Source organism: Amphiura filiformis, chromosome 14, assembly GCF_039555335.1.
Source record: "Amphiura filiformis chromosome 14, Afil_fr2py, whole genome shotgun sequence".
Lineage (NCBI taxonomy): Eukaryota > Metazoa > Echinodermata > Ophiuroidea > Amphilepidida > Amphiuridae > Amphiura > Amphiura filiformis.
This window is the reverse complement of record NC_092641.1, coordinates 63,388,475-63,439,308: the sequence shown is the minus strand read 5'-3', so window position 1 is coordinate 63,439,308 and position 50,834 is coordinate 63,388,475. Positions and strand designations below refer to the sequence as shown.

The 50,834-nt window shown below is 37.4% G+C and overlaps 4 protein-coding genes across 4 annotated transcripts; 1 reads left to right on the top strand and 3 right to left on the bottom strand.

The window, feature by feature from the left end:
* Positions 1-301: 301 nt before the first annotated feature.
* LOC140169571 (protein mono-ADP-ribosyltransferase PARP14-like) lies at positions 302-1,318 on the bottom strand. The gene has a single exon (XM_072192835.1). It carries the CDS (start codon positions 1,316-1,318, stop codon positions 302-304), a length of 1,017 nt encoding a protein of 338 aa, XP_072048936.1.
* Positions 407-10,063, bottom strand: LOC140169570 (uncharacterized). The gene is made up of 7 exons (XM_072192834.1): positions 9,598-10,063; positions 7,927-8,190; positions 7,433-7,509; positions 5,733-6,138; positions 5,198-5,271; positions 4,481-4,697; positions 407-3,292 (listed from the first exon to the last, which is right to left on the bottom strand). The coding sequence occupies exons 1-7, from the start codon at positions 10,031-10,033 to the stop codon at positions 1,500-1,502; spliced, it is 3,267 nt and encodes a 1,088-aa protein (XP_072048935.1). The 5' UTR covers positions 10,034-10,063; the 3' UTR covers positions 407-1,499.
* A 12,134-nt stretch (positions 10,064-22,197) lies between these two features.
* LOC140170429 (large ribosomal subunit protein P1-like) lies at positions 22,198-28,455 on the bottom strand. The gene is made up of 4 exons (XM_072193799.1): positions 28,245-28,455; positions 24,375-24,555; positions 23,069-23,131; positions 22,198-22,478 (listed from the first exon to the last, which is right to left on the bottom strand). The coding sequence occupies exons 1-4, from the start codon at positions 28,314-28,316 to the stop codon at positions 22,465-22,467; spliced, it is 330 nt and encodes a 109-aa protein (XP_072049900.1). The 5' UTR covers positions 28,317-28,455; the 3' UTR covers positions 22,198-22,464.
* Positions 28,456-29,743: 1,288 nt separating this feature from the next.
* On the top strand, positions 29,744-49,614 carry LOC140169569 (out at first protein homolog). The gene is made up of 5 exons (XM_072192832.1): positions 29,744-30,010; positions 33,326-33,460; positions 37,041-37,218; positions 43,595-43,642; positions 48,597-49,614. The coding sequence occupies exons 1-5, from the start codon at positions 29,744-29,746 to the stop codon at positions 48,875-48,877; spliced, it is 909 nt and encodes a 302-aa protein (XP_072048933.1). The 3' UTR covers positions 48,878-49,614.
* The last annotated feature ends 1,220 nt before the right edge of the window (positions 49,615-50,834 follow it).

The window sequence follows — 50,834 nt, the reverse complement described above, 5'->3', positions numbered from 1 at the left end:
ATAACAACAGAGGGCGCTTTTTCTTTAATATGTGATCCTGTCTTCTGGAGTACAAGAGTATACTCTCACATGATACTTAATATGTGATCCTAATACAGTATCTCATATTAGTTTTCATGTTCTCCTACCCACTATGGGTGCCTAGCAAGTATTCTAGCTAAAGATTCGAAATTTGCAATAGTTTACTGACTCTCGATTTTTACGAGAGAGCTTTAAATATGATGAACTTGAATGGGAATGACATTTTTAAAGATCAGTACACTTCAACAATTAAACACAGTGTCTAAATTCATTGAACACATTATGGTTTGTTTTCACAAAATATGGTCGGTAAATAAATCGTTGATATTGTACTTACATTCTGGATACCGGAAGGGATGTCAAAGTCCAATACGAGTGTGCCTTTCCCCTCTAACTGCCATCTGTCGGTCTTGTAGTACTTCATCCTTCCACCACAGATCGGTTCTGTCAGCCATCCATACAATACACCGCACTCCTGACATGCTGAATTCGGTGTTATTTTTGCTTCTATGCATGCTACGCAGGCTCTATGCCCACATCCTTCGAGACTATGTATTTTAGCTTTCGGAACTTTGCATACTGGACAAGCGTTGGCTGATGACAATAGAGTGTTACTCGCGGACGGTGGTCTTTGATATAAACCTCCCTTGGTATCATCACGTTGCAATACGTGTGAGTATGTAGCTGGTTGGTTTATGAGTCCCAAGATCCTAGATGCAGCATCACGTTCACTTGCTCCAGAACTCCCAATCAGAGCTTGAAAGTAATTTGAAAACACTTCTCTGACGGTGTCGGTGGCTGTAGGTGTCATGTTCACCACGTGGATGGTAGAATAACTGGTGCTTAAACGTATCCGTTTGCTGAATTGCTTTAACGCAGATGCAAGAGCCGTTGCACAAACATTGGACATGTTTGGAGGGACTTCACCCGACTCGATCAACGGAACTGTAATAGTCTTTGCTTTCAGTGTTGTTCGAGCGAATAAGAAAGAGTTTATGTAGATTCCTGTCAACCATGTAGGGAAATCTTGATCTGATTCACCATGTTCAGTTGGAATTGATACATGTAATACGTGTTTACATGGCAACTGGAAGCCGTCTGTTGACAGGTAAGCACCCTTGCTGAAGACTTTCCTTTTCCTTAGCCTTTCATTGCATTCTTTCTGTAGACCAGGACCTGCTGCTGCACAAAGGCGCTTTGAAATCGTTCCTTTGTTTGTCATTTTGTAATCAGTGTAGTTGAATATGACGTCTGTAGACTGCTTTGCTACATCGTCTGTTCGGACTCTGATCTCCATATTTTCTGCCGTTTTGAATACATATTCAGAAAACCGTTCACCAACATTCTTGGGGGTAACCACATCTTCTGTATTTGATGTCACGTTTCCCTTTGTTATGTCACCCTGTGCGACAACTACTCCTTCATCAGTCGTAAACTTTGCCGGTTTGTTTGGTATCTGCTGTGATACACTTTGCAATTCAACATGCGTCTCCTCTTTGTCTTCTTCTGCCGACGGAAATACCCCAGCAAAATGAGACTGTAATGTTGTCGTTGCTTCTTGATCTATTCACAAGGAATATTTGCTGCAGGTTACTTCTCTGATGTGTCGAGCTGCTGAAGTTGTACAACGCCATAGCAAGTGCATTTGCACAGATCGTCTTTGGTCCGCCAAAGTTACCGGAACTTATGAGTGGAATAGCAATTGTTTGGGCTCCTTTTGCTTCAGCTAGTACCAGTATGTTCATGAAGGTTGTCATCAGGGCTTCAAAGAACGTATTAGCACGATCTGGATTTTGTCCTTGATACATAGGTCCTAATGCATGAATTACAAACCTACATGGTAATCTGTAGCCTTTGGTTTCAATACATTGTCCGATTCGCAAAGGTTGACGATTGTACATGATATTGTTACAATCCCGTTGAAGCTGTTTACCCGCCGCCCTAGAAATGGCTCCAGCTACACCTCCACTATGATCCAATCGCGCATTGGCTGCATTCACGATGATGTCAACTTCCTGTTTTGTTATGTCATCCTGTGAAATAATCATCACTAGTCCTTCCTTTGAACAGAAAGTGGATGGAAAGCTGCTTGATAAACCGTCTTCCCTTCGTCCTCGTATTTCTTGTTTAGCAGAATAATAATACTCATCACTGCCGATTGCGTCGAAACCTGACGAAGTTTGCCGTTTAGGTTTCCTAGGTTTGGGCTGAATGCCTGCTGCTTCTCTGAAAATGGAAACTGCTTCTCGAACATCATCCTCTTTTCCACAAAATACGAACCCCTTGGTATCCTTTTGTATGACCACTTTTTGCACTCTGCGTTCCGTTTCTTGTTGAGCTTTTGTTGCTTTATTTTGAGGCAACCCATCGCATTTCAACGATACACGTTTCATGGTGAAGAACAATTCTTGGTAGAGCTTTATGAATGCTTCTTTTGCGTTCATTTGATCTTCTTTTGATGCCTTCTTTTGGGGTTTGAAAACAGCTATTTGGTCTGCTGGTGTGTTTACATCTGGCGTTTGAATTTCAATAAGAACATTTAATTTGGTCTCGATTTTTTGCAGTTGGGAAGCAGATGTCTTCTGTAAACATCTGTATGTAATTGCGTCAATAGATACGTAGTCTTCATATAAAGGATGGGGTGTTTCTTTGGGCTCTGTTGAGGATAATTTGCTTCCAGTAACACCATTACTGCCACTCTTGGAGGTCTGGAGGTTATCCTGTCGGGCTATACAGGGTCCACCTAATGGGTGCTCAATGGACACTTGCTCTTGATATTCGCTAGATGAGATTGTATTCTTCGAACCAAGTTTAACCTGCTTCTGATCTACTTGCTTTGATGTGCTGCCATCTTGACCAGGTTTTCTGTCTGAGGTACTGCTTGCAGCTGTTCCCACCTCATTGTCAGGCAAAGTTGTTGAAGCTGTTGCCAACACCGGAAGAGATGGTTGAAACTCTGTTGTATCAAAATGATCTCCAGGCTTCAATTCAACTTTGGCCTTGTCAGGAACTTTGTTTTTCTCTTGGATCGCTTTTCTTCTGTCAGATTGCTCACCCTGTAGATCAACGTGTTTGGTGGTCGCTAGTTCTTCATTCTCTAAATCTTTGACAGAAATAGTAGCTATATCGCCTTGATATCTTCGTGCCTGTGCTGCACCATCTAGTGAGTGTTGTTGTGAATCTAATGTTTGGGGTGTTTGAGTCGATGCATCGCCTAGTGAGTATTGTTGTCGTGAATCTAATGTTTGGGGTGTTTGAGTCGATGCATCGCCTGTTTAAAAAAAAGCAAACCAATAAGTTTAATAAACAAATCAAACCAGCTGTAAAACAGGAGAAAACAAAGCAAAACACACAAACACAACTTAAAAAGAAAGAAACAAACTAAGAAACCATTTAACGCGAATTCAATCTATTGTTTAAGGCTAGTGGGCGAAAAGGTTGATAGAAGCTTCTGGGTCAGTATTATATTTCTTGTACCAAATCAACCATGCTTGCATCATGCATAGAAAATATTCCCATAAATTCTGAATTACAGGGTGAGTCTGCCAGCAATTTTCTGTATTATTTTGGCAAACGTCATTTAAAACATTCGTGTCTCCGTATTAGAACAACAATATGCCGTGAAAAAACATATTCAGTGTAAAAACAGTTCTGTAAAAGCCGACAAAACAACACATCAGTGGCGTACCGTGGCCGCCCCAACCCCGGGGGGCTGAAGAAAATTCAATTTTGCCGCCCCTTCCTCTAAAAGCCCGAAAAGGTTGACCCAATTTTTTTCTTTTTCTTTTGAAAAAAGTGAAGACCAAAAAAACTCAAAATTTTGTATGCTTTATCAAATTTTTCCGCCCTTTTTTATTTACTAATTCTTTTTGCCGCCCCTTCGTTTTTGCCGCCCCTCTTTTTGCCGCCCCTTCTTCTTCCGCCGCCCCTTCATTTTGGCCGCCCCCTGCTTTTACCCCGGGGGGCTGGCGCCCCCAAAGCCCCCCCCCCAAAATACGCGCATGCACATAAACATTCTGTAAACAATTTGCTGGTAGCAGTTTTGTGTTATGTTTCCTAACAGTATAGATTTCAGGTTAGGGTTAGGGTTCGGTTACGTTGAGAGAAAGGTTTGGGTTAGGATCATGGTTGCGCTGGTCCGAATCTAAGAAGCATTCCGCAATCTAAGAAACACTAATGTATACGGACTTGATTTGATAGACTAGCTCGACTTTTTTCGGACTATCGTATTTTAACTGATTTTCTAATCTGAAGTATAACGAATTTTGTATCGGCATAGCGGTGTGTCGGCCTAGCGATGTGTCGCACTAGCGACTTGTTGGACTATCGCCATGTACCCATAGCCAAAATATACATTCACCCCCATCCCCAAACAATTACCCCATACCCCAACACACAACTTCAAAATTATATACGCGTACTGTAAGAGGTCACGTGCAACATAAACAAAACCTAGTACCTGTTTCAGCAAGGCGTGACAGGGACAGATTATCTTGGTATAAGCCGATGATCTCGAGAATAGCTGTCGCTGCTTTCATTATTTCTTCTGAATTTCCTATCATTGTAGTACCATGCCGTGTCATATTTAGACCATAAGAACGCAGAGACTCAGTCCCAAGATGTTTGATAAGTTTCCCAAACAAATCTTCAAGATGGGCGTTGATAAGTTTGAAAACCTGAAAAAAATCCAAGAATGTATGCAATGCACAATCAATTCGCTTGATTATTAGTGCAGCGGATGACCTGAGCATTGTGTATGATGGTTTTCACACCTAAAATACAAAATACAAAGTTTATCTTAAGATGTAAAGGCATTTTGAATTGTGACCACTGGTGACCGTTCGAGGTCACGAAAGGTTGGGGTAAAAATTAAAAATGCTCCTATTATCATGATTATACCAAATAATTATTTGTCTGATCACAAGTTATTATAAAAATAAACTTTGAATATTGTACTTTATGTGTGGAAACCCGCATACTTTTATAACAAAATGCACAATGGTTCACATAGGAGCTTATCGGGTGCACTGTATTGTTTTGTATATATATATAGAAGTTATTAGTATTATTGGTAACCATAATCTACACAGGCAAATGTCACAAGGAGCAACAAATCATATCAACGAAACAATGACGACAAACTGAGTAATTTTGTAACTATTTTATTTCAACTTACAGGTGGTAATTTGACCACACGAAGGGGTTCCCCAAAGAATCTTTTATCACTCTGCTCCATATAGGTAGTACAATCTAAAAGGAGAAAACAAAAGGCAAATGAAATGACGTTTAAGGATAACATAGTTTTGTAGTAACACTAACCACTAAATTTAGATATCAAACTAGTTTGCCTCGCAGGGCTACAAAGAACCACTACCGGCGAAATATTGATATCCAACAAACTTAAACTATGAATTAGCCCCCAATAGAGGGTTGAAGAGTGAGTGAAATTATGAGGTAAAAGCTTAAACCATTGATATTAAAAGTATAATATAATATTCTGTGGTGTCAAGGCTACTGTTATACATTAAGGTTATTCTTACTTTCTTGCCCTGCCTGGCCTTATATTGGGGTCCCACTCGTTTAGTCATCGTATGGGAGTCGCCGGCCTCGAGCCTGCCGGCCCTGTGGCCTTAATGTTTTAAGTATCAATAAAAACATGTTTTCAGTATCAATAAAAACATTCGCCTGATATAATGAAAAGTTATGCGTACCTTGAGATGTTTTGAATATTGCGATAGCCTCACTTGCACCTCCTTTGATTGGGCATAAGAGTGCTTGAAGCTGACAGGTACCTTCCATTCCAAGATGATTCTTGAGCTCTTCCCGCAGTTGCTCTGTTTCATCTGTCAGATATGGAATATCCTTGATAAATATTCCACTTTCAATGACTGAATAGGTGCTGCCAGATGACAGCAGTCCAACAGCTTTGACAATAGCCGAATGTACCTCCTGTAGTTGACCAATAGTGCACGTGACCTTTCTGAGAATATGCCCAGATGTTTGTAGGCTGCTCTTTCCAAACATTTTTGAGAGTTCGTCAATTAGCTTGGATGAAGCTAATCTCGGAACAAGATTCCAGTAGAAGATATCAACCTCCGCTTCAACCATTTTGAAAACCTGTCACACAAAGGTGTCAAATATGTGAAGTGTAAGTTAAAGCAATATTATAACATTATCATACAAAATAGATTAGCATTTCTTTGACATAAAATGTTAGTTTTACTGTCAGATATATCCCCTTTATTTTTGAGCCGAACAACTACGTCAAAGCAAAGAAAATTGGAATTTACTACCAGCGCGTATGTCGCCAATACGTACCACTCCTTCGGTCATGTTATGGTACGACCCTTTGTTGTGTAGATCACCGTCCCGCACTGTGTGTTATGAACATCGTTTATGCGTTCGACTAATAATTCCATCGTAATAATAAGACGCCGGTTCCGGCGCTTTATTCAAAATATCGGATTTTGACAAAACTACAGCACCTAGAGTCTTGATTTTTGCAGGGTATATTGGTTTAATAAAGTACAATATAATTGTGTAAAAAAATGAATTTTAAAAAATCAGTGAGGGCGTCCTCAACAGCAAATGTTATAATATGGCTTTAAAGGAGTATTTCGTGATCCTATCATCCTCTATTTATGCCATTTTTCATTAGATATCCTCGAAAAAAACCTATTCCCAAAATTTCAGTTGATTCTGATTTTGCGTTCGCGAGTTATGCATGATTATGTGTATTACACTGCTCCATAGACAAAGCGTTGTAATTTCGTTCTGGTGCACCAGAACTAAATTCAAATTTCACGATATCTTTGCGAAACGAATTAATCTGCAAGAAATATTTTGTACATAAACATTATTATGTAGCCAGAGGTCTCCAGTGATATACAAATCTGAACTTTTTTGAGGAAAAGTGGGGGGATGAGGCTGTGGATCACGAAATGCCCTTTTAAAAGCAAGTTTATTCGAGTAATTTTAACAGCAACAATAAAGTGCGCAACCAATTTACATTTCTGCTGTCTTATTTCCATAAAAGATCTTACAAAATACTAGTAGATTTAAACTTTCTTTGTCCTTTTTTTCTCTAAATAGACCAACATGATATCTTTATCAATTATTACTACTATGGTATTGCATATCATGCTCCCTTATTAGCTCTTATTCTTGTGGACATGATCAGATTTGTGTTTGGAGGAGCTCGGAGGGAAATGGGGTATAAATATAGTATTGGCAGTGCCGCTGGTAGTGCATTGTGCCTAAGGGCAATGGTAGAAACTGGGATGGTCAAAACTATCAATACCCTATAGAGAAGGTCTGTGTTATAATAAAGCAAAGCATTGTAATAATGCCAATGATATACCACTAAAATAGTCTAGGTACATACCTGTATTTTTATTAACAATTGACTTACCTGTGGGCAAGATTCTACAGACACTTTCGCTTGAAAGTCTTCAAGAAATTGATCAGTTTTTAACACCGAAGAACAGGCTGCAAATTAAATAAAAATGCAAATCTATAGAAGCATGTTGTTATATAAAAGGGAGACGATTTAATAGATAATCGGCCATATTTCTTTGAAGGAATACGGTGTCCCGGGGTACGGTGTTTAATTTAATATTAATATAAAAGCGTTCCTAGAAATATGTGATGCGATCAAGCAAAATCAGTCGGAACTCGGAAATATTGATTTTGAGATATAGCCAAACAAAGGCAATATTTCCTTTTGTTTCCTATTGTTTTGGAAGCGCTTTAATTGCTCATATCTTTGGAACTGGTTGTTCAATTTCAATGGGGTTTCTGCAAAATCCAGCTTCGTAAATCCTTTTTACTATCCTATAAGAAACTGAAAATTTATTATTGCCGAGTTCCGACTGATTTTGCTTGATCGCATCACATATATCTTACTCTTTTTGTCTGTAAATACGACAACGGCATGCTGAGGACAGGCCTCTAATGGATATAAAACTCCATCAACATCACCTCCACCATTGCGCTTCTTCTGGAAATGCATCGTCAGTCTATCACGTATTCTTTCTGGAGAGTGTTGTAGACGAGGAATGTTGGAGACTAGGATGGCTCGGTTCTCCACTGGAATTTCTTCTTCGTCCTCCTCTTCATTTAACTCCAGATTGTCCATTGGCTTCTTAGAGCGGTTCATGGGCATATCATCTGAGTACAAGCGATATTATTATTATTTTGTGTTTACGTATGCTATAATAACTTACACCACTACCTACCTACACACACCGACATCGCCTGGCTAATAATTATTTGATGCAGCAGAGATATTTAAATAAATACACGGGATCGATACACGTGAATTGCTATGCACGATTTTGATATCAGACGAACATCTTCGGATACCGGGTTGGAAAATGATGAATATCTCCGTAAATGATTTTTTCTCAAGAAACCAGATGTGGTCTCATACACTTGAAAATACGTGTTGAACAGATATGATAGTCGTTAGTTTGCGCTTTGAAGAAAGGCCATGCGTCTTGAACTCAAAATCTGACCAAAATTCTAATTTTATATTGCGTTGGTCCTGTATATAGCTGCACTCACTACAGTGGAGGCAGTATGACCTTTTGACCGCAATGTCGTATACAAGCTTACTCACACAGCGAGAAATCAATTACCCCGCTATTGTCAGTAGCCTTAGTCAGGTCACTTGGCTACTGCCTCTCATATTAAAGGTCGGAAGAAAATTGCCATACATGGCTCTGGATTCAACCTACAATGGCGATTTCTACCATGAAGATATAGGGGCGATGACACTGTGCTACAGTCCCCTTATTGTTTCTATATTTTAATTTTTTCTCTTAAATTAACTTGTAAATACACACACAAATTGTGGGAATGCTTTAAAAAACGCACCACGTCATAGAACTCAACAACACAAAACTATTTAAAGGAAATTTTGAATGAGGTATTTTATTTTCATAATTGATAATGATATGTTTACTTGGTACACATCATTATGTGCAAACCTTCAATAAGCATGTTAATTGATCTTACAACATGTTGCAACGCCATTTTAAAATCTGTTTGGCCAATGTGACGTCACTCATCGCGGCCTCAGCATACAATGACCACTCATTAGATCATGTTGCATGCATAATGGTCAACTTTCCATTCATTGCAATGATGATATCACATGTGCCTGATCAGTGTTTGAAAATGGCAACTCCCATAACAAATTTGTACTATTATAACACAAGACTTACCAGAAGTTTATAGTGTTTTAAGGTGAGTTTTATATATCAGGGGTTCTCAAACTTGTTTGAGGGCCACAAGGGGACCAAATACATTAGCTTACATTTCAAGCATACATATTATAGGGTCAAATACGCCCCAATTTCTTGTTTCCTTTACATTTTAAAGGTGCTCTGGCTATATACAAGGGCCAAATATCAGTGGTTACTGGCTTATAGCAGGCCAGATTTGGCCTACAGGCCGCCGTTGAGAACCCCTGATATATATTAACATGAGGCGAAATCATGTTGCTATTTTTTTAGTTTAAGTCTATCTCATAGGACCTGGGTGTGGATGTTGCACAAATTAGCATGCGCTTACCTGAAGCAAGGATGTCTTGTGTCAGTGATGTTACAACATGATCTCTGAGCCCAGCAAGATTTTCGTGTGCTTTCAAACCAAACTTGCACAGCATTTGTTTACACATCTCACATTTGGCGATAGCTTCGCCTTCGTCTTTGCAGCAGTTGCACACCTGCACTTCGCTAACTATCCCGGCTTCTCTTTCATAACGACGGGCATCTTCAACCATACTCTCAAGTCTGAAGTCAAGTTTGAACTTCGTGACCTTGCCATCGGGAATCGGAATTTTCTCTTGACATAATGGGCACATCAAGATCTGTGTCCCGGATGGTGCATACTCTATTAGGCACTCTTCACAGTAACTATGAAGACATGGAAGGGTTCTTGGCTTCCTAAATCTCCGAAGACATATCGAACATGTCAGGGAAGCTTCTGTCACTTTAGTTGCCATCATACGAGCTGGATAACAAAACAATCATGCTATTGAATTCAATATAATAGTAATAATCAAAGTTATTACTCTAAAGTATTTGCCAACATTCACTAATAATTAACAGGGAAGCTGAAAGTCCATTTCAACCAATCTAATTCGAGTAGGCTGCTTATCATTTTGTCAATATAACGATGTTTTTATCTTGATGTACCATGAACGTGAACTTAGAGGAATGCATTTTAAGGGATAAGAGATCTGTACTAGTTAGTACGTTGACAACTTCATATATATAAAAAAACAACTAACAACAGAAAGTATAAAATAAAGATCCGTTTTAAGTGATTCAATTATTACACTCACTTTTGTGTAGGCACATGGTACATGGCAGAGGCTACGGAAGGTTTTTGATATGGGATGGTCAATATGAGGTCTCATCACCAAACGCTGAGGGAGGGCGTCCCCCTTTTTAAATGCATGGATTTTACCTTGAAATATGAATTGTACCTTCAAATTATGAATTTTACCTTTTGATAATTATGAAAACTACAAACACAATATCCAAATACTATATAGATCAAAGGTAGCTGGGCAGATGCCTTCATCTGATTCTTTGACGGACCAGCAGGAAACTGGCATATCATCATAGCCTATGTCTCGTCTACTTTCTTTCAAACCGTCCTTCAAGTACCTACCTACAATGTGCGTACCTTATATCAGAAGGGAAATCCCATCAACTGTATTATGGGCTGCAATGATGCAGGCCGCGTCGACATTGTTGGCATCCAAGAGCACCTCTGATCACCCACCACCCCCGCACCAACACAACCGACGAATTATGGTCAGATGACAAGAACCTGAGTAACTCGTCTACTGCTCAGCCACACTGTGCCACAGATCAGAAACATGGAGACGCTGAACCTATGTCAAAACACATCTATAAAGTGCCTATACAGCATCAACTCCATCGGCCAGAGAATAATAACAGCTACATTTCCATAGCAATCCCGGACTGACTGTTATTGTCTATGCACACCATCAGAAAAGGATGATTTCTATGAGATTCTATCTGGCCTCTTCACAGACCATCTGGAAGAGGCTAACAAAAATGACAAACATCTCATGATTGGTGACATTAATGCTACAATTGGTCAGGACAGTCTCATATCTCACCCCAATGGTGATTGGAACCCATTACTATTCTGGTAAAACAAACAAGAATCGGGTGCGTCTGGTGAATCTTTGCGAAGAGCACCGACGCAAACAAGATTCTCGCAGCCTATAGAAATCACATTATTTTGGACCTGGATGCATCTTGGAGGCTAGACACACATGTTAGATCATATTCTTATCAGCCTGCGGTATTATCGAGCTTACAACTCTGTGGAGCTGGATTCTGATCATCGCATACTCAGTGTGCTACTTACCACCCGTCTTCGCACCACCAAATGGAAAACATGCAAGAGGCCAACGTACAACTGGAAGAAGTTACAAGATGCCAGAACCAAATTTTCAGATTGAGCTTTGAAACCGATTCCAAGTACTCCAGTACATCAACAGCTCCAAACACCAATCACTGAGAGGTATGATCTGTTTGAGATAGCTGATGTTGACGGTGTGGCAGGAAGGTGGTTGGGAAGCGAAATCCCTTTGGAATGCCCAGATGGGTGTCAGACAAGACTGAAACTCTGATAAAGAAAAAAGAGGTGCCTGCTTGTAAGAACCAAGGCAGTTAAGAGCTCTGTTAAGCGAATGTCCTGGTGCCGTGTGTCATTACCGCTCATGCACTGATCAACCACACGATAAAAATATTCGGGAAGCACCTTAAGGGAAGGGGTACACTCTCAGAAAAAAAGGTGCTACTTAGAACCTTTTTTTGTCCTCTATGTAGAACCCTAAGCAGTAATAAGGTTCTAAAAAGAACCTTAAAAGGTTCTATAAAGAACCTTAAAGATTTAAGTAGGCCTGGGGACATTCTAATTCATTCATTCAGGGACTCATCACAAAGTTAAGAAAAGTAAACCGTAGTGTTAACCCTTTTGATACTAAAAATCATTTTCTTGGATAAAAACCTTTTTTCTGTTCTACTAAGAACCCTTTGAGGGTTCTTTCTTTAAGATTCTTTAAAGGTTCTTCAAGCTTAAGGTTCTACAAAGAACCTTTTTCTTGGCTACACAACCTTTTTTGGTTCTACAAAGAACCCAACTGAAACCCAATGGGGTTCTTTGTAGAACCAAAAAAGGTTCTCTAGCGAAGAAAAAGTTCTTTGTAGAACCTTAAGCTTGAAGAACCTTTAAGGAATTTTAAAGAAAGAACCCTCAAAGGGTTCTTAGTAGAACAGAAAAAAAGGTCTTTTATCCAAGAAAATGATTTTTAGTATATCAAAAAGGGTTAACACTACGTTTTACTTTTCTTAACTTTGTGATGAGTCCCTGAATGAATGAATTAGCATGTTCCCAGGCCTATTTAAATCTTTAAGGTTCTTTATAGAACCTTTTAAGGTTCTTTTTAGAACCTTATTACTGCTTAGGGTTCTACATAGAGGACAAAAAAAGGTTCTAAGTAGCACCTTTTTTTCTGAGAGTGTATGAACGTTTGGACAGTATTTATTGTGGGACATTAGAGCACATCAGACATATCGAATTGCATTCTGAATACGAAGAATGTCATTCTGATATCAAATAATTTTGATTTTTTATAATTCGCAATGTAATACACATTTTATGGCAAATCATTAAAAATTGATATTTTTAATATTTAACAGTACTCGAAGTAAACTTTATAAATCTGATGATTTATACTTAGGCCTATATGTAGGTGGGATAAAAAGCCGACGATCAATTGAAAATTTTGACCTTTCGTATTGAAGATATGGATTTTTTCCCAAAACACCAAAAAAAAAAATTAGGTCTTTTGGGGAAAAATCCATATCTTCAATATGAAAGGTCAAGATTTTCAATTGATCGTCGGCTTTTCCTCCCAGCTACATACATTTTAAGAATATATCATTAGATTTATAAAATTTACTTCGTCATCAGTGTACCCAAGACAGAATAAATTACTGTAAACTGTAACGCTCAGTCAGTACATGTACCATCAACCATAGCTGACAACAAGTTACGACACTCGCGGAAACTACACCGAAAACTACTCCGTCTATAATTAGCCCGCTACTTAACCAGCAAACTGCAAACGTGTTTTGTAATTTTTTATACCAATACGTTAGAATGTGGTTACAATTCGATTATGATCGAATTGGTAGTCCGTGTAATATGAAAAAACATTTACATGTTTATTGCTTACCTAATTAGATTCCAATTTGCAATTGAATGGGCATTTGCAGTGAGAACATGTTGAATGTGCACAAATTCACACCAATGAACTGAGTTGAACGCATGCTTATCAGAACAATATGACTAAACAGGATATAATACACAGTCGGTCGATATGCAACGCAATTATTTCAAGGTCACATTCAATATCAAAATATTGCATGATCTACCCGAGACTTACCCGTTGAGTGTTGACGTCATCAACAATGGAGAACTAAATGTGACGTTCCACTTCCAAGGTTTCCGATAAAATAATTTATTTCTCAAGTAAAAATCGCAGTTTAACAAATAATAGAAATGAATGTCACTTTCGGGTATTATTACTGTATCATTATAACAGGTCTGACACTGAATCACACTACTGTCTGTTCAATTAGCTTAGATTCTTGAATTTTTAAGATATTTGAAAAAATAAAAAATTGTGGCCAAAGTTATCAAAGAAAAGTGTTAGCACAGCCTTAGACCTAACGTGATTTATACTTTTCAAATTCCAAATTTCAATTTAAAACCCCATTTCTATTCAATTTTGCCTCATTTTAGGCAGTTACTTGGGTCCACCAAAAGGGTTCGCGACCTTTTTAGAAATCGAGTGGGACGGTCCATTCTCAACTTAGGGCACAGACCCGATCCAATTTAGCAAAACAATCTGTTCACCAATCTGTCTTGTCATTCCCATTGTTATACCGTTCCGGTTATTGGATAGGTTCTATAGGTGATGATGGTCCACCGGTTTTTGTTACACGAAATTATAGGGCGTGATTACGTTTTATGCATAACATTATTTCCTAAACAATGACATTAAAATTATGGATTTCGTTCTTATTTCAACTGGTTTACAACGTTCATTGAGTTTTGTTTAATACCATCATTCCTTCCAAAGAATATCAGCTTTCGCTTGACATTTTCAGATACAGTGACTTTGCAAGAATTGTTTTCTGTAACCTATAATTGTCTTAAATAAGATTTTCTTGTACAAAAGTTCTTTTGTTTCCAAATGTCCTTATCATAGTTTGTATTCAGCAAACAAAACGAAATAACAAATTGAAAATAAATGTGTAGTTTTATAGTAGGCCTATTATAGGCCTACACCTTCTCAGACCCATTAAATAAATAAATAAATAAATAAATAAATAAATAAATAAATAAATAAATAAATAAATAAATAAATAAATAAATAAATAAATAAATAAATAAATAAACACGCAAGGAAGGTATTTATATAAACTGAACCTATTTTAGACAACCTTAGTTGCTGGACAATACTTCCTGATGCGGATGGTCGATAAATACTATCTCAGTGCATTATGACATTCGTCCCCATTTCTCCAAATGGATTGATTCAAAAAAGTTTACGGTGCCCGACGTTCTACGGCTTTTTATAAAAATATCGCGGGAAAAGACCAAAATTGAAAAGAAATGGGGTTTTAAATTGAACTTTAGAATTTGAGAAGTATAAATCACGTTAGGTCTAAGGCTGTGCTAACACTTTTCTTTGATGACTTTGACCACAATTTTTTATTTTTTCAAATATCTTAAAAATTCAAGAATCTAAGCTAATTGAACAGACAGTAATAATTACTCACTTAAAGGAGTATTTCGTGATCCTAGCATCCCCTTTTTATGACATATTTCAGTACATATCCACGAAAAAAGCATATTCCCAAAATTTCAGTTGATTCCGATATTGCGTTTTCGAGTTATGCATGATTATGTGTATTACACTGCTCCATAGACAATGCGTTGTAATTTCGTTCTCAGTGCACCAGAACGAAATTCAAATTTCACGATATCTTTGCTAAACGAATTAATCTGCAAGAAATATTTTGTACATAAACATTATGTAGCCAGAGGTTTCCAGTGATATAAAAATCTCAACTTTTTTGAGAAAAGTGGGGGATGAGGCTGTGGATCACCAAAGCTGCTGCGCATGTTTGTTTTGCGGTATACATTTGTCTTGGAGAAATTGAATAATTTCTTTTTACAAAAATACCAAAACATTTTGGTAATAATGTTTTAAAACTAAGAGCATTTGTTGGTAGAATTCTTTGATTAACACTCTTTGGAGAAGTCCATCAATCTCCGTCGCAACCAAAAGCAGGCTTTTCAACATCACTTGGGTGACAGCGCACTTACATGGTTGTGAGAATCCTGGGTAAATCTGGTGACATGGAAAATAAGATACATGCATTCGCCACATCGTGCTACAGGATCATGCAGCTTCATGCGCAACATCAAACGCCTTGGCTGTGTGAGCAATACCTGGATCTATGATATGACTGACAGGAAGCTTCTCGTCAGCCTAGTAAGGCAGCGTTCGACTCCATCAACGGGTCCGCCATGTTTTCAGTGCTGCGGCATTACGGAATACCAAGGGTTGTGGCCAATGCCATGTGCTCTACAAGAATTTCATTAGTGCCGTCATGGCAGATGGAAGTATATCTGAGCTTTTCCAAGTTAACTGGGTGCTTCAGGGTAGGCCTAATGTGTTAGCGCCATCATGTCCATTCTTCTGGTTTACTACCTTCTGAAGAAATCCACTTTTGGAATTGACGCTGGAATTGTTACCTTGACCATGTGGGTCAAGCAGGTATCCTGCTAGGATGCTGAATGACCTGGATTTCGCTGATGATATTGCCCTACTGGAATCTTCCATAGCCCGGGCCCAGCAACAACTTACTAGGACTGTAGGCCTACTGCAACCCAGGGACTGCATCTGCAGCAGCAGATGAAGGTCTTGTCATCAGTGTACCTAAGACAGAATAAATTACTGTAAACTGTAACGCTCAGTCAGCACTTAAAGCCTTAATGTACGATCTTTTTAAATTTTTAGATTTTTCTTTTTTCTTCTAAAATGATAATATGCAATCATTATGAAAGTTCCCAATACATTTGGACGCGAAAAACATTGGGAATTTGCAAAGAAACAACATCATAAACTTCACCTCTATCACTCGAAACATATCGCACTATTTGGATCAGGACAGCGAGTGCGGCCTCAGAGTTAGTCTCCTACGCGGCCAGTTTGGTTACGCTCCCTCCACATGTGGAGGGAGCGTAACCAAGCTAGTTTTGTACGAGACTACGGTTTGCGATCGTGGCCGACATAAAGTCATAATCTAAAAAATTATGACTTTATGTCGGACCAACAGAATCGTCCGTTTTACTACAAATAGGACGAATTTAACAGTTTGCTCATAGATCTAAGTTATAACATGTGTAATTATTACATATATGCCAAAAAATCGGTTTTGAAAAAAATAAAGGTAAATTCTGAAAAAAGATCGTACATTATGACTTTAAAGTCTATGGTATAGTACATGTACCGCCAACCATAGCCGACAACAAGTCGACACTCGCGGAAACTAGACCAAAAACTACTCCGTCTATAATTAGCCCGCAACTTAATCATTTTTGATACCAATACGTTAGAATGTGTGGTTACAATTCGATTATGATTTGCATGTTTATTGCTTACCTAATTAGATTCCAATTTGCAATTGAATGGGCATTTGCAGTGAGAACATGTTGAATGTGCACAAATTCACACCAATGAACGGAGTTGAACGCATGCTTATCAGAACAATATGACTAAACAGGATATATATAGGCCTACACACACAGACCACTGTGCACACACAGACGGTCGATATGCAACGCATTATTTCAAGGTCACATTCAATATCAAAATATTGCATGATCTACCCGAGACTTGCCCGTTGAGTGTTGACGTCATCAACAATGGAGAACTAAAACTATTTTGTGCCATTCTGAGCAGTGCTGCACTGGGCCACTGGCAATTAAGCGCACTGTGGCGATGGACCAATTTTGACTCACACTTACAGAAAAACCAAATAAGTTATGATGCTGTAATTTGCAGGATAGTTACAAAACATAATTGGCATTAACATCTCCAATTTTTACAGAAAAATTATGAAAAATAAAAGAATGAGCTCAATTTAGAAATGTCTGTGCAAGCAGTGCACAGTTGAGCTCCCTGCATGTCTATGGTAGTGTTCTAATCAAGTTGATGGTTCATTGGTCATCCCTACTAATAATTACTCACTTCACCGGCAGTCTTCTCATCTTGTTGATTTTTGATTACAAAGTTCTGTTGCACTCAATGTTCCGGAGGACTGATGTAGGCCTATATCCTGATTCCCTTGCCCTGCGAATATCACTTTTCAGCGAAGTCCACTGTAGACCTACACTTAAAAGGGCATTTCGTCCACAGCCTCGTCCCCCCACTTTTCTCCAAAAAAAGTTGAGATTTTTATGTATAGGATAATGGCCAAGGATTAGAACGTGAGTGGCTAAGAATGGCCGACTTAATACACACTTTATGACGTCGAGCTATTGTTTTACCGCTCCATTATTTTCCACGAATGGAGTGTTATTGAAATGTGCTCTTTACAAATTGATCAATTGCTCACATTGAATACACTATCAAATACACTAATAGAATGATCGTACTAGGTGCGGGTGCAGATTTATGTAAAATTTCTATAGAATTACCCATCATATCACGATCCAGGTGTTTAGTTTAAATCATCCGTAATGAATTATAAAGATCTAAAATGTTTGTTACCCAAATTGAATAAACGTAGATTCGTAAAATCATTAAAGTGATCAGAAGTACAATCAATAGTTCTTTATGCCCACTTCTAATGTGTTAACTATTGACATGATTAGGTCTCTATTTTGCATAATAAAGAAAATTGGCAAAATGGTCATAGGTTAATATGAAATAGTTAAATGCAGATCATTGCAGTTTTGTACCTCAAGAAAGCTATACCTGCCGCTATCATGAGCAATGATACTCTTCTCTATGAATCGAGTGTTCGATTTTGGACAACCTTGCAATTATGGACACTATTTATTTATCTTGGATACTAGTAATTATAATTTTGTGATGGAATCATTCCGAGGATATATATCGTTGATTCGCAGCAAGGACCTAAATCAGGTATGATTCTACTTTAAGCCGAAGTAAGGTACGAAAATTTTAAATGTGTAAACTTTGTTTTATTTGGTTGGCCTTATTACAACCCATTTTACCTAGGCCTATTATGTCCCTGAACTTCGGCGGCAAACAAAAACAACAACAAACAAACTTCGCCGCTTCCTACGCGAAATAAAAGCTCAACTTCCAGTCCCCCTCCCGAAATCAACTGGAGCGTCCCTAACATTATAATATTTAATTATCGGATAGGCCTACTGATCGATGTAAGTAAATATTCAAACATGCCAAAATACTATCAGATGAAACATCAGATGTACTAAAGTGAAATAAAAATTATACCGAAAATAGACCTACTGTGGCTTTTATCATTATTAAACATTCCCAAAGCAAACGATTTAAAAATAAACAGATACATAGGCCTAAATACATGATACATAATGTGTATTATGTAGCAATGTTGCCCAAAATGTAACAAATTAAACGTTGGTCCCAAGCCACTGAAAACGTATAAAAATATAAAGAACAAAAAATGATATAAAACAGTAAGCGTAGAAAGAAAGGTCCAAATAATTTAAAGTTACGGGCTTACTAAGTGAAGCCTAAATAAGCATTTTCCAAAGTGAGGGTAAAAACACATCTTGCGTAATAAGTATATACAACTTTTAACCTGCCCGTTTTGATCTTGCCTTACTTTTCACAGATTGCATTGTAAATTTATGTTTAAGGGCTCGGATAGCGACTAGGCCTATATATATTTTTTTGTGGGACCTGAGAGCAAATCAGACACATCGAATTAGATTTTGAACACGAGGAATGTCCTTCTGATATCAAATAATTCTGATTTTTATTAAATTCGTGATATATACATTACACATTTTATGGCAAATTATTAAAAATTGTAAATTGTAAAAAAGTAAATTGTATAAATCTAACGATATGCACCTAAAGATTATGAAGTTGGGATGAACAGCTGTCCATCATATGAAAATTTTGACCTTCATTATTAAAGATATAGATTTTTTCCTCAAAACACTAAAAAATGTAGGTCTTTTTGGAAAAAATGTTTATGTTCAATATGAAAGGTCAAAATTTTCAATTCGGCTTTTCATCCCAGCTACATAGGCCTACAGTTTCAATTCATATCATTTATTAGATTTATAAAGTTTACTTCGAGGACTGTTAAATTAAAAAATATGACATTTTAATAATTTGCCATAAAATTTGTATTAGGCCTATATCACGAATTTCACAAAATCAAAATTATTATTATTTTTTATATCAGAAGGACAATCCTCGTATTCAGCATGTAATTCGATATGTCTGATGTGCTCTCATGTCCCATAACAATAATGTGCAAATGTTGCTATCCGCTTCCTTAATTTATTGTATTAATGAAAATCATAGTTTTGTTGTTTTTCGTATCATTGTTTTGCATGAATGAAGTGATGATAACAATACTGCACTTTACGCAAATACATGCTTTTCGAAAGTGCAATTGTTATTAACACTACATTCGTAAATGCCAGTACTTTTTCCCTGAAAAGTATTTGCTTTTCAGAAAAAAGAGAAAGGCATTTACGAATGGCGTGTTATTGTAATCATCGCTCCATTCGTGGAAAATAATGGAGCGGTAAAACAATAGCGCGACGTCATAGGTGTGTATTAAATCACTGGAAACCTCTGGCTACATAATGTTTATGTACCAAATATTTCTTGCAGATTAATTCGTTTAGCAAAGATATCGTGAAATTTGAATTTCGTTCTGATTGACCGTGAAGAAGTATCTTTCTGAGCAATGTGCAAAAAACAGCAATTTTGCAACTACATGTAAATGGCTACAAAAATGTCAAATTTGTTCAAAATTTGCAGATTTGGAGTAAAGCTTATGAAAAAAGGAGGTCATTGGGTGGCAATATATGCCCATATTTGAAAAAAAAGTATGGGAATGTCCGCCTCCTGCATTTCGGTTTGCTAAAAAATACCGCCCTCAAAAATTGAATTGCAACCGATTCAATAAGTTTGAATGGGAGCGCTAGCACACACACAAATTAAACTCACAAAAATCAAGCAGATGGTATTCGTCATGATTTACACCCGCTTTCTTTCTTCCCCCTCCGCCAGTCTTTTTTCTTTCATCCTTTTGCTGCGTCACAAACTAGGAATTGTAACATTATCCTGGTCGAAATTCCAAATTGCAACAGATGGTCTAGAACAAAGCCTTGCAAATTGTCAAATGGCATGTGCAAAAGGTGGGCCAAGAATTGAATACCTGAGTGGAAGGGCCCAACTCCACTTTTTTACAAAAATGAGTTAGACCAAGCATTTTATTGCCAGCAGACTGATCTTCCTTGTGTGTGAAAGATGAGCCAAAATCCACTCTCTGAATAGTTTTCCACGTACACTTAATCATGGTTTTCATGGAAGAAAGGCCCAACTCATTGGGCATGGAGTTGGGCCCTTCTTCCACAAATATTGGATTAAAGAGGAATTTTGTTCATCCATGAAATCTGCTTTTCCAAACAACAAACTTTCTTGCTAACATATTACATGCTTCTTCTACTTATGCAATAATGGATAATTTCCAAATTTCTGTAGCTATTTATAACACATTTGCTTACGGAACTGGCACTTCCAGTATATTAGTGGAAGAAGGGCCCAACTCCAGCTCGTATAAAGACCTGTACCGTTGCCATGGAAACAAAAATGTATGTAATACTGTATGTTCATGTATTAAATATTACGTTTTTTCTTAATATCTCAAAAACAGTTTAGATGGATTTGGGCCTTTCTTCCACTCAGGTATTCATTTTTTAAGTCGGGGGGTGGCAGACCGAGAGAGGGGTTCCACTGTATGTCTCAAAGCTTGTGAGCATTTCCAATGCAAAATGCATTTGTATTCCCCCAGGGCCCATCTCCCAGTTCAAACTCGGGTCAAAAGAAGCTGCCGGTAACTTTCAAAACTTAAATTCTTATGAAATATTGCAAGTGTTAATCACAGAATTCTACCCACAAATGCTCTTAGTTTTAAAACATTATTACCAATTTCCCCCAAGACAAATGTATACCGCAAAACAAACATGCGCAGCAGCTTTGGGGCAGACTTTTGTTACAACTTTTGTGAAGTTGGTAATGACTTTTCCAAAAAGAACCCAGAATAAAGGGTTGCAATGAGCAGGGGTAGCGTTAACCCCCGATCGGGATTGAATGACCCCCTAAATTTAAAAAATATTGATTTTCACCCTCCATATATTGGTAATGTGCAAGCTCGGGGGGTGAACTCTGACCCTCTACTTTTGGACCTTACTCCTACCCCTGACTACACTGCAAAATATTTTTCACCCCCGAGATTTAATTTTCACCCCATGTATTTGGATTTTCTGCAAGCTCGGGAGCGAAAAACACGGGAAAACAACACCCGACTTTCGGGCCTTAATGCTACCCCTGGCAATGAGGTATTCCACTTGAAATCCTTACACCCCCATGGAAGCCATGAATTAACCTTGCTCTCCAACACAAGGGGTATAGATTTCAAACGGGAGTCACCCACTCAGGTAAACCCCATTTGAAATGCAATGAACTCATGTCTTCCATAGAGGGATGTATGGATTTCAGACAGTGTTCGAAATAAGCACTTATCCTCTGTCCTCTTGTCCAAAAATCATTGGGGACAACCATATAGAGATATGTACTTATCCTCTGGACAACCACTATATTTTACCTCTTAAATATGACACATTTTGGGGACAACCAAAATGTTTTGAGGACAAGCAGAATTTATACTTTGTTATCCTCAGGACAACCTCCATATTTTCCTTATTTCGGACACTGATTTCAGATGGAATAACCCAATTCCTCTGAGCTACTAACTCCAAACAAATTAAACAATTCTGACACAATTTTTAAAATTCACATTTATTTTATTTTGTGAACCTCAACATTCCTGTTTTACTGATGGTGATTTTTGTGTTTTCTCCATTAATGTTGCATGTTGCTCCAAGAGTTCTGTGCCAGAATTTTCCAGCAAATAAATCACATTCAACATGAATGTTGTATACTGATTTACAACTAGTCTCTGATGCAGGCATGAAAATGATTGATGTAAGCTGTCTTCTTGATGACTTGCATTGGTAAAGGAGTTTTCTTGAGGCACAGTAGGAATGCGATTAATCGAAGAGACCTGTGTATAAACAAGACAAAAACAAACAAAATGTTTAGTTGTTTACAAACCATAGCTAACAAAATATGGAACCACTCATTTTCCATAGTTCCATGTAACTACTTACTAAGCACTGGATAAAAATATGATTTTTTTTTATATTAAAGAATAGACTCTAGATTATTGAAGGTTGGAACCTGCAAAATACTGCGACTTGAAAAAAAAAGTTTTAAATTCTTTATTTTTTTTTTTCCAAAGCTGGATAAAGTGTACATTTAAAAAAATTACTTTTGCAGCAAAAGTTAGTTTGCTTCTACTGAAAACCAGGCCTTGACTTTTGAGGCAAGTGAGAGCGATCACTCGCCTAAAATGAAGCTGAGGAGAGCTTTTTATCACTCGCCTACATTTGGTGTAATACTAATACAAGTGATTAAAATCACTCGCCTATAGCTCACCTGATAAGTTTTGAGGAGAGTGATTTGTCACTCGCCAGCAAATTTTAAAAGACAAGGCCTGTGAAAACAAGTTTGGCAATTTATTCCAGGTGTTAATCATTAATGGAGTGTCAAGCTAACCATCATAACCGGGGGTTGAGAACTTGAAGAACTTACCGAATCCCATGTCGTCATCAGACTCTTCTTCTGACTCTTCCTTCTTTTCCTCCTCCTTTTCCTCTGTTTAAATGAAAAGCAACAAAAGGAATCAAGATTATTTACTTACTCAGTCAGTCAGTTACCAGTATTGCACCCAAATTGATGTAGAGAGAAAGTTTCATACTTTGCAAAACAAATTGGTGTAGCACCCTTCCACCAAACAAATTGGTGTAGCACCCTTCCACCAAGTCGCAACCTTAATTTTTTTAAACCAAAATTCCAAATTGAATTTTCAAACCTGTTTGATGCACTCTCCTTTTTTTAAATTACATGTCTATACGCTGGCGAAGTGACGTAATAAATCGGAATAACTACCATAGCAATAGGTGAAAACAATTTTGAATATATCTAGCTGCGCTACAAAGCAGGTTGCACTTATCACCTGTGTATGTCTGCAATCATAGATTGAATACAATACCGGTCTTTTCAAAGATACTTATCTTACAAGTGCAAGTGATCAGCATGTAAATCAATGCAGAGGTACCGCTTGATACCTGCAGGGCTTTAAATATAAACATCTCAAAAAAAGTAACTGACCCCCTTAAATAATGACCATTATTCAAAAAGCGGGCTATTGTATTACAAATCTGTAAAATGCGTTGGAAGCAGAATTTATTTCTGCACATTTTGACACCTCATTTGTAGCAACTGACTAAATATTGACGTCACAGCGTACATTTAAATCAATGTAACCCAAGATTTGAAAGTTGCAGTAAATTCTATTGATTTTGCATTCAGTGTAATGGAAGGAAATCTGTATAATGATATCTGAGTGTTTTTGTATTGAAAAAATTTGTAAGTGCAACTTTCAAATCTGGACCTTACTACATTATATTAACCGGTTTCAAAATGTGCAGAAATAAATTCTGCTTCCAACGCATTTTACAGATTTGCAATACAAGAGCCCCTTTTTGAATAATGGCCATTATTCAAGGGGGGTTAGTTACTTTTTTTGAGATGTTTATTAAGTATGGCTGGACCAGGAGCTAAAATGAGGGCTGGACCAGGAACTAAAATGAGCTCCTGGTCAGAAAGATGGCTCCTGGTCCTATAGTTTGTAATTTAAACACCAGGAGCCAAAACTGGGCAACCATGGGGTAAAAAAAAGCCTGGGTGCCTGCTTAATATAAGCCTTGCGTACCTGGGTACCAGTGCAGCGCTGTATACGGTATACCCGGTATTCAAAAATTGTTTTCACCTATTGCTATGGCCGATTATTACATCACTTCGCCAGGGTATAATTTACTATTCACTGTGACAATACCTTCTGCTGGAGCAGCACCACCTCCGCCACCTGCAGCTGGTGCAGCACCTCCTGCAGAACTACCCACACTGGATAGAAGTGAAGCGATGTCCATGCCACCCAGACACTTGGCAAAGAGACCTGGCCAGAATGGCTCTACGTCAACACCTGCAGCTTTCACCAGGGTCTGGATCTTGTCAGCCTGAAATGATGGAAGACAAAACAAATATCACTATATCAGTGAGCTCAGAATTTACAAAAAAAGATCTGCAGCTGTGAAGACACTTCAATGAAAAAACTGGAAAATTCTGAAGAAAAAAAAGCACATTAAAAGTACATAAAATCTGAAAAATTTTCTCTAGAGGCTAAAAAAGAAAAAATGCATACATTTTTTTTGGGAAAAAAAAGGAACAGCCAAGCACAACAATTTTCCTTTTTTTACAGGTGTTGTGTGTATGTTGCCTAAATTTCCTGTTTTTTATTTCAGACATATTTAACAAACTTATTCCTTTTTTTCCCCTTCAGAATTTTCTCTTTTTTCCATTGAAATATATTCATGCCTGATCTAAAATGCTCATGCCTGGAATCCATAATGATTATACATCAACAGTGACAGCTTTTAAGTTTCACCGCACATGCTTCAAGTCACAACATAGATAATGCGTGAGCTGAGCATGAGCGAAACAGGTGCTTCAACACGTTGACATCACTGTAACATCAAGGTGAAAACTGGTTTAGTCCCAGCAGGAATCCCCCAACTATAATAGTTAGGGGATTCCCCAAATTGATGGATTTGGGGTCAGGTCATTTTCATGCAAATTTTTCTCAAACATTTTTTTATGACAAAATTTCATCAAATTATTTGCTGTAACATCACAGAAAGATTATTATAAATCTCTCATACAAATAATTTCCCACTTATTACAATTACCACGGTATATTTTATTAGCAGCAATTTTGACTGCATAAAATATATAAGTATTCCAAAACCAGATTCATTTTCAAGAGCTCCTCCGAATCCGATAGCTCAGTTGTGAAGTACAGGGGTTGTAGTTTAATGGTAGAACAGGCAACTAAAAATTAGGTATGATAGGTGAATTCAAATTTGCCATCAAATTGCATCGTTTTATATATCAAATTAAAGCCCTTGAGTAAACTAAGCCAAAACTGAAAACCTTTTTCTCATAGGTCGTGCGCCATGAATTGGGGGCCAAATGCGTTACATACTAAAAAATTGAACAATTTGCATGTTTTTGTACTTAGACTGATCTAATTCATAAACTGTTCATCAAAACCCTATAAAATTACATATCACTGTAAAGCTTAGGGTACCAGGAATACACATGTACAAACAATTGGTCAATATACAGGGTGCCACAAATGTCATATAGGGTGGAAAAGTTAAATTTTGGTTCAAGAAGTATACAATTTTGTTCCTCTCTTATTTACTAGCAAAAATTCCTGTTCTGCTGAAACCTTTTTAGATGTGCTAATAACATTGTAGGCTTCCAAAAAAAGCAAACTTGTAATGATGAGTTATGTTGCCCAACTGAGATACAGGGTGTTCAAAAGTCGTACATAATTTTTATGATTTTTATTACATAATCAATCAAAACTTTTTTCCTTCATGACCTACACAGAAACCAATGGCATATTTGAATTCTTCATCAAATTTCCATCCAAAAAATGTAAACATTTACAGCAGTAGGGTAACTCCTTCAAGAAATATGACCTTTGGAACATTTCGGAGCATAAATGAATACTTAACACAGTAACGTATAGGAAAAGCCTAGAACCCATGACACAGAATGCAGCACACTTGCAACAAATTAACTTAGCTTGGAGTAAAACTGGTCACATTTCAAACTAGACATAAATACCAAAACAATGATACATAATCCATCTCAATATCTTACTTGGTTATGAAGTTACAGTAAAAAATATATTTGTGAGGCGCTAAAAATCAACATTCCCTATACTTTAACACATGCCTCAACCGTAGGATCCTCAACCGTAGGATCCTCCACCCCTGACTTCACATCATTTGAACTGCAATATCTCAAGAAGTAAATAAAGTGTGATGTTCCTTCTTTCCACAATTTGAGCTAGATAAATAAGCAACAAAATAAGACCAAAACTAGTTCAGTACCCCTCTCCATTCTTGAGATCTAGGACAAAACGTCCTGAATAAAATGAAAAAAATGTAACGCTCCACCTTTTCCAATACCCCAATTCATGACGCACGACCCATAGCACTTTCCGTAGCAAAGTTACATCTTGTCAAAGATTGACTTTCATTAGTCTGGATTTTTGGTTTTCCCTATAGCCGTGTACTCAATGCGCAGTCCCTAGCCGCCTAGTGAGTAGATTTTCTTGCAATATTTGGCCTATTTACCTTCAAATTTGATCCTTACATGTACTTTTATTCCAGAACAATATCCAGCGTAGTAAAAAAAAATTTTTTGGCGTTTCTGATCGTCACGATGAAGCATTTTTCAGGACAAAAATGGTTGCTCAGTTCTTCATCTCATTTGTTTTTGTCGTAGGCAGGTGGTAGGTTAGTCTCGGCACACACTGTATGTGTCTATAGGAACGACGAACGTTAGGACCGACGCAAATTGGCTGTGCAGAGACTATCGTTTGATGCTGATCAATGACGTATTTTCACGTAACTTAATCAACCAGTCCTTCAACTGCTTACGCACGGTCATCGGGTTGTGCTTGTTCCGCCATGTTTATTGTTTTGAGATCGGGGCCTTGAGATTTAGGCTATTTTATTGGAACCAAAACAACAGCGGAATCGTGTGTTAAATTGACATTGAAAAGAACAGGAGGGATCAGCGAAATTAACCTTTGCGCACGCAGCGCAGTGAAATTTGTCATTTTTCATTCGTGATCATTTTTGTCGGACACGGGAGAGAGGCGGCTTCTTAAATCATCTTTATTCGCGAAATTCCAAATGATATTGCGTTTCAAGAATTTGGTAAGAATCCTAGTTAAGTTTCTGATTCTTATATGAGTAGTTTTACATGCATCGTCCAAATTTCAAAGAAATTTTTTTAAATGTCACCGCGGCGCAAAGTCTTAAGCGTGTAAATCACATTCACACACAAAATGGGAAAAACGAGTCTCAGTGGATAACGGCGTCCATGAGACTCAGCGAGTCTAACTTTCATCAAAAAGATGCAGCTAGCAAAATTCCCCAAAACGGCATTTCGGGGGTGTTTCTAGATCTTAGTCTCATGGCGATGGCAGCTTTTTTTAATGGAACTGCTATCAAAATCCTCTAAAATTCCATGTGCGACTTGATTATCACCATAAAAAATCATATATTTGGGTCAAGTGAAGTATAGAAAACATATTTATGTAGGTTTCCTTCACCCACCTATTCTCGAAAAAAATTCAAATTTCTATGTAAATATGCATTGTGTTGGGGCCCCGGTCTCGGCGAATTCGCTGACTAGTAAATGTGTTAACTAAGGTTTGCCTAGGTTACCTATAAAATTGTTTAATCTGGGTTCGACCCCCGGCAACTCCAACTTCTCTTTTCCTTTTTTTCATATTTTATGCTGAAATTATGCACTGGTGATAAAATTCATGAATTCGTAAATGAAACATGCGCCCGATTTTTTTTTTTTTTTTTTTTGAGTGGGGGCATTGCATTTATTGGGGCCGGGTAGGATGTCAATCCACGACATGAAATTGATCATGGTATCATGCATGAGTATTTATGCTGCTTATGTCATGTATGTTCAATACTCAGAACTTATACCAATCATTTTGTTCCCATGTTCCTGTCACGAATCACGATGTCGTTCACCACTATTCACCGTTCAGCGTGGTCTGGCTTTGGACATTATTGAGAAACACACGAAAAACATGGCGACTTACCGTGATGGCAACTTCATCATCATGAAGGATTAGAGCGCTGTAGACGCAAGCGAGTTCAGATTCAGAAGCCATTGTAGGTTGTTTTATGTTTAATCTTCACTTTTAGTTAAAAAAGAAATTTGGATGACTTAGAATAACGGTACACGTCGCCAGATTTGGCCTTAGCTCTTCCGAGAACGATGCACCTCTAATATCAAGAACGTTGCAAAAGGATTGAGCAATATGGACGGCTCCACACTTCGGTAGGTAAAAAGTTTGACAATTAATTGATTGAACGGATAAAGTTACCAACTACAAATTGAAAATATATTATTCAGAAAATAAAAGTGGATTTCATAGAATTTAATGTTTTAATAAATTCAAATATTGTTGAATAAAACATAAAACCTGTCTTTTTACCAATTTTAAAATTGTTGGATTTCTTGCTAGAACATTGATACTCCTATTTTATAAAATGGTATGACCAGACAAGAGCCCTCTCAGGGGGATGACACTCACCTCATTTGCATGGCAAAATTAACCGTCTCCTCTGCAGCCAATTTGTTTTCGCTCCATCGAAATCAAGCTGGTCACGGAGGAGACTACCTTCCTTTGTGTTTGTTCATTTGTGTATGGAGAGCCTTTCTTGGAGTCCATGACTTAGGCTACTACGCTCTCAGCTAGAGTCCGACGCTGCATTGTACTAGAAATACCTTTTCTGTGAAATCGCTATAGAGCCAATCGGGAACACGTATTCAATTTATAAATATAGCATTAAATTAGTATCACATAGTGGCCTCCGTGCAGTGGAAAACCTTAATTCTTTCATCAAAAAGAAATGAAAATGACCAAAAAAACCGGATCCACCTGTACGCCTATAAAATGGGCACAGAAATTTGTCTCAAATATGAATGAATTTTAAGAAACATACGGGATATGATGAACCAATGACCTGACGCCATGATAGCAGGATCTATTAGTTGTTTTATATACAATGCATATACCGTGTTGTCATAATACCAATATTTGGCATAATATATAACGACTAATATTTAGTATTGTAAATATGCAGTTCATATGCACAAACGAACACTGATCTTTATGATATTCAGGTTGTTGTACATCTCATATAACATGTCATATAGGAGGTCATATGTGTTGACCTTCTCCTATTGTATTTGTTCATCTGTGTATGGAGAGGATTAGCGCCATTAAACGCCATTAAAACTCCATCAGTATTAGGGCGTAGTTCAGTGAACTCACCAGATTGCTATTCCAAGTACTTTGATAAATACAGATAATATGTATTGATGGGTCGAGGCGATTGCATTGAAACCTAATACATTATTCATAACAGTTACGTAATCAATCGATAGTGCGGACACTTTTCATTTGCAAACCACCAAAATTCGTGATCTTTTAGCGTTGGAAAAGAAACCACGTGAATAGAGTGCCCTCTCAAGAATATCAACTCTCTGGCCCTCTGTTGCTGGAAGTTGGTCAATAAATAAAAATCCAAGATGGAGGCTTTATCGTGGAAGTACAGGAAGAGGTGGAACGAATATTTCTCTGATTTTAGTCGATATGGTGCAATATTTTATACTATTTATATATCATTTATATTCTTAAATACATTTTGTACTTCCCAGTTGGTCGTAAATGTTAAAAATAAGGGCGGCGATCTCATACAAGAGAGCATCCAAGCTGACACTAAAGACAACCTCATCACACTAGAATTTCAGAAGCTTGATGGCACCCTGCTGAAAATGCTCATTGACTTCAAGTCGGTATGTGTTTATCACGTAAATAAATGTGATCCCATGTTTAGTGTCTTCTAAACAGATTTCAATTGAAAAAAAAATGGGATCATGTGGTATACTATAACTTAAATATTTTGCAATTTCATAAATTTGCAGTAAATACGGTATATAAAAAAGCCAATAAACCTTTGCTTTTCCTTTGACAAGCGTGTAATGACAATGTAATTGTTAGGCATGTTCACAAAATTTTCAAGTAGGATATTTCACATCGAAATTATTTTGTTTAAAAAGGTGATTATTTAACTTAAAAAATGAGGGGTCAACCATGTCTGTAGGTCAAACATTAGCGAAGTTATGGGCAAATGTCTGTTTCTAAAAAACTGCACTTTTCTGCGACCATCATTGACAATGCCTTACAAAAAAAGCATGTAATGCATCATTTTTCACCACGACGATCCATTTTACACAAAGGCGATTTTATTTTATGAAATCTTAACTTTCACTGCATGCTGACTTCTATATCAAGGATAAAGTACCGGCACTTTTTAGACTACGTCGTCAAGTTTCTGGTGCCCAAATTTCAAATTTTTGTAGTTCCCTATCATCGCCCTATGGGGATTGGGGATTACACAGTTAAGACATTGACTGTGAGCTACTGTGGTCCAAACTTTTTGGATTGAATGTCGCCCTCTATAAGGCCAAAAAATAAACATGTTTCACGTCCCCTCTCGCTTCCTTTTTTGAGGTTTCCTCAAATATATTTTTATTTTTTGAAATTCAGTTATGGCCCATTCCATGTCAACTCCAGGGATGTGCACCGCAGCACCTCTTCAATTTTTTTTTCTTTTTCTGTGTGGTGGTAGATATTGATGAGAAAGTAAAATCCTGAAAATTTGAGCTTCATACTCCATTTCGTTTTCCCGTGGCATCAATTTGAAATTTAGGGGTCAGCGTAAAAATGTGTCATAACGCGAAAAGACGATGTTTGGAGGTCCATAAATGTATAAAGGGAACCCTTTAAAACTTTGAAAAGTATGTATCCTGGGGTACTTTTTGGTGTAGAATTCAAATCCGCTATCAGAAAACTTGTAACTCCTTTACTTTAAAAGATATAGGGCCCTCAAAATGCAACTTCGTCCAACCAGGACCAACTTTGGGGGGGGTCAGAACTCCAAAAGTAAAAATAATTTTATTGTCCATTTTTTTTTCAGTCAGAGCCCTTTGGTAGGACATTACTCTTATCCAATATTGAGCATATTAGAATACATTTAGCTGAGATATTACCCATGCAAAACCACTTTTTTTACATTTTGACCCCCTGAAAACCAATGTCAGACAATTTGCCCCACCATCAACTTCAGGTATGTTGAAGATATGTTCTTGGACAACATTTCTGAGAGATATTGGCTTGGGGTCTTGATGGCTTCAACACATTAGTTAGGTTTGCCTTCTCCATAGAGTTGTATATTAAATCATTATACATGCAAAATCAAAAATGTGTACAACTCTATGGAGTAGGCAAACCTAACTGATGTGTTGAAGCCATCAAGACTCCAAGCCAATATCTCTCAGAAATGTTGTCCAAGAACATATCTTCAATAAAAGGGGTCAAAACCTCCAAAATATCCAAAAATCATTTTTTGGTAAGTTTTTGGCCTGTAACGCAAAATGGACCACCTTATGACCAGGGACAGGCGATTTGCGCGGAAAAAATAGCATATTGCGCGGAGAGTCCGCGGAACTGATTTTCAGTGCAAATCATGTATCCCTGCCCATAGGGAAAAAAAAAGCAAATTGCTTGCGGGATTGCAGCGGAAAAAAAGTTCACAAGAAATCGCCTGTCCCTGCTTATGACATGCGACCAGTAACTAAATACTTTCAGACGGTGATTGATGACTAAAAACCAGGTAAAAAATAAGCGCCCACCCAAAATGACTTTGTTAAGCGCCCTGGGCGCTTATTGGAATGAATACGGTAAATGAAATGGACACAGAAGTTGATCAAGAAGTCTATCCTCAATCCAGCCTCCAGGCCACTGTGTGCTGATAATGATGATGGATATGAAGGTGTAGAGATTTACACGTGTAGACATCAAAGAAAGGTTAAAAACTAGTCAACAACACTCACATTTTTGTCAGAGTAACCATTCTCCGTCATCAGCGGTGTGATACTGGTGAATGACCGATGTGTGACCTTTACTTCTTGTTGACAATGTCCTTTTTTGACCTTTTGGAAGGTGTTTCTAAAAGCAAAGTGTGAATAAATTCTGGAAACACGATATTGCCGCCGATGCCACCAGGCAGGCTGTGGTGAATATGACTCGCTCTCAAGTCAAGTAGCCCAATTTTTTGATTCCAAGGCAATAAAACCAATGTTACCGTACTGGTCATGGTGAATTGGGCGTTTTTTCCCAAATTTGGAATGTAAATTACCGGTACCCAATTGGGTGGGAAAAACTTTGATCCCTGAGGGGAAGTCACTGATCGATTAAATGGTCACACATCCTATTGTTATTGAGATTTGGAGCTGCAGAAACTTAAAGCCTTAATGTACGATCTTTTTTCAGAATATACCTTTATTTTTTTCAAAACCGATTTTTTTTTGGGGGGGGGGGGCATATTTGTAATACTTAGACATGTTCCAACTTAAATCTATGAGCAAACTGTCTAATTCGACCTATTTGTAGTAAAACAGGATGTTTTTCTGTTGGTCCGACATATTATCATAATTTTTAGATTATGATTTATATCGGAACGACTCGCAAATCGTAGTCTCCTACGAATCCAGTTTGGTTATGCTCCCTCCACATGTGGAGGGAGCGTAACCAAACTAACTGGCTGCGTAGGAGACTAACTCTGAGGCTACACTCGCCGTCCTAATCCAAATAGTGCGAGATATTTTGAGTGATAGAGGTGAAGTTTATGATGTTGTTTCTTTGCAAATTCCCAATGTTTTTCGCGTCCAAATGTATTGCATATTATCATTTTGGAAGAAAAAAAGAAAAATCTAAAAATTTAAGGCTTTAAAAATTTGGCTAAAATCATGAAAATGAAAGGAAACATGATGAACATTTATAACGTGAAATTGCCGTCGCCTGACACCACTTGCCATTCTTGCATTTGTAGCTCACAATTTTAGGCAAGTAGCGGTACCTGGTATGGCTTTTTAGTGGCAAGTGATCATTAAATAGCCCAACTGTGATTTGTGGGGCTTTAAAGGCACGGCATTGGCATCACTGCTTCAGCCAAGGAGCTTTGCTCCAGCACGACTTATCATTTACCTTTATACCAAGGGACAGTGACTGTTACATTTTGTCTTGCATGTTGTTAATCTCTGACACAGGAAGTGCAGATCTTTAAAGTGATTGTACTCGGTGAAGAAGAAAGAGGAGAGACCCAGTACCAGACAGTTTGCTTTGTAACTCGCTTTGCTAAAAATGAATTCATATCATCTGATGCTATGTCCAAACTCAGACAGGTAGGTGTAGATGGTGTGTAGGCGTAGGTGGTGTGTAGAAGTGGGTGTGTGTGGAACACTTGTTGTACCAGTTTGTTTTGTGACTCGCTTTGCTAAAAAGGAATTCATATTATCTGATGAGTCCAAACTCAGACAGGTAGGTGTGGGTGGTGTGCAGGTGTGTATCGGTAGGGGGTGTGTAGGGGTGGGTGTGTGTGGCACACTTGTTGTACCAGTTTGTTTTGTGATTCGCTTTGCTAAAAATGAATTCATATCATCTGATGCTATGTCCAAACTCAGACAGGTAGGTCAGGTGTGTAGGCGTAGGTGGTGTGTAGGGGTGGGTGTGTGTGACACACTTGTTGTACCAGTTTGTTTTGTGACTCGCTTTGCTAAAAATGAATTCATATCATCTGATGCTATGTCCAAACTCAGACAGGTAGGTCAGGTGTGTAGGCGTAGGGGTGGGTGTATGTGGCACACTTGTTGTACCAGTTTGTTTTGTGATTTGCTTTGCTAAAAATGAATTTATATCATCTGATGATATGTCCAAACTCAGACAGGTAGGTCAGGTGTGTAGGCGTAGGTGGTGGGCGGGTGGGTGACCTGGGTGTGTGTGGCACACTTGTTGTACCAGTTCGTTTTGTAACTCGCTTTGCTAAAAATGAATTCATATCATCTGATGCTATGTCCAAACTCAGACAGGTAGGTCAGGTGTGTAGGCGTAGGGGTGGGTGTATGTGGCACACTTGTTGTACCAGTTTGTTTTGTGATTTGCTTTGCTAAAAATGAATTTATATCATCTGATGATATGTCCAAACTCAGACAGGTAGGTCAGGTGTGTAGGCGTAGGTGGTGTGTAGGGGTGGGTGACCTGGGTGTGTGTGGCACACTTGTTGTACCAGTTCGTTTTGTAACTCGCTTTGCTAAAAATGAATTCATATCATCTGATGCTGTGTCCAAACTCGGACAGGTAGGTGTAGGTGGTGTGTGGGTGTATGCAGCACACTTGTTGTACCAGTTTGTTTTGTAACTGGCTTTGCCAAAAATGAATTCATATTTATCTGATGCTATGTCCAAACTCAGACAGGTAGGTGTAGATGGTGTGTAGGCGTAGGTGGTGTGTAGGGGTGGGTGTGTGTGGCACACTTGTTGTACCAGTTTGTTTTGTAACTGGCTTTGCCAAAAATGAATTCATATCATCTGATGCTATGTCCAAACTCGGACAGGTAGGTGTAGGTGGTGTGCAGATGTGTAGGGGTACATGTAGGTGGTGTGTAGGGGGGTGTGTGTGACACACTTGTTGTACGGTACCAGTTTGTTTTGTAATTGGCTTTGCCAAAAATGAATTCATATCATCTGATGAGTCCAAACTAAGACAGGTACATGTAGGTGTGGGTGGTGTGCAGGTGTGTAGGGGTGGGTGTGTGTGGCACACTTGTTGTACCAGTTTGTTCTGTAACTGGCTTTGCCAAAAATGAATTCATATCATCTGATGCTATGTCAACTGTAGACAGATACCAGCAAACAAGGACATGTATAGGCCCCTACACTTGTTTTTCACATTTATACAGTGGACCACTCTGCAACAGGGGACTGTCCTTGGTTAAAGGAGGTCTGCATACAACTGCAATTACATACATGTCAAGTGTCCAATGTATTTGCGAAATAGGTCCTCTATCGTACATGTACATGAGATATAACATCTGCAGTTTATAGGTTAAGGGCTGGGGTATGAACGTTTGGACAGTATTTATTGTGGGACATTAGAGCACATCAGACATATCAATTGCATTCTGAATACTGAAGAATGTCATTCTGATATCAAATAATTTTGATTTTTGAAATTCGCAATTTAATACACATTTTATGGCAAATCATTAAAAATTGATATTTTTGATATTTAACAGTACTTGAAGTAAACTTTATAAATCTGATGATTTATACTTAAAGTGTATGTAGGTGGGAGGAAAAGCCGACGATCAATTGAAAATTTTGACCTTTAGTATTGAAGATATGGATTTTTTTCCCAAAATACCAAAAAAATTAGGTCTTTTGGGGAAAAAAATCCATATCTTCAATATGAAAGGTCAAAATTTTCAATTGACCGTCGGCTTTTCCTCCTTTACATACACTTTAAGAATATGTCATTAGATTTATATAATCAGAGATGTCACATTTCCGGATTTCCGGATTTTGGGGATTAAAAAAAAAAATTCCGGATTTTCAAAAAAAAAAAAAAAAATTTTTTAATTTTTTTTTTTTAATTTTTTTTTTTCGCTTTTGGAGTGGCCCTATTGTCTTATCTTTCTGCTTCACATATATCAACATCAGCCATATTGTCCATGTAATAAAGCCAAAAAACTTTTTTTAAGAGTGACTCTTTTACATAAAAGCATAGGAAACTGAAAACTTTAAAGCATGTTTTCTGGAAGAAGGAAGCACTTTTTATTAAAAGTGTATCACAAGCCAGGAGCTTTGAACTGTTCTTCTTACCCTCTGAAATGGCCTTTACTGTGGTGCTAAATGTGCAGAAACCATCTGGCTTCGGGGCTTCGCCCCCTCGACCCCTACCGGGGCTTCGCCCCTGGACCCCACCGGGGGCCCTTAAGCGGGCCCCCGGACCCCCCAGGCCGTGTTGCGCGAGAGCTTCGCTCGCTGCGCTCGCTACGCTTCGCAAGTTCAGGATTTTTTTGGGTCAGCCTGTGACATCTCTGTATAATTTACTTCGAGGACTGTTATATCAAAAATTTGAAAAATATCAAATTTTATAATTTGTCATAAAATTTGTATTATATTGTGATTTTCAAAAATTAAAATTATTTGATATCAGAAAGACATGCTTCAGTATTCAGAATGCAATTCGATAGGTCTGAGGTGGTCTCATGTCCCACAAAAAATACTGTCGAAACGCAATAAACGCTCATTTTAGATCCCTTAAATCATGTAAAATTGAAATTAGGTACCGGTAGGTTGATGTTGTTTTTCATGGGCACTTGTGGAAAGTGAAACCACATCTTGCCGCATAACTACGGTAAAGCTTTTGAGCACCTGACCTGATGGTGTCAGGGTTTCTGCAGTCCTTGAGAGTCCTTGAATTTGAAAACACCTATTCAAGGCCTTGAAAGTCCTGGAAATTTGCACAAGGTCCTTGGAAGTCCTTGAAAATTGGAATTTTACCTAAAGTATGATTTTGACCAAATTTGGGGAGTGGAGAGGAGCTGTCACTTTCGTTAATACGTGCCGCTTCATGATTTTTGTGTTGTGGTAAGTCCATGACAATCATGCTTTTGGACCTTGAATGTCCTTGAAAAGTCCTTGAATTTTAATGGCTTCAAGGTGCTGGAACCCTGTGTTGTGTATTGAGCTGATTGTAGTAGTAGTAACTAGTCATCAGAATATTACTTTATTAACAAACAAGGTTAAAAAGCACACACAAAACCCAGGACATGGCCAACATGCCAGTGCAAAACAACAGCATGGACCAATGCAGGGAAAACGAAGCAAAAACAAACAATTACATACAAATGCATAAAAATCATATATATGGAGTGTTGAAATAATAATAATAATAATTACATGACAACCTACCATCATACAGAAAAATCCTGGTACCATTCGTAATCCAGAAGAAGACAAAGGCAAGGAGCACATCACCTTGGATCTTGGCATCCATCTGGAGAAGTCCTCCCGCATCAGTCCTTATATCTACAACATCTGTTCTGAAGCCAAGTCAAGTATCTACTCCAGAGAGCAGGATGTGAGGGCGTGGTCAAAAGGTAAGGAAGGTTTATGGACTACAATGGCCTCATCCCAATGGCATAGTTCAATAACCTCAATTAAACAATCAGGGTGCAAAATTTGACCTCAAGTTGCAGAGTATGAGTTTGTGTACCCAAATTTTATTTGGTCATTCAATGGATGTACAAATGTATTGGGGTTAAAGAACTGTGCCCTTGATAGATGAGCATGTTGTGGATCCTTGTGAGTGATGGATTTAGTGAGTGATATGGGGGTAGTTGGATCAAGTTGGGTATGGGGATGTGTGGTTGATTCTGGTATCATATCGGGCTATTCAAGTTGAAATCCATACACCCCCTATGGAAGAAATGACCTTAATTCTCCCACACAGGGAGTGTGAATTTTAAATTGGATTACCTTAATGAGTGATTCCATTTGAAATCTACACCCCATGTGTGAAAGATTAAGGACATGTTTTCCTTCGGAATGTACAGATTTCAACTGGATTAGCCCATTCAGGATCTTGGGTGAGTTATGGGTTGCAAATTTTTTAAGAAAACTGGTTTAAAAAAGGATGCTTTTTCACATTTTCTTAAAATTGGCTAAATTTGCAATATATTTAAAGAATTTTTGCAAAATTAGCTTCATTTTGAGGAAATTCTTCAAATATGGTTTATTTGCGGGCCAGTTATCAGAATCTTTGCCACACATCCTCACCTAATCAAGAAACCCAGGGTTTGAAGATCACAGGGGCTTTGCTTGCACTAATGACATTAGAGAGGTACGGTATTACGTGTTAACCTTATATGGTATGAAATTGTGCAGGAAAATATATACATTGCGTATCATGGAATAATACATTGGGTTATTCCAATTGAAATCCATACACCCCCTATGGAAGACATGACCTTAAGTAATCTTCCACACTATAGTAATCTTTCACACAGGATGTGTGAATTTCAAATGGGGCTACCTAAATAGGCGACTTCATTAGAAATCTCCCACCTCCTGCGTGGGAGATTAAAATCATAGGTGGTGTATGGATTTCAAATGGAATAACCCATTTTCTGCACAAGTAAAATTAGATGTTAGGGGAGGTCACGGAGGGATGAATTTGACTGCTAATTAACATGGTCCCTCCCTATTCACTGGCTCATAAATATTCATATTGATGTCATCATCACTTGCGGTGACCCTAATAGTCTTTAGCTATAGCATATAGTCCCCATGTGGATTGTTCACCATTGATGCTGTGTTACCACTTTATTGGCAATATTTTATTCATGAAATAATTCAATGCACAGTCATGACATACAATTATCAAAGAGATTGGAATTAAAGAGTCCAGACTTTGTTTACTTATGGAGGGCATCACAGAATGCAAAATAATTACTGGAACTGGAATGAGCATTTTGAGCGTTTCAACAGCATTTTTGTGGGACATGAGAGCACATCAGACCTATCGAATTGCATTCTGAATACGAAGAATGTCATTCTGATATCAAATAATTTTCATTTTATGAAATTCACGATATAATACAAATTTTATGACAAATTATTAAAATGTGATATTTTTCACATTTTGGAAATATAACAGTCCTCGAAGTAAATTTGATAAATTTAATGATATAGTCTTAAAGTGTATGTAGCTGGGAGGAAAAGCCGACAATCAATTGAAAATTTTGACCTTTCATATTGAAGATATGGATTTTTTCCCAAAAAGACCTAATTTTTTTTTTGGTGTTTTGGGGAAAAAATCCATATCTTCAATACGAAAAGGTCAAAATTTTCAATTGATCGTCGGTTTTTCATCCCACCTACATACACTTTAAGTATAAATCATCAGATTTATAAAGTTTACTTGGTACTGTTAAATATCAAAAATATCAATTCTTAATCATTTGCCATAAAATGTGTATTACATTGCGAATTTCAAAAAATCAAAATTATGTTGATATCAGAAGGCCATTCTTCGTATTCAGAATGCAATTCGATATGTCTGATGTGCTCTGATGTCCCACAATAAATACTGTCCAAACGTTCATACCCCACCCCTTAAGGTACCAGTTATTTTCATCCCTGTATATCCTAAACAAAGATAGATTTGTCCAAATTAGAACCAGTAGCCAATAGCGGCATCTTTAAGCTCGGATTTAAGACCTCATTCGCTGAAATTTCAAAAGTTGCAGTTTGCTCCTTGAACGAGTGCTTTCAAGTGATTCGGACATTAAAGTTCAACTTTTGATTTTGTTCCTTCCCTGGATTTTAGATCATCACTGTTTCTTTAATTTGGAATCAATTTCAACAAATGAGGTCTTAAATCAGAGCTAAAGGGTTAGGTACTGGCTGCTTGTTTTAATCTTGACATATGTGTCTTTGTTTTGGATATACAGGTGAACATAACTGGTACTTTTAATTCTTTTGTGATCTGTAGTTTGCAGTGTTCGAATTTAGGAAAAATAAATGGTTGTCCCACGGACAACCAGATTACAATTTCTGGTTGTCCGTCCAAGTTTTTGGTTGTCCGTAGGCCTACAAATGTGACTTTTGGCTAGATTTATGGTTGTCCGGCGGACAACCGAATCAGTATTTTGGTTGTCCGGTGACTTTTTAGTTGTCCCGGCAACCGGACAACCAAAATTTCGAGCGCTGGTAGTTTGCCTCTTGAATATTTCCGGCAAACTTTGATGCATGCTTGAGGTTATGTAAAGAATTGTGTGCGCTAAGCACTACATCTGTGCAAAGCTCAAGCTTAAATTATATACTATGCAAATTATTGTTCAGTTTTGGTGTTTTGCTGATACGCTGGAGGTCAGGATATTTTTAGTGTCCATGTGACAATCCAAAATGGCGATTTACCATTACAGACTTGGCTATTGGAAGTCCGGACTCTTCAACTCTAAACTCTATAACTCAAACCTTGTTTTTCAATAAAACCAAGAAGAATTAGTCTTTCCCAGAGGAGCTATCAAAGCCTACCCATAATGCCTTGCTCAAAATGGTCATAAATTGAGTACTATAGTTTGATCAGCTCGTTATAGGTTTAAAATATTAGGCTTTTACCACTACGCTGTAAAGTAGACCCATGTTAAGAGTGCTATTAGTTGACCTGTCTGGTCCATATTTTGTGTGTTTTAAAAGAAAGTAGACAAAGTATAGGACTTGAATTAATAATTTGTGGCAAGATGTCACAAGAAAATTTTCAAAATAAAATATTTTGATATTAATCTGCGATGTTATAAGACCACCGATTACAAGCTGATCAAAGTATATATAATGCTGTGCACCATGGAGTAAAACACAAATATCAGGAAGCTACAGTAACTGTATTTGGAATACTTCACTGATTTCATAAGTCATTAATTTTTTTTTAGGTTTATACCAAGGATCATTAAACCTACAATTTTGTAGGCCATTTGACAACTTTGAATTGTTGTACAGTGGCAATGGGCTAATCCATTTAAAATCCACATTCCCCTGTGGAAGATTTTGGAAATATCTTCCACAGGGGGAGTATGAATTTCAAATGGAATTAGCACATCAGGCAGCTCCATTTGAATTTCATACACCTCTGAGAAAGATTCAACCTGAATCTTCCACAGAGGGAGGGTGAGTTTAAAATGGAGTTGCCTATCGTGCTAATTCCATTTGAATTATACTCCCCTGTGGAAGATATTTCCAAAATCTTCCACAGGGGAGTGTGGATTTTAAATGGAATAGCCCAATTGAAGCTGGAGCAGAAAATCTTGAAAAACTTTTCCAGTCTTTGGAAAATAATTTTTGAATAAGTGAGATTCACAGAAAAATATACAATTTTAGATCTAGAATTTTTGAGTTCTGACAAATAAAATTTTTGGCAGATAGGAAATTTGTGTGACTTTTTGGCAACCCTGTTGATACCTCCTCTGGGCATAAACTTTGACCTTCCCCTTTCCCTCTTGCTGATGTGCTTAATAATTCTCAACATGTTCAAATAGAAGCAAAATGGTCTGTTTTAAATTTTCAATTCAACATGCTAATTAATATAGGCCTAAATTGTCAAAATTAAATAAGTTTTGACAGACAGAATTTCTTTAAACAATTGCAATAATTACTAGATCTGGTTACAGATCTGGACCTAGCCGGGGCCGGAAATGCCAGTCTTAACTTAAAGTTTGACCTTTGACCGGCTATTATAGACATCTCACACCATTAATGGTGCATCACTGTAGCAGGGGCTTTATCCGTCTTCCATAGGCTGAGATACACCTACTTTTCTGTAATTTTAAACAGTTTTTTTTGCAAATTTGACGTTTTGACCTCCTTAATGACCTTTGACCCCAATATAAAAAAAACCTCATATACACCGAGAAAATGTATTGTTACAAAAAAAAAAAAAAAAATCTACTATGCTTAGTTATGGAGATAAAAATTCTTGAAGTTATTTAGCTTAAAACCGAAATGACGTCTAAATGACCTTTGACCAAAAAATAAAAATACTGTGCATACATCGGGTAACACTAATGCATATATGAAGTTTATATCACTCTGGTCTGGTTACGTTTTGAGATATAAAAAATGAACATATTTGATGATTTTGGTTTTTGACCGAAGCGACCCTTAATGACCTTTGACCCCAAAACTGTAGACACCCCAAAGACCCTAGTTGGTAGCAATGCATGTGTGCTAATGACAACACTCTGCTATGTAATTTGTAAAAACAGTGATTTTTTGAATATTTTTAGCTTTTAGACCGGAAATGACCCCCTTAATGACCTTTGACCCCTTATCTGTGAACACCCTATAGGCACCGACCAAAGTCAAGTCACATGACCTAAGCATGTCACCATCACATGTTATTTGTGGAAGAAGATACATTTTATAGTAAAAATCGCATTTTTGCCATTGTGAGCAGGTCAAAGGTCAAATGGAGTTCAATGTCATGTCACATGTGGGGACATAGTCAGTGTTGTTTGTGACAAAGTACGGTCAAAATCGGTCAAAGCATAACAGAGCTAGGGCGAAACGTGGCAAGTCACGCACGTGTTGCCAGAAGAAGAAAGATCCGATAGCATCACAAGACCTAGCCGGTGTCCCGGCTAGGTAATTAGTAGGATTATTATGTTGTCACTCGCTGTCATTTTTACAAATGAATTAACCCAGTTGGCACTATTGGCCAGACTATCAGCCTCTTATTTTGAATTTTGATTGGTTTGAAAGAGCCAATCAGCGATATAGTAAGAATATCAATAGGGAGAGATCTTGATTGATTACTCAGATGATTATATCATGTAATGAACCAATCAGAAGATCTGTAACAAGTACCCATGGGGTTAGCATTGTAGTTTAATATTTTACATCTTCAGTTTGAATGATAGTAGTTATAGGCCTACATTTTCATACATGTAATTTAGGCTTGCAAGCTTATTTCATTTTTAATTCATTTCAAATCTTATATTATTTTGAAGAAAAAAGATTGATTTTATTCCAAAGTAAACTGGACTAAATCCATTGCATGCACACATTCTGTCATTCATATTTAATTGTGTGTCATTGAATTTGAGATCATCACTAGAAGATGTTAACTGATCTTGATATACCGTAATATTGGAACTTTTCTAAATTATTTTCGCACTGGACTTTTTGGAATTTAAATGTATATTAAAATGATGTTTATCAAATCCAAGTGAAAAACCTGTACTGTTTGTGGTGAGAGTTTCATTAATGAACCACTGACTGATATTGCTGTGATCCAACATGGAAGCTGATGTTACTTCTAGTAGTACTAGACTTAGTTGAAGTCTCAAGCAGTGGATGATGAACCTGACTAAGATTGAAGACTCCCTCATATCTGTTCATCGTAACCCCTGGACACTAACTGGTCATATAACAGCATTTCTGATTGGTTGATATCTAGAAATCCTCATTTCAATAGCCAATTATGACTAAGCTTTAAACTATTTATGGTCAGACTTGCATTTGCAGATATTCTAATACACTCCTTGAAAAAAACCGCAGTGATTTATAGTGCGCTACGCTCATACACAACGCCTAGATGTTGATCCACAAGCCTCGGCACACTTTACAGGTTGTCAATGACCACTACGGCCTCACATCATTCCATAAACCATACTGCAAGAAGTGACATAGCTTTCTGTGGCTTGTCCACTCTTGGATCACAACAACTCCAGCTTTAAGAAAGTCAGTGGTTCACTGATGAAACTTTAGTAAAAATAGAAAGTTTTTCACTTTATTTTGACAAATCTTACTTTTTACAGTCTACTTTTACCAGACCTGATGAGCTTCTTTCATTTATCAAAATTAATATGAACTTTAACCACTTCACTTATGGAGTTCAGTGCCTATTTCCATTGTATTACCCACATTATCATATAACCAGTGCATTTTGATATTTCTCTTTTTTGTACCATGCAGGAAACAAGCTTCTTGCATTGTATCCAAACCTTGCTTTATCTACAAAGGGTATGCTCCCTCATCTCTGTTCCTTTCTCTTATGACATCACCTGAGTCTCGCTGGGTGCTGGGGGCTAATATCGCTATTCATATTCTTTGCTTTGCTTAGTCACTGTCTTTTGTCTTTTTATGTTGGTATGGGAGATATTTAATATGAGCCATTAGCTGCTGTGTGTATGATTGCAGGTGTTTCACATTTATGAGTTATCTCTGTCAATGGGCAATGGAAAACATCTGTATCTAGTATTAAAGTTTTTGTCAGAGAAGAACGGCACTTGTTTACATTTTGAGAGCGTGCAGAGCAACAGACTGATAATCTGATTGGCCGATTGTGTGTCAAATTGTTGGTCGACACAGATCTGCGCATTTGAAGTGAACACAAAGCTCCGCGTATGTCGCTAATTAAAATGTCGCTTGCGTCAATCTGAGCAAGGGATTGCTGTTCTTCTCTGAAACCCAGTGTAAGGAAAAAGAAACAGTTTAAAAATTCCAGGTTAAGTTCATGCGCAGCGCTGAGCAGATTGCTGTTCAGGTGATTGTTAATGTAAACTAGCAAGATTGCATGCTAGATGATGACCAGTTCCTGGTGTTGTAACTTCATTGTCTAGCATGCATCTCGCTATACTTTGCATTGAGTACCACCTTTATAGCACTTGCATAGAAAACTTAACTTTGATAATGTGTCAATCCAATTTCAAGTTTGAGGAATTGTTACATTTTTGGCCATACCTTAGTAACCAAATCATAATATTAATAGGGCCCAAATAGATGAAGATGCAAGATGATTTCTAATACTTGTCCCCCCCCCCAAAAAAAAGTGGAGTTACATGCTCCTTCATCATGTACCATATTAAGTTAAAATGAAACCTGAAAAACAAAGGAATCAAAGCGGTGACGGACACAAGCAAATATGTATGTGCAATAAAAAAATGTGCGATTATAATTGGTAATGTGTATGCTTACAGATAAACTTGCAACCAACTTGGCAATATTTTTCAGTTGTTTAAATTAAGCTGTTAAAGTTATACTTCTTTCTTTTCATTTTAATCATCTTACATTGCATGTTTCTCATTCTATTCCAAGCATTTTTTCTCCAGTTTATGACTGGGAGACAGTGGACTCATATAGCCCCATGTGTAGCACTGTATATGGGAAATCTGCCATTGGATTGTCACACATGAGGACTAGAAATTTTGGCAAATGCCTAAAATTGAACCATTTTGGTGACTTAAAAGCAATGAAATGGAATACATGACCTACATCTCCAACACAGAGGGTAGATTTCAAATGGAGTCACCCATTAAGGTAACCCCATTTGAACTTCACACTCACTGTGTGGACGATTAAGGTCATGTCTTCCAAAGTATGGATTTATACTCTATAGCCCATGCAATAGCATGTGCAGGGTCAGAATTTCATTGGACAATGCAGGAATCAATCTTGATTTTTGCAGAATAAATTTGAGGGAATCATTTGATTCTTACCAATCAAGTTCAGTGTTAACTAAAAAGGTTTGCGAGAATCAAATTTGATTCACAAGAATCTTTGCAAGAATGGATAGGATTCTCATCGAAATTCTGACCCTGATATTGCGCAATCAACACAGAATACAGTACATATAAGTTGCAAGTAACCATTCACTGCAAATCCAAGTTTGCTTTGAGGTACACCATTTGCCCCTCTATGAGTGACATGAAAAGATGGCTGAGTCCGCATTCTCCTCAGTCTAATTCAATTGTTTATTCACACATGAATCAACATTCCATATCACATATGCATGGTACATGCATGTGACATATTCATATTCAGTCTAACAGGTACTTATCGTCGTTGGCAGGAAAAACCTCCTGTGTGCTTTTGGCCCCTGAACATGTTTAAAACAAAACTGCCAACAGGTTACATAGGCGGTTTTGCTTTAAACATGTTCAGGGGCCAATGACACATAGGAGGTTTTTCCTGCCCAACGACGTTATAAGTTATTGTTAAGGCTGAACCGATAATTAGATTAGATATCTGATTGGCCTGGTATACATGATTGTATGCATCGTCGATAATATATCGGATCCAAAAAAAAAAAAAAAATTTTAAGGAGCCAAACTATGTCAAAAATCTAAATTTTGGAGAAAATTCAAGTTGTCAACGATTTTTTATTGCCACATTTCATGGCTTAATATCGTATATTATAAAATAAATATCGGATATCAGCTCGGTGGACAAAAGTCATTTCGGTTTAGCCTTGCATATTACAATCCATTAACATCTGCATGTTGTTTGTTTTCAGTGCAATTTAATATTTTTAAGTTATTTCATATCCTATGTTATCATTTTTCATGATGTGACACAAATGCCTACAAATGTTGGGCTTGATTATCCAACCATACAAAAAAACCACCCTAAAATGCATGTTTTGGCCTGAAATCTTAAAATTGATTTAATGGAATTTTAACTTTTATTCCCAGCTCAAAGTCAAATTAAAGGGTACATGTGTTATGTTCCATCTGAAGTTCGCAAAACAATTTCTTGGATATCGTAGGGGAATAGTGGTAACACTGACAGGACCGTCACTAGACCAGTCGGAATAGGGGTGTACATCTCTTTTTGCCGACTAAAATCTTCTTTTGCCAACTGAAATTGTTGACCCCACAATTTGTTTGCCCGGGCATAAAATCTGACAATTTATTTGTTTCAATAGTAACTTATTTTAAGGGCTCGATCACCCACCTTTGCAAAGTATTTTTTTGTGTGATCTGAGAGTATATCGGACACATCAAATTACATTCTGAATACGAGGAATGTCCTGAATCAAATTTGAAGTAAAAGACCTAAAAAATTTTAGAGTCTTCCATGTATATCTTCAATACCAAAGGTCAAAATGTTCATATGATGGTCGGCTTTTCATCTCAGCTACACACACTACAAGTACATATCATTTATCATGTATCATTAGATTTATAAAGTTAACTTCAAGGACTGTTACATGTCAAAAATGTCAATTTTGAATAAGTTGCCATAAAATTTATATTATATCACGAGTTTCAAAAAATCAAAATTTGATATCAGAAGGACATTCCTCATATTCAGAATTCAATTTGTTGTGTCTGATCATGTGCTCTCAGGATGACGCATTGCAATTTGTCGACAAGCGCATGTTTTACCGCCAACACTTACAATGTACTGTTTGCAGACAAAATCTATATATGTGACATGATCAAGGGAATGAGTCACATGTCGACCCTAGCCGAAAATGAGTTTTGCATAGGGTTTTAAAGAGGACATTAAGAGCTCTCTGAAACTGAAAACCCCATGTTGATACGACCTTTCTTTGCGAAGTTACATCAATTTATCCATCACTGAAAACAATATAAAACAAAAGAATTTTAACACTTTCTTTTCCAATATCTCAAAATCAATATTAGCGACATACTACTCATTTCCCTTGATCGTTTCACATATGGCTGTCTGATCTGATACCCCCTCTAGTGACGGTGCTGAACCTGAACATCGATGGCAGAATGGTGGTGGGAAACAACAGCTTTGCTAATAATTTGCATGAATTACAAATTTTGGCATATATAGAGAAAATGCATGATGTGGTTTAACTTTTCTATTCTTTTAATTTGCAGCAACAAAGTTGAAAGTACTTAAAGCCTATGCTTCTGACATGGTGATAGTTAAAGCCATATTGTGAGTCCCGAAAAATAGGATTTGTATTTCTTTTTACAGTCAGATTTTGTTCCCTTTGTACCGTATGTACAGTGTTATGAACATCGCGTACACATTTCGATTTTGTGAACAAAACAATAGGACACATCGTTTTATTAAAAAGCTCAAATTTAGTCACAAATACAGCAAAAACATAGGCATGATTTTTGGCGAGTATGTACATTACATGATCTAAAAATCATAATTTTGACAAAACTTGAGGGCTTCCTCCTCAGTAAATGTTACAATATGGCTTTAATTGGGCACCAGATAATCTAATCAGGAAGTAGTGTTATGTCATGTGTAGAATCGAGGGGGTAGTTCAAGAAGATCCAATCTGCAATTGAGTCATATCTATGCTTGTAAACTCCTCAACAAAAGTTTGGAAAGTTTTTTCAAGCATCTATATCGCATATTATTTATATGTTCATGTCGTGTTGCATATCAATAGATAGCTACTTTATTCTCCTTTAAAATGACACCACATTTGAAACAATCACCCTTTTCATGCCTGAGTACATATCTTGTGAATGTAGTGGCCCGTGGGGTCTCAAACAGAATGTGCAAAAGTGACTATTATTATGTGCAGCAAGCTGCAATCCCGTATCTTCGCAATCTGGGACCTAAAGCAATCCTCCCAGATGACAATGCTCGTCCCTACAGAGCAAGGGTAGTTGTTAACGACTACCTACAGAATATGGGAGTAGAGAGAATGGAATGGGCTGCCATCAGCCTAGACCTCAACCTGATTGAACACTTGTGGGACCAGCTTGGTCGTGCTGTGCATGCCTGAGTAGCCAATGCAACCACCTTGAATGACCTGCGACGAATCCTGGTTGAAGAACGGAATGTCATCCTACAGCAACGTGTGACCAGGCTGATGAGGAGTAAGTGTGCCTGGCTGTTGTGGCTGCATATGGTTTTTCCACCCGCTATTGAAGATACTGACTGGTGTTGTTAGAGCACAGACAGAAACAGAATAATGGTCAATTTGGCATATACTGTTTGAGACCCACTACATTCACAAGACGTGTACTCAGCTGTGAAAAAGGTGATTGTTTCAGATGTGGTGTCATTGTTAAGGGGAATAAAATAGCTATCCATTGATATGCAACACGACATGAACATATCACAAATAATATGTGATATAGATACTTGAAAAACTTTCCAAACCTTTGTTGAGGAGTTTATATGGAATTCCATGGTATACTGTCCTATTTTGGTTGTACACCATTCTAACTTGGCTCCTTTTTATTTACAGGAAGTAACATGACTTACAACACACTAATCAGCGCAACACAGAAACTACAGGGTACCATCAAGACACCTCGCTGTAACACCAGTAAAGACTGGTGGAAGCCGTGCCAGTGTCGCTTTGAAATGTGTATCGGATGGTATCCGTGCGGACTCAAGTATTGCCGAGGGCGAGACTCGGCAGGGAAGGTGGTCAGCTATAGATGTGGCATAAAGACGTGTAAAAAGTGTAGATCGTTTGACTATTACGTAGGTCAAAGGTCGTATTGTATGTGGGATGAGATGTAGGAGTTAAAATGGTCTCATTCCCACCGGCACGAGGTCATTGAACTCCATAACAAGCATTGCTCAAAATTTGACCAAGTTGAGGAGGATGAGTTTTTTTACCCATCTCATTCAGAGGTCATTCTATGAATGTACAAACATATTAGGGTCATAGAACTGAGTCCTGGTAGATGAGTCTGTTGACATTGCAGGTTCTTGTTTTTTGGATTGAGTGGGTACTACTCCCTATTCCAAACAACACTAATTTGCTGATTTGCCTAATTAAAGGTGGGTAACCTGATTGACAATCTCATCCCCCACTTTACCTCATCAAAATGCTGATTTTGGTATCAGATGAAAGCTCATATTTTTCTCATAAACATATTGAAATTTGGCATTCCAAATGAGTTGGAACAATTTCAATATGTTTATGAGACAAATAGGGCCTTTCACTTGAAATCAATATATTACATAATCATGATGATTATCATTAATAAAAACACTGTAGACTACCAATATCACGCTGTATAAATGTCGGTAATTCCATTAGGAATTAGTCACATTTACAAAAACATTTACATGTTCTTTTGCATGAGTGCTTGAAAGGGATGACATTTTATGTTAAACGTAAGTTTTAAAGAATTTGATTTTCCAAATATATCAGGTCACCTTCCTTTAAACCGAGCTAAATCCTAATCCTTTAGTTTGAAAGTCAAATTTTAATTTTTGGTCAATTTTTGGAAATACACCAAAAGACTTGTTTCAAGTTATGCATTCTAATATTTGGAAAACATGTTTTTGAATCTTTTTCATAACCAATTATCAAAAATAACACAAAATATTTATAAAAAAATAGCTAACTCTTAGCCTATACTCAAGATTTTGTACTTGCACCAAGTCTTAGAATTTTGTGACTACAATTGGAAGAAAACTTGCAAAATTGCATCTTTTTTAGCCCATTTTCCCACAAATTGCAAAATTATTAAAATTTGACTTTTATTGCCAGTTAGAACTAACTAAATAATCAGGATTTATAGCTCTATGTTTCATTTGTTACCAAAATTTTAAGGAGATACCAAAAAAAAGGTTAATTTTTCGTGATTTTATCAATTCTGGGGTCCATTTCACTAAACTTTACAAAGCTTTGTAAGTCTCAAAATCGTTTGTAACTTTTATGACGAGTCATTTCACTAAACTTACGAACTGTACCCTTCGTAAATAATAGGGATTTACTAAAGGGACCCTTCGTAAAGTTACGTCTAGTATTGAGTGTTCATAACTTAACAAATGATTACTTGAATAACAAAGGGTTAAAAGTTGAGTGAAATGGACCCCTGGACAGTTTTGTAGGTGTTTAATTTGTGTTTCCAAATATACATTAAAAACTATGTATAATAAATATTTTTCGGGGTTAAAAATTTGCGGCTGCCTGTTCAACCACGAGAAGCGCAAAATAAATTATTAAACCCACATGAATTTTCCCGGTTTACAGTGTATGAAAAGTTTTTAAAAAAGATTATATAAAGGCCACCCGACCCTATTTGAAATTTGTTTAAGGGCAATACAACAATTTATTTTGGCTGAAGTTGTACCTTTTTTTTTGTAAGAACTGTTGGTAACGATTTTGACTCTGAACTTGCAGTCTTGTTTTGAAGTTGGTCCTTAAATTTATATATTACAGTATATTGGTGCTTTATACTTTTGTATATTTGTAAATTAGTTTTGTTTTATACTGATGTCACATTGTTTTTGTAAACATAAAGTAAAAGTTGTATCGTATAATGATGAAAACTCCTTGTACAGTAAGGTATTCACCCATTGCACGGTTTCGCCATATGCAAGGAGAGCCTCGATCTGACAGCATGCATGAATGGAAATTGAACCCAGGTGGTGGCCGCATTGCATTCTCTAAATTCAGTAAATTTTCATCGTCAACCGTGTAATTGAATGGGATTATTTTGAAATTTTAAAACGCTTGAAA

Coding starts and splice junctions, on each gene's coding strand:
- LOC140169571 (XM_072192835.1), bottom strand. CDS start 1,318: ATGGAGATCAGAGTCCGAACAGACGATGTAGCAAAGCAGTCTACAGAC.
- LOC140169570 (XM_072192834.1), bottom strand. CDS start 10,033: ATGATGGCAACTAAAGTGACAGAAGCTTCCCTGACATGTTCGATATGT. Junction 8,191..9,597: donor ACAAGACATCCTTGCTTCAG/GTAAGCGCATGC, acceptor GCTTGTACTCAG/ATGATATGCCCATGAACCGC. Junction 4,698..5,197: donor GTGTGGTCAAATTACCACCT/GTAAGTTGAAAT, acceptor GATTTTTTTCAG/GTTTTCAAACTTATCAACGC.
- LOC140170429 (XM_072193799.1), bottom strand. CDS start 28,316: ATGGCTTCTGAATCTGAACTCGCTTGCGTCTACAGCGCTCTAATCCTT. Junction 24,556..28,244: donor ATGATGAAGTTGCCATCACG/GTAAGTCGCCAT, acceptor CCATCATTTCAG/GCTGACAAGATCCAGACCCT. Junction 23,132..24,374: donor TGGTGCTGCTCCAGCAGAAG/GTATTGTCACAG, acceptor TCATTTAAACAG/AGGAAAAGGAGGAGGAAAAG.
- LOC140169569 (XM_072192832.1), top strand. CDS start 29,744: ATGGAGGCTTTATCGTGGAAGTACAGGAAGAGGTGGAACGAATATTTC. Junction 33,461..37,040: donor CTATGTCCAAACTCAGACAG/GTAGGTGTAGAT, acceptor ACCATCATACAG/AAAAATCCTGGTACCATTCG. Junction 37,219..43,594: donor TGTGAGGGCGTGGTCAAAAG/GTAAGGAAGGTT, acceptor TGTACCATGCAG/GAAACAAGCTTCTTGCATTG.